At 54.0% G+C, this 69015-nt stretch overlaps 1 protein-coding gene across 1 annotated transcript; it reads left to right on the top strand.

Moving 5' to 3' along the window:
* Positions 1-15659: 15659 nt before the first annotated feature.
* LOC116646285 (guanylate cyclase 2D-like) lies at positions 15660-55215 on the top strand. The gene is made up of 19 exons (XM_032426871.1): positions 15660-15740; positions 17435-18194; positions 20715-21010; positions 23153-23507; positions 26946-27030; positions 27918-28014; positions 28098-28226; positions 29549-29623; positions 32171-32347; positions 32583-32739; positions 33017-33166; positions 36533-36681; positions 39791-39954; positions 40387-40579; positions 46912-47086; positions 48080-48178; positions 49020-49114; positions 50903-50988; positions 55107-55215. Exons 1-19 carry the CDS (start codon positions 15660-15662, stop codon positions 55213-55215), a joined length of 3432 nt encoding a protein of 1143 aa, XP_032282762.1.
* Positions 55216-69015: the final 13800 nt, after the last annotated feature.

Genomic DNA, 69015 nt, shown 5'->3' with positions numbered 1-69015 from the left:
GCACACACACACAGACACACAGAGACACACACACAGAGACACACACACACACATACACACACAGCCGGGGCAAGTGCACGGGCAGTCATTTCTCACCAGGAACCGCTGCTGGCACTCAAGTTCATAGAAACCTTGCTTCCTCCCTTTGAAGTCTATTCTGGCCTTAATTGCAAGTTTCCAGCCCTCGGAATGTTCTCCCTGCAGACACGGATCAGGACTCAGTTGAGAGAGAGAATTCAGACCCGTCCAAGGGTTAGGATCTGGCTTCATTCCCATTAAACCCACAGGTTTTGCACCCTGCAGTCTGGACCCAGGCTTTCCAGAATGCAGGCCTCATAGACATTTACGGGGCATCTCCCGGCCAGTGCCAGGCGCGCCTGTCCCCCACCCCCCACAAGCCTCGCAGCGGCCTCGGGAGGCCGGGGCAAATGTCCTCCATTTCACAGGTGAGGGGGCTCAGGCTCCCCAGGTCAAGGCCCATCGGGCAGAGTTTTCAGCCCCTTACGAGTCTGACCTGCCCCTGCGCTCTACCCGCCGAGACAACCCAAGGATGCGAGTGTGGCAGGGGGAGGAGGAGCCGGGAGATCCTGCGGAGCAGCTCTGGACGGCTGGCTGGAGTCCTGGGGAAGGCACAACGGAGAGAAGGTTAGTCAGGGCTTGTGTCCCAGCAGCTGCCCTGGTATCGCCAGAGTTCGGCCCAAAGGCTTGAGATCGACATTTTAGGGGCGAGGGAGTGTTTCAGTCAGGGTTGGGAGCAGGCCACGTCACACGTCCTGTGTCCTTAAGGGAAGCAAGAAGGGCCCACAGAGTGGGCTCAGATGTCGCAGCGGGAAGGGGCAGGCTGCCTGTTAGGGGGCACCTGGCTGGTGGGCGGCCGGCAGAGGGAGGAGCGGCCTCCTTCCCCCACTCACTGCCCAGGGCCCCTTGACGGGGAGTCGCAGTGGGCTCCTCAGGCCTCCATGGCCTAGTGTCGGCTCTGTGCCTTCAGTTCTGTTCCCAGCCCTGTTAGTTCTACAGACCCTGTGCCGGGCCTGCCCCTGGGTACTGCCGACTCTCGGCCCCACACGCTCCCAGGCCCTGGCAGGGGCCCACGGGACAAGGGGGGCTCGCTTCCCGTCACACTGTTGCTCTCGGTCTTCTCCGTTCTCCCATCTACTCCTCACCATTTGCTGCTGGATTTTTGTCAGTGGGCGGGGCTCCACCAACCTGCCCTCCGTCGCTTCTGCCCTGCTCAGTCAGTGTGCGGGAGATCGGGGTGAAGCAGCCCTGGGCAGGCTCCACAACCCGCGCACATGAGGCCGGCGGTGGGGGGGGGGGAGGTTCCCCAGACGGCAGGATTCCTTCCAAAGCATCGTTCCCACCTCCTTCTGGGCTTCTGCCCTCCACTAGGTGGCAACCCTCTGCATCCCTCCTGAGAGGAGATTTTCACAGGGGCCCGGCTTCGTCACCCTGTCTCCTGGTCCCAAAGACAGAGCTGGCCCAGAGTGGGACATCAGAAAACGTCGACGTCCCAGACGAATGAAGAGGTGAATCCCAACAAGCTGGATTCGTGAATGGGATGTGCCCGGAGGAACTTTATCAAGAATGAATGCAAATGGGCGCCTGGGTGGCTCAGTCGTTAAGCATCTGCCTTCGGCTCAGGTCATGATCCCAGGGTCCTGGATCGAGCCCCGCATCAGACTCCCTGCTCAGTGGGAAGCCTGCTTCTCCCTCTCCCACTCCCCCTGCTTGTGTTCCCTCTCTCACTGTGTCTCTCTCTGTCAAATAAATAATAAAATCTTAAAAAAAAAAAAAAAGAATCTTTAAAAAAAAAAAGAATGAATGCAAAGATCCTGCTTGAGCCGGGGACAGGGAGTCCTGGGGCCAGGGAAGAGATAGACCCTCCAGGTAGCGGAGACTGTGGGCTCACCCTGCCAAGCAGCAGTGGGGGCTGCTGAAGCCTGAGTCGGTCTCGGGGGCCCCAGCAGGAGCAGGTTTAGACCAGGCTGGCCGAGGTCCCACCCAACTCTACATTGCCAGCAGCGCCTTGGCAGGTTCTAGAAGAAAAAGGGCAAAACAAAGCATCACTGCTCCACTTTTGGTTCCTCTCCCCAAAAGGGATGCTGATCCTGTGCAAGCCACTTTCAGAAATAGGAGCATGGCAGTGTGGACAGTATCCTTGCTCAGGACCAGGGCCGCGGTGCAGGCCAAGGGACCAGCTTACCACTGGGAGCTCGCTTGCTGTTGTGTGCTGGCCCCGGACACTTCGTCAGCCTGGCAAGGCCGCTTGCTCCTCCAGGGAAACATGGCATCGGGTTTCTGTTTATGCTTTTGAAGCCATCTAGAACAGGGCTTGGCCTTCTGCAGGGGGTCGCCTGTCGTCAAGCTCATTCTGAGGCAGCTCAAGCCCGGCCTGGTCCCTGAGATAAATCCCTGGCAGGGCTCAGGAGTGACAGCAACACAGAAAAATACATGCCAATGGAAAAACCCTTGAAGTACCCGTTAAGGTGGCAAATTCACACCCCGTTGCCAGAGGACGTGTGAGTCAAGTTCCACGTTAAAATCTTAATTTTCCACGCTACTGAGATGCACCTGGAGCTTCTAGGCTGGCTGTCGGGTGGGTCTTTGGTATCCAGTCCGGGTGGCAGGATGGGGGTTCTCTTAACTCAGAGTCTCCAAGAAACTCCTCCAGCCTCTGAGCAGCTTCCCTCCCCCAAAACTGCCACACTCACCTAGAACTCACTCCATTCCACAGAATCACTTTTACCCTAATACAACTCTGGTCTCCTAGACATCTCCTTAGGATCCTCAGAGACCACCTTGTACTTGCTGGGTGGCCTCGGGTAGGTCAGACCAACCTCTCTGAGCCGACAATGCGCACTCCCTAGAGTATATCTCATCTAATTCTCATGACGAGCCTAAAAGGACACTAATTTTCCCATTTTACAAAAGGGAACAACGCTGGGTGTGAAGTACCCCCCAAGGTCCCCATTAGTGGAGATGGACTCCTGGGTCTGTCTCTAGCCTGTGCTCTTTACTCCTTGTTCTTCACCCCACGGACTCTGGTGTGGTTCCCTATGTCTCTGTTCCTTTTATCTGCCAGAGCTGCCAGCAAGCTACCGGCCAGGCTCCCTGCGGGCTGCAGGGCCCTCCTGCAGGGCCAAGCCGTGCTCCTCCAGGCCAATGATTGGAGCCTTGGTGCCCTCTGCTGGATAAAGGCTAAAATACTAGCCCGAGTCCACATTGCCGCATTAATGTCTTCTGCAAAAGAACACTTATTTCTTCATCCATCCATCTGTCCAGCCTTCCATTCACCCACCCAGGTGCTGACCCATCCATCCGTCCATCCCAGTTTTGCTGATGTCGTGTAGCATCACCCTCACTCTCTGGGGCCCCCCGAAGCCCCCCAGCTCCTGCTCTACACCTGGCCTTGCACGGGCCTCAGTGATGAAGAGCAGGAAACCGGGAAGCCCCATGCCGTGTGCAGAGCACCTGCACACCCATTGTACCCTTTGTCTCTGCAACAACCCTGAGGAGGTTTAGGATCCCACCCCATTTAACTGATGAGGAAACTGAGCCCCAGAGAGGCAGCATGGTGCAGGAGAAACAGTCTTTAGGGACAGAGACTGATTTCAAAGCAGGGCTCTGTCACTTACTAATTCTGCCACCTCAGGCAAGCTTCTTTTTTAAATATTTATTTACTTATGAGAGAGAGCAAGCGAGCAGGGGCTGACGGAGAGGGAGAGAGAGGATCTCAAGCAGACTCCCTGCTGAGCGTGGAGCCGGACGTGGGTCTCAGTCTCCCCACCCTGAGATCATGACCCGAGCTGAAACCAAGAGTCGGACGCTCAGCCGACTGAGCCACCCAGGCGCCCCAGCCACCTCAGGCAAGCTTCTTAAGCTCTACGAACCTCAGTCCCTCATCTGTAAAATTATCTCACACAACTTGTATTTATTATGCATATGCTATGTGCCAGCCCTGGCTCTGGGGAGACAGCACTGAGCAGGCCCGGGACGGCCCCTGCTCCTCCAAACCTCACACTATAGAGGCTACAACAAGGCTTCAAGGAGACGGGAGCATATCACATGCCACATAAGTGACGGTTCATGTCACGTCATCATCACTGCCTCTATGCGGAACAGGAAAGGATTTGGGGATGCTTTGCTGGGAAGAGAAAAGGTGAGGGAATGGTTGACATGATGTTAAAAAAACAGGCGGCACCCATGGGAGTTGAGGGCACCCACGGAGTCTGGAGCTAGAGCGATAAATTGAAATCCCAGCATTGCCCCTTAAGATTAAGCTGTGTGATCTGCAGCAAGTAATAACTTCGCTGTGCTTTGGTCTTCTCAGCACCGAATAGGGGCAATAATTCAACCTATGCTTATTATCTAGCTAGTAAGTGCTGGACAGGGTGTTGGGGACCCAGAAATGAACAAGACAGAGGAGGTCTATCCTAGGAGTGTCAAGATTAAACAAATTATTACATGCCAAGCACCTAGAACAGCCCTAAACATAATATGCACTGTGTGTTCACTATTGTGATTATCCTGACTTTTGAGTATTTATTGGTACTTTATGTTTGTGACGCTTCTTGACTATCTGGGGCTGACGAAGGTGACGAGGGGCAGGCTTGTTCTGTGGGCAGAGTGTAGGACAGGGACCCAGGTGTCGAGGCCAGAGGGAGGCAGGACAGAAGCCTTAACAGCAAGCAGCCCCCAGCAGGGCAGCTGGTCCAGGGGCAGTGAGTGTCTCCAGTGGAGGTGTGCAAGCATGGGTAGAGATACTGCCCGAGAGGTGGAACTGAGGCCACGTAAAGCTCCTTCCTCAGCTAAGGGCTGTCATTTTTCCGGAGGACAGATGGTGTGGACTCTAAGACCCCTGTAAAGAGCCCCCTAAGATGGAGAGGAAGAGCCACCTCCTGGTCTCAACCCTGATGCCAGGCAACTGCCCTCTGCTTGTGACTTCATCTCCGCCAGGACCTGGGAGACCAGCGGAGACCTGACCAACCCTCCCAGGAACAGCCTCCTGCTCCCAGACATGCCCCCACCCCTAGGACTTGCCTCCGGTAAGCGCCCAGCTCATGCTCCCTGGCACAGAGACAAACCTTCCCTGCCAGCCTCTGACCAAGTTGCAGATTCACGGGCAAAAGAAATGGCTGTTGTTGTGGTAGGGCCTCTAAGTTTGAGGATGTTTCCCAGCATTAGATAACTGGACCACACTCTGCTGGTCTCCCCAAGAATTCAGAGATAATATGCTCATAGAATGTATGGATGCGTCTTGCACAAGCCAGGTCACTTTGTGCAAGTTCCGTACCTTCCCTGAGTGTCAGTTTCCTCATCTGTAAAATGGGGACAATGATAGTAATGTCTTGAAAGTGCAAATGTACTTTCAATAGGAAGGTCTTGAAAATGCACCCTATGTGCCTCCCCCCACACCTGCCCTTGTCTTAGGGTAAAATCTAAACTGAACCTAGAACTTGAGGCCCTTTTTCATTTAGTCCCTCCAGCCTCGTCCCTTGCCGTGTCCCCAGCCGCAGGAAGCCCGGTGTTCTCCATGCTCCCTTACTTCCAGACACGTGTCTTTGCTGGTCCCACTGGCTCAGCTACCTTCCTCTCCTATCCACGTGGAAAACTGGTACGGACTCCTGAGAACTCGTCAGGTGACACCTCCTCCCAGAGCCTTCCTTGCCTCTGCCCAGGCAGTTGGTCCCCTCCGCTGGGCTCTGTGTGCATCTTGCACTCTCTTCTGTCAGGGCTTTTGCCCCAGGACTTTCTCTCGGGAGGCAGACACCAGACCATGGCTCCATTAGGCACGGAGGCCAGGTCTGATTGCAGGGCCGGGCACTCAGGACAAATTGATTAAAGACTTAGTTGGTCAGATGAACCCTGGTGAGAGCAGGGCCGGAAGGCTGTGGATCCTGGGTGGGCAGCAGGGTAGAATGTGTGGGGTCCTAGCTGGAGCCATCAGCCCTGGATAGACCACTGAGAGAAGAGTTTCCTGAGGTCTCTGGATGCCCAATGCAGGAAGATGGACTCCAGAAATAGGGAGTCTTCCAGATGGGTGGAGATTTGGGTCCAGGTTTGAGCCAGGCCTGCCCATGAGCTGTGTGTCTTGCCCCAGACCCTCTTTCTAGGCACACAGCCAACATCTGGATGTACCTGGCACTCTCTGGTCTCTGCACATTTGCCAGTGCTGCCCCTTTCTCCCTAGGTGCACTCCTGTGATCTGCTCCTGGGCAAACCTCCCCTTCTGCAAGACCTGGATGGACTAAAGCTATGGGTTCCTGACTCTCGGGGGTAAAGTGGCTGTACCAGCGTCTTCCATTTGCCCACCCAGACAGCACTTTACCTTTAACCACCGCTTTGAGCTCCAGGGGGCTGGCCTGTATGGACAACATCATGGGGGCCTCGCACTCCCTGGGTTCGTCCCTGCAGGGATGCTGCAGTCTGGGTGTGCATTTCCGCATTTCAAGGCAGCCTGCTGTCTTCTGGGCTCCGGAAAGCTCTCTCCTCCTGTTTCTTTGGGCCTGGGAAAGCAATAGTTCTGCTACCATTAGCCTCAAGTTTTTACAATATTCTTTACAGTACCCCCATCCCCACCTTGATAATAGGCCCTTGTGAAGGAGCCCTCCTAGAATTATCCTAATTTGAGTGTGCCTTCAGTTTCCTGTTGGGACCCTGACTGAGCACCAGGAGCTGCTTTAGGAAACAGACCCTTCAAACAGGATTCGGGAATTGAGTCGGTCTTGTATTTGAGCAATGCGGGGATAATCTCCTTGCTGAGGCAAACAGGAGGCAACTCACGGCATCTGGTAGTAGCGCCATGACTCAGATGATCATTAGTAGTCGCACGGGATGTCGTGCATTTGGAAGGCCAGTCGGTGTATCAGGTGCCTGTGGCACGTGGCCCTGTGGCAACAATACTCTTTATAAAGACGGTGGAGGCACCTGGCTTCTTCCTACAGCCCAAGAGAAAATATAGAGGAAATAAATGAAAAACTATGACCACAGAATTGAGAAGATGCGTACAGTAGAAGGCTCCCACGAGAGCTTGAAGGATTCCCTTATGCCCTGGGGTTGCGGGGGGGGTAGCAGGACCGAACCCAGGTTCCGGTGGTAAAGGCTGCAGAGTCACCGCATCCCCAGCGCAGGCGCCTCGCGTTAAGTGAGGGACTAACAAGGAAGGAGTGGGCATTGGGGAGACATGGCTGGGGTTGAGAATTTCCACCTGCAAATTCCCCTGAACCTCCTTTGCCAGCAGAGGCAGCCCCTCCATACCTGTCCGAATGTACCCCCTTCTCTGCATAAAAGACTTCCAGTGGTCCAACCAGGAGCAGTCCTTCCAGAAGCGGATCCTTACGCTCCTCAGAATATATGCTTATCATTCTTCATGGCCTCCAAGCCCATAACTGGAGTGTGGCATGGAGGAGAAATACAAAGCCTACAGCACAAGAAGATTGTCTATACAGTGAAATTCTTAGAAGACTTTGTCAATCTATATTGGCAGGAGCCTGTGGGAGTGGATTCCAAGGATGTTAGACCAAGGGGAAGAATTGTAAGACTTGACTGGGCCAAATTCACTGACAGATGCCCTAGCCTGGTATTTGGGGTTTAATTTTTTCATTTGATCACCTAGAAGGGTTTTATTTATTTATTTATTTATTTATTTATTTATTTATTTATCAGAGAGAGAAAGAGCACAAGCAGGGGGAGTGGCAGGCAGTGGGAGAGGGAAAAGCAGGCCTCCCGCTGAACAGGGAGCCCGATGCAGGACTCGATCCCAGGACCCGGGGATCATGACCTGAGCCAAAGGCAGACACTTAACGACTGAGCCACCCAGGCGCCCCAAGCCATATTCTTTCTTGTGGACAACTTCTATCCATTTAGGAAGAAATTTATGACTTGCTCCTGGCCCCGGTAGAGACTGAAACACACTGCAAACACCCAGTGACCGTGCCACCAGAGCTGACAAGTGAACTGGGTGTTATCTGATCCCCTGAACAATAATATTGATATGCACAGAAGCACTCCTTAATAAAACGGAGGTGGCAAATGGGAGACCAAGGAGATGGTTCAAACTCCCATGGTACCTACCCCTGTTTTTTGCCACTTCTCCTTCAACGCGTACCCATGACCTTATTAGGAATTCCTTATCATCAGTTGGTGGAGGAGAAAAAAGTGCACCTGGTTCATGGATAGATACTATGATATGCTGTGGATGGCAGCTGTATTAGACCCAAGTGATGAAGGGAAATCTTCCCAGTGGGCAGAAATTCAAGGGGTCCCTCTCATTGTCTGTTTTGTGCAGAAGGGGGCGCCTGGGTGGCTCAGTCGTTAAGCATCTGCCTTCAGCTCAGGTCATGATCCCAGGGTCCTGGAATCAAGCCCTGCATTGGGCTCCCTGCTCGGTGGGAAGCCTGCTTCTCCCTCTCCCACTCCCCCTGCTTGTGTTCCCTCTCTTGCTGTGTCTCTCTTTCTCTGTCAAATAAATAAATAAATAATCTTAAAAAAATTTTTTTGTGCAGAAGGAGAGATGGCCTGAGGACCTAATTCACTTTGACTCATGGGTATTTGATAATTGGTCATCTGGATGACCAAGGTCTTAGTATAAATGAAATTGGAAAATTGGTGTCAATGAGGTATGTGGATGGATCTCAGTATCATCACAGGGTGTGAAGATACACATCCCACGTGAATGCCCCACCAGAGGGCATCTATGACAGAGGAAGCCCTCAGTACTTCAGTGGACAAGATGAGCTGTGGCTATCAGTCAGCTTCTTCCCGGCTGCCCCAAGTGCTCGTTCAATGGCCATACAAAGTGGCCCCGGCAGCCAGAATGGAGGCTGTGTGTGGGTTCCATAACACGGACTTCCGTGCCTCATCTGACCACTGCCCCAGCTCAGTGCCTAACCTGCCAATAGCAGAGGCCATGCCAAACACATAAACTGGCACCATTTCCCTCGGAGGATCAGCCGGCTACCTGTTACATCAGATCTCTCCCTTCACAGAGGAGGCAACACTTTTTCCTACTCACAGAGATAGGGCTGTAACTGTGTATGGATTTGCTTTCCCTGCCCACTGTGCTTTTGCCAGAACCATTATTCCTGGATTTACCATGGTGTCTTCTACAACAGTGATCCGACTAGGGGAGCATCTGACTGCAAACAAGCTGCAGCAGTGGGCTCACTGGTTGAGCTTCATCTCCCATCATCCAGAAGCATCTGGCCTGATGGAACTGTGGAATGGTCTGCTGACGCTCAGTTATAGAATGAGCTGGAGACACTAGCTTGTACTTACAGGATGCAATATATGCTTTATACTAGTGACCAAGTGTGCTGTCTTCCGATGGACAGAATGCACGGGTTGGAAACCAAAAAATAAAGAGCAGTGGTATTTCTCACTCTTAACCCACAAACTCACTGGAAGAATGTTTGCTGCCACCTATGCCTGATCTTGGACTTGGCAGTTTGGAGCACCTAGTTCCTAGGAGAGGAACAGTTTCACCGGAGGACGCAGTAATTCATCTTAGGAATTGGAAGCTGAAACTGTCCCTTGACCATTTGGGGATCCTCATGACCCTGAATCAACAGGCAGAGAACGGAATTCACAACTATATGAGTCAAATGATGGGTCCCAACTGCTATGAGGAAGTGTCATTGTTGTCTTACAATGGGGCAGGGAGGACTGTGACCAGCACCCAGGACATTAACTGGGGAGCCTGTTAGTCCTCTCTTGCCACTGGGTTCTGGTCAATAGTAAATAGGGCAACCCAGTAAAGAGCAGGACACTGAGGACTCAGTTCATTCAGGAATGAGGGTTTGGATCACTACACCAGGTAGAGACTGTACCACATACTTTCCCTTTGCCTGCCAGGTGATCTCTCCCCCTCCCTTACTCTGACCTGGGAGGCTGGCTTGTGTGGGAAACACCATCAAACCTCCATGCCTGCTGGTTTCTGCTTGGGTTTGACCAAGGAGAGACCTGGGAGATCAAAAGGTGTGAGGTCAAGAGATTTGTTTCCATTGCTGCTTCCCTGCAGGGTTGTCTCGAGCTGGCTGTATCCCTCAACCAGAGGTCATTGCCTCCATCAAGGCAGCCTTCTCTCATGACTTTATCCTCCTAGGGTCTAGTAACGGTGCCCGACCCCCCTTTGGGGCCAGGAATGGTAGCAGCTCTGCTACTGCTAACCACAGGTGATAGCACTAGATTCTATATCCTTTTGCTAACAGTTCCTTGGTAAATAAATCCTCCTTGAATTATCCTACCTTGCATGTGCCTCTGCTTCTAGCTGGGATCCTGACTGGTATAAACTTTTCTTTCTTTAAACACCCCCCTTTCCTGTATGACTCAAGGGCACTGAGCACTTTCTTTTTAGAATCATGTGATCTGTATCTGCATCTAGTAAGTGTTTGGTAATGGTGATGATAGTGATTATTGTCATTATTAGTGTTCATAATTTACTGAATGCTTTAACACTCATTCACAGCTCCCCTGTGAGATAGATATTATAATAGTATCACTGTGTTTATAGGTAAGAAAACTGAAGCTCAGAGAGGCTAAGTGACTTGCCTAGGGTTACTCGGAGAGAGAATGATGGGTTGAGGATTTTAACCGAGGTCTGTAGACCTCAGAGTTCCCTCCTGGTTACTGTGCCAGGATGAGTTTACCCACTCTGAGATAATAACTGATTCTTCCTTCCATTCAAAAACTGTCCCCAGTGATTGTTCATGGCCCAAGTGTCTAAGAGTCAACCTTCATTATCTTGGAGCAAATCATCTTGTTGCCTTGTTGTCTTGTATCAATCCAGCAGATACCCTGGGCTGGAAATCCTAGTATGTTTATATCTACCATCGGTCCATTAGTGCAAGAATGATCTTTATGTGACCTTCCTAAGAGAAGATTTTAGACTAGAGAACAGGGTCCTGCCTGGGGTGTTGCAGAGAGTGAGAGAGAGATGATAGAAGTTAGGGGTGGAGTATGGGGGGAAGAAAAGAAGATGGCTCTCCTCTCCCTTTAGCAAAGTCATAAAGAAGGTAATGTTGATTTTCATAGGGAGGCTTGGATTCTGGTTCTAGCCTTGACCCAGCTTGCTGTGGAATGAACTCCTCCAGGCTGTCAGTTTCTTCCACTATAATATGCCTGTGGTGGATAGATTCTAAGGTGGCCTCCACAACTCCTGCCTCCTGGCATTTGTGCCCTTGTATAACCCCTCCCTCTGAGTGTGGGTGGAACCTGTGACTTGCTTCGATCCAATAGAATATGGTAAAGAATACGGTATGATGCTACTCTGATGATTATGTTGCATTAGACTACGTTATGTTTTCTAAGACTATCTTGCTAGAAGATTCTCTCTGTTGCTGGCTTTGAAGAAGCAAGTTCTCATGAATCCTATAGACAACAACCTGAGGGAGTTTGGAAGCAGATCCTTCCCTAGCTGAGCCTCCAGATGAGAACTCAGCCTTGACCAATGTCCTGATTGTGGCCTGTGAGACCCTAAGCTGAAGTCTCACTAAGCTGCACCCATACCTATGATCCACAGAAACTGAGATAATATACATGTGCTGTTTTAAGTCACTAAGATTGTGGTAATTTGTCATACAACATAAAAAACTAATACAATGCATGATTTTTTAAGATGCTGGTTAAATTTTAAAAATTGGGGATGCCTGGGTGGCTCAGTCGGTTAAGCATCTGACTCTTGATTCCAGCTCAGGTCATGATCTCAGGGTTGTGGGATCAAGCCCCGAGTTGGGCTCTGCACTCAGAGGGGAATCTGCTTGGGATTCTCTCTCCCTCTCTTTCTGCACCTCCCCCCACCCCACACTAGCCCTCGTGCATGCTCTCTCTCTCTAAAATAAATAAATAAATCTTAAAAAAATTATTATACTGAATGTTGAAGAAGATTTGGTGAAATTTGTATACCTACATTGTTAATTGGTATTAACACTACTTTCTCTTGTTATGCAAGTTCTCAAACACAAGCAAAAGTAGGAAGAATAGTTATAATTAACCCAAGTACAACCACAGCCTACATTCAAAAATTAAGATATTTTCATACTTCATTTATCTCTCTCCCTTTTGTATGATAATTTCAAAACCCCAGACATCATGTCATTTCCCTCTACATAATTCAAATATGCATAGTTGAAAACAAATGGCAAATTTCTTTACATAACCACCTTGCCATTAGTACACCTAAAAATCTTAAGAATAACCATGTATGAGCTACTGCTCAGTCCATATTCAAACGTCTCCAATTACCTAAAGAATATCTTGACATTAATACATTATAATATGAAGCAATATGTAACGAGTACCTTAAAAATGTTCCTATTCTTTGATCTAGTATGGCTATTCCTGAAGGTTTATCATAAAGAAAAAATTCAAAAGATGATAAAGGCATGATATCTATTAAAGAATTATTCATAATGGTGAGAAATTGCAAACAACTCAGATATATAGTATATGAGTCATGGTATATTCTGGAAAACACTGTCCTCATCAGTATATCAATAGTGGGAGAGTGATTACAAGGATGTTAGGATATGAAGCAGTTCAGACATTGGCAACAGTAGGAAATCTCTACCACCCCTACTGGGGAAGGGAAAAGGGGGGAAGGAGGTGGTAGTACCTGAGCCCAGAAATTGGAGCCACATCCAGAGGGTTGTTTGAAGAGGCCAGAACCAGAGAGACATAGCCGTCACTGGGATACTTTCCACATGCGGGGGTGGGAGTGGGGGATCTCTGGCTTCTCTCTTTCTCCTTGCCTCCAGTCTCCTGTGAGGGTCTCCTATTGGCTAGATCCAGCCAGAAACCAGGGGCAAGGGATGCTGGGAATAAAGTTTTCAAGGTCAGCTCTCTGTGGGACAGAGGGCCCTCTCTAACCTCCCTATTGGGAGCCCAGTCAGGTTTGGGGAGGTCAATGAATGGATCTGAGAGCAAACAGGCATAAGTCTGGCACATCAACAAGGACCCTAAAATCCTTCCAGAACAAGATTAGGGCTAAAAATATCCAACACAAAGATAATTACTAACTTATGACACATCCACCCAGTGTGTTCCTTGACAATTGAGATAAATATGAAGATTGTGTAGCAATATAGAAAATACTTATACTGAATTATAATACAACATTATTACCCTTCTTTACTTTTTCTTTTTTTATACCACCTATCATTTTGTAAAATAAAAAATAAATCTAACTATTTATCACGTGTATTGTGTGTTGATGCCCTACTCCTGTTAGAAAGTTAGTTCTGTTAGGGGAAAAAAAACTTTGGTTTTTTTGTTTGTTGGTGTATCTTAAGTGAACAGTTCCTGAAACATAGTAGGTGCTCAGTAAATATTGTTAGTATGAATTAAGTGATGTGAACAAAGCAAAATACAACACCCACTTTACAAGGTTGTTGTAAGAATTAAATGAGTTGGGATCACTAGCACATGGTAAATATTTTGTGTACTTAGTAAAGGTCAATTTTGCCTAAGTAGGAGAGAACAGGTGGAAAAGGAAAAGTTGAAAATCCACTGGACTGTGGTATCTATTTCCAGAGAAGGGTCCACCCCAAAAATGAAGATAGAAAAATCACCATTATAATCCCAAAGAATCAATGTGTTGTGATGAGCAGAAGCTTGGATGTGTAGTTGGCCCTGCCACTTACTAGCTCTGTGCCCTTGGTCAAATTACCTAACCTCTATGGGTAGTATTTTCCTTATCTATTAAATGGGAATAACAGTAATACCTGTCTCACTGGGTTGTATAAATACTGCCCAGCACAGGGCTTGGCACATACTGGATGCTCAGTAATGCTGGTTACTTTAGCATTAGCCTATCTTTCTTTCCTCCAGGGAGTACAAGCCAGGCCTGGAGCTGTCCGAAGTGCTGAACACAGCCTCCCTCCCTCCCTCAGTTCCTTTGTCCTTCATTCTCCCCTTCCTTTCTCTGCTTGGCTCCCCAGAGCCCTAGGGCTTGAATAGATCAAATTTTCCAAGTGGCTTCTTCATGCCCCTGAGGGGTACAGGGAGGAAATGAGCCATATATGAGGCACTCCTTGGGCAAGAGGGCTGGGAAGCTGACAGGCAGCTGGAGCTGGAGTGTTAGCCATGGGGGCTGTGGTGGGAATGGGGGCTCCGCAGGCCAGAACCTACTTAAAGAGCTTGACATCTGAGACCCTGGTGCAGCAACCTTAGGATCCTCAAAGAGACAGTGAGTCAGCCCCAATGGCACAGCATAGCACAGCATGGCAGGTGGGTCCTCGGGGAGCTGCCCTGAAGGAAGGCAAGAAGGGCCAGGTTGGGGGGGGTGTCAGCAGGGTGACCCTTGGCTACAGGAGCTGAAGGGGCCCTGGCTCTAACAGGAATCCTCCGTCCTCCTTCCTTGGGTTCCTACTACCTTTTTTATTTTGTTCATTTGTCTTTTAATGCAGCCAAAGGCATCTTTATCTTTTTGGGTTTGGATACTATGAGTTGATTAATTCCATGGGCTTGGCTCTATGAGCCAAGCAATATGTGCCTAATCATTGGCATCCATCTCCTAGAGTCTAAAAATACAAATGGTTTTTCCCAGAAGGGTGTTGAATTAACCCATTGTGCTGGAGGTGGGAGCACTGGCAGCTCACACACTCCTGGGGGAAGGGCTGACACATGGGACGTAGCCAGCTTCAGAGACAAAAACAAATCATTTCCTGATTTTACTGACAACTAGAGCACTAGAGCTGAAGGATCTTTGGGTACCTACATCTAAACTAAGCCCTCCCTGTACAGATGGGAAAACCAAGGCACAGAAAGGGGTGTGGGCTCTGTTCCACAAGTCGGGAGCAGAGCTGGAGCTAAAAGTAGCTCCACGCCTGAGTTCTCTGAGTCCCTGCATGCCATCAGCTGCAGGATTCCTGGGACGCTCAGTGTGGCCAGCGGGACCATGGGGCCAGGGCAGCTTGCTGCTGCTTTGTGAGACTGAAGGAAATCCATATGCCTTCTGTGCCTCAGTTTCTCCATCTTTACACAGAGGGGTTGGTTTAGATGTTTAGCTCTTCAAGGATCCTTCAGCTGTGATGTTCTAGGTGTTTGATAAAATGGGGATTATTGTCTTTGGTTGGGAAGTAGGAAGCCAAGCTCCAATTCCAACTCAGCTCTAACTTTTGGCAAGAGCTCGGACATCACATGGCTGTTCCGCCAGAGTCAGTTTCCTCCTCTGAAGAAGAGGGTAAAAGGTCTCTTCTTGGGGGCCTCGGAGAGGACAAGGCAAAGTCGTGGATCACAGGTGCTTTAGAGAGTACAAATTAGGGGGGAGGCGGTTGTCATTCGTATCAGGCAAGTAGGCTTACGTTTCCATCTGGAAACAATTAGCTGTCTGGGAGCCCAGAACAAGCTCCAGAGGGGATCATCCCGAGGGATGGGGATGCTAGGAGACCACTTGGCGCATCATGACAGAGGAGGAGGGAGGGCCCAGGGCGCTCCTCGGAGGCTGGCAGGAGAGCAGCCCTCCCCAAGTCCCTGAGCCCGGAGCGGGGAGAAGGGTGGCATTGCAGGGTTGGCCAGCACTGCCGACTGGCTACTCTCCCAGATAGGGCGGCTGAGCCCTCAAGGGGGGTGGGGGCAGGGCTGCGGCTGAAACTCAGGCCTCCGCCTCCCTGTCCAGCTCTTTCTACACCACAGTAGCCTGGCCGCTCCCCAAAGATCCCAAGATGGTGATGATTGTGGCGGTGACAGTGCTGGTGATGATGCTAACTCTTCCGAGTAAGTACCCTCTTACTCCCATTCGGCAAGTACTACTTACTACTTACTTACCTCCCTACCATAAAGATAGCCCCAGTGTAGATACTCTATGCATTTTAGTTTTTGCCACAATATCTGCCAGATAACTACTGTCATCTCCACTTTACAGGCGAGAAAATGGAGGCCAGAGACGTTAAGCATCTCATCCAGGGTTAGGGACAAGTGAGTGATAAAATCAGGATTTATTCCGCTCTGTGATTCCAAGGACCTTCTTACCCCTCTGCACTGAACATAATTTCTTTTTTTTTAAGATTTATTTATTTGAGAGAGAAAGAGAGAGAGAGTGCGAGTGGGAGGGGCAGAGGGAGAGGGAGAGAGACTCTCAAGCAGGCTCCGTGCTCACACGGGGCTCGATCTCACAACCCTGAGATCACGACCTGAGCCGAAACCCAGAGTCGGACGTTTAACCGACTGCACCACCCAGGCGCCCCTGAACATAATTTCTAAGGACTTCCTCTGCACAGACCATTGCTGTTGGCATTGAGAAGACATCCCTTTACTCTCCTGACCTACACTTCCAAGCGTAGGTTGCTTCCAGCTTGCCTCCCCTGGGAAGCCCTCCCTAAGCTCACAGCACCTCCTTACTGGTCCTGCTTACTGCCTGCACTTGTGGTCAGCTCTTCTCTTGGCTGGAACCTACCTCCCTACCGGCCTGGCAGTTTCTTAAGGGTGAGATTGGATTTTATCCATATGGGGCACCCAGAGTGGAAGGTGGCTCGCTGCACTAAGGGGGTGGGAGGACTTGGCCGAGGGCTGTGCCTGGGGAATGGGCCATGACCAGGCTGTAGGCAGAGGCCAAGCAGAAGTGGCAGGGTTGCAAGGTGGACATCAAAGTCCTGGGACAGTGGGATGGAGTGGGGGGTGCTCTAGTCCAAATGTCCTTGTCAAGGAGGTCCTGTGTGGGGTGGAGGATGAGTTAGAGAGACTTGTCCTCATCCTGGCTCTCTGCCAACTCCATTCAGTCTCCCTTAGTTTCCTCATCTGTACCGTGGAGATAGAATGACCTTTGTCTGAACAGGGCTGAGCAGATTAGAGAGAGGACTGTGCACGTGTATTGTAAACCCACTTGCTACAAACATGCTTGCGCTATGGGCCCTGGAGTCCAGCAGAATCAAGTGCTGGAGGATGGTGCTGGGCTTGAGGGGATGGGCAGAGGAGTCTCAGAGGGGCACCAGGAGAACTGGCCCAACTGGGATGAGTGCAGGAAACAAATAATAGGTTGAGAAAAGCAGGATTTATGGAACACCTAAGTACCAGGGACTGCGCTAAGTGCTTCATGTCATGCCCACCTAATGGTCACAGTCCCTGCATAAAGTAAGCTTTGTTTCCCACATTTCTGTAGAAGAGGGAAGTGAGGGTCAGAACCTCAGAGATGGGTCTAGGGCAACAAGGCGGGGAAGCAGTGAGACAGGGCTGGATAGCTCTGACTCTGGAGCCCACAATGAGTGACTGAGCTTCAGCCCAGGATCGTGCATGGGCATCACCAGGCTGTGCGTCGGCCTTGGGGAGGATGTTAGGACCCTAAAAGGGGGGGGAGTCTTCAGACATGATGGATCCAGATCCCTCATTTTATCCATGAGGAGGCTGAGGTTCAGGGGAGCGGTGCCCTCTGCTGCAAAATCACGCAGGGAGTAATGGCAGAAAGGGTTAGAGCGCAAATCTTATTCTTGTCTCCCTTTCCCAGGACTTACAGGGGGGCTTGTACCCTGAAGGTTGGTGCTGGGTGCTGCCACACGAGAAGATGTGCCTGCCCTCCCAGGGCCCATGGGGGGCCACTGTCAGTCATCCGAGGACAGCCTTTTTCCCTCCTCTTCTCTCTGTGGTGCTTTGGGGTGCCCTCCTGTGGGTTGGCTCCTTCCCTGATCTGGCCCTGGGGGCAGGGACCTTCACCTTAGGGGTGCTGGGTCCCTGGGACTGTGACCCCATCTTTGCCCAGGCCCTCCCCAGTGTGGCTGCCCAACTGGCTGTGGACCAAGCCAACCAGGACTCCTCACTGGTGCTGGGTTCAAGGCTGGTTTCCGTGGTCCTCTCCACAGGCTGTGACACCCCTCATGCCCTGGCCACGTTCCTGGCCCACAAGAATACCACAGCTGCTTTTGTAGGCCCTGTCAATCCCGGTTACTGCCAAGCAGCAGCGCTGCTGGCTCAAGGCTGGGGCAAGACCCTCTTCTCTTGGGCGTGTGGAGCTCCAGAAGGAGGAGGTGAGCTAGTGCCCACCTTGCCTTCGGCTGCCCACGTGCTGCTGTCTATCATGAGACACTTTGGCTGGGCACACGTGGCCATCGTGTCCTCCCACCAGGACATCTGGGTGGCCACAGCCCAGCAGGTGGCCATGACTCTCAGGACACATGGGCTGCCTGTGGGGCTGGTGACCTCTCTAGGACCCGGAGAGCAAGGGGCCACGGAGGTCCTGGAACAGCTCTGCAGCGTGGACGGCCTGAAAAGTAAGTGTACCTGGGTGCCTTCCTCCTGTGGGCACAAGACTTCATATGGCCGTGAAGACACTGGCCTGAGCCCTTGACCACAGCCTTGCAGTTAATCTCGCAGCAGCCTGTGAGCCAGTCCTGTTGAGCTCTGCACTTTGCAGCTCAGAGAAGGTACGTAACTGGCAAGCAGTGCAGTCGGATTTCGAGCTCTGATTCAAGCGTTGGTTGTGGAGTGGGAGCCAAAAGCTTCCTTGCTTCCCGCCTGGCACACTGAAGGAAATGAGAGCGAAGCAGTACTTGAGCCCAGGAAGGCAGCTAGAGTCAGAATCACTTTTTTTTTTTTTTAGGAGTTTATTTTTAAGTGATCTCTACACCCAACGTGGGGCTTGAACTTACAGCCCGGAGATCGAGGGGCATGCTCTCCGACTGAGCCAGCCACTTCTTGCCTTTATCAGGCCCCTGCTGTGCCGAGTGCTGGGTCACGTGGGGGAACAGGACCGACAAGGGGCGGGTCTCCGGGGGCAATGATGTGATGGAGAGACAGGAATATACGCAGGTGGTTATGACAGAGAGGTCAAGGCCATCCGAGGGAACAGAGGCTTGGAGAATCTGACGAGGTTTAGGGCTGGGCCCTGGGGGTGTGAGGCTTCTTGGAGGAGGTGGCAAGTGCCTGTCTTTCAGGAAGTAGTCAGCTAGGGAGAGGCACGGTGGGGAGCCTGTAGGGCAGGGGCGGCGCCTGGAGAACAGAAGGGACCTTAAAGTTAATCTAGCCTGGGGTTATTTCAAACTGTGGCTTGTGGCCCATCGGGGTCAAGAAACTAGCGAATTGAGACTAGCAGTACAAAAAAAGAAAGAATGGGCTAGAAAGAGAGAAGAGCAGAACTGAGTGGAAGAGAGAAAGTAGAATAGGACAAAGGTGGCAAGTATGAGAATGCGTGGCGGGCAGCAGGGGAAAGTGTGCTCGTCTGAGACTCCTGACGGCCGCCACCGCGCCCTCCACCTGAGGGAACTGCAGCCGGAGCCTGAGGAGGGCGGGTGGGCAGCCCCCGGGCTCGTGCGGCCGAGAGTTCGTGCCAGGTTGACAGCGAGACCTGGCCCAGGGGTGCCCGCTGCCCGTTAGGAACAGGACGTCCCTTCTCTGAGCCCCGGCTTTCCCGTGGGTGAAATGGGGATAATGACAGCCACCTCACAGGGTCATGAGCAGCAACTGCTTGTGGCTGAGCACTTTGTAAACACCTCATTCAGCCAAGAGCCACTGAGCCCTGCCCTGGGCCCGAGCCTGGCTGGGCTCTGGGGAGGAGGTGGGGAGAGGGTGCCCAGGCCCCAGCCGTGAGGAGCTCCGGTCTGGTGGGAGCTGCTTCGCTTGGGGGTGGGGAGGGCTTCCCAGAGGTGACACCAGGCAGGCCTGAGAAGGAGAAGCTGATTGCAGGCGGCAATGGGGAGGAAGGCGCTCCAGGCAGAGGGACGAGCTAGTGCAAGGGAATGGAGTAACATGTCCACGGGACTGGGACAATGGACAGCTCAGTTCTGTGTGGTCGGAGCTTGGCAGCAAGGGGTAGGGGACACCTCATCAGACTCCTTCTCCACCCCTGTTGCAGAGTATTGAGTTCCAACCAAATTGCTGGCTTTCAGGAGCCAGGAGGCTGAGTGGTTCAGGGCATATTCTTTGGGGTCAGATTGCCAGAGTCACACTCCTGGCCCCAACTCTTACCAGCAGTGTGACCTCAGGCAACTCACTAAACCTCTCTGGGCTCTAGTGTCCTCACTCGACATGGTGACATGAGGCTAATAACCCCCCCCCCCCCCGCCGCCCTGTCCCAGTCCACGCTTCCTCCCAGGTTGTGGTTATCAGCTTTCCCCGTGGCCAACTGCAGAACAGCGCCCCCAACTTATCAAACAAAGGGTTCTTTTGATTAGAAGCCAGAGCCAACAGTGCAGAAGAGATGGGGCAAAGGAAGCCCTGGTTCTCTTTCTTCCCAGTCCTGGTGAGTGAGTCTCTGAAGGTCGTCCCCTCTACGCCGGCACAGAGAGCAGGAGGCCTGTGGCCCATGGCCTACACAGCATGGCCACCCAGGGGCTCAGCAGAGCCCAGGGCTCCAGGCTCTGACTTCCACATGACCAGGGGGCCTCAGGCGCCAGCAAGGAGACCCCCCAGCCTTCCTGGGTGGCTCTGTTTTCCTGGATTTGCTAGAGAAAGGGATTGCAGCAGGAACCTGAGTGGAGACCCTTCGTTGGCTGAGGTTGTGGCCCTGGTCAGGGACCCAGGTGGAGAAGAGGAAAGATACAGGGGACCCCTACCTTGGATAGATGTGTGAGACCCTTGCCTTGGGCAGGGGCTCTCTTCTGTCCTGGGGGCCTGGGGATGAAATTGGCTGCCTTATCACCAAGGGCCTATCTCTCGCGAGAAGGCAGAGGAATGAGTTCATGGTAGGGGAGCTGACCTGAGAGTTAGGAGCAGCTCTCCCGGGCCACAGATCCTGGGCATCAGGGAAGGCCAGCAGAGGCAAGCCTGCCACTTCTCCCCCTCCCACCCCCCAGTTGTGGTGCTTTGCATGCACTCGGCGCTCCTGGGGGGCCCGGAGCAGACCGCCCTGCTGAGCCAAGCGTGGGCCCAGGGCCTGGCAGACGGGAGGCTGGTCTTCCTGCCCTATGATACCATGCTCTTCGCCTTGCCCTACCGCAACCACTCCTACCTGGCTCTCCGCGACAGTGGACCCCTGCAGGAGGTCTACGACGCCGTGCTCACCATCAGCCTGGAGTCCGGCCCTTTGGACAAGGCCTCTGAAGCCGCCAGGGCCAGTGGAGAGGTGGCCGCCCAGCTGGAGCCGGAGCAGGTGGGTCCGTCCGGGCCCTGTGAGGCAGGCAGGTTACGTGCGCCCCCCCACATACTCTAGGCCTTTCTGGCCTTGGCCAGCTACCCACCCGGCCGGCCAGCCCCAGCTCCACTGTGGGCACATGACCTGTCCCTTATTGGACAAAGTGTCCCTGCCTAGTCCCTAGGGATACTCTCTCCATCTCTAGTTCTCTCTCCCTCTCTCTCTCTCATGTGTGTGTGTGTGCACGTGCTTGCTTGTGTGTGGGTGCCTATTGATCGCTCTTGGCCCGCTTCGTCAATTCTCCCTCTCTTGTGACTTTTTGCTTCTATTTTTCTATCTCCAGCTCAGCGCTTGCAATTTTCATTTCTGGCCCAGCTGCTCTTTCTCTCACAAACATTCTCCCTCTGCATCTGCCTAGCAAATTGTGCAGAGCAGCAGGAGAGATGCTGGGGTGTGGGAGAATGGGAAGGTTTTCTGGAGTCACTGCTGTGAATCTGAGGGGGGCCAGCGGGGCGGGGGTGCGGCTGCAGGCTCAGCCGCTTGAGTCCCCCTTGGGAAGTATGTTTCTTGGTGACAAGAAGGCGACCGTGTCTGGAGGTGATGACAGGGATGCAGATGCTGATGGAAGGTTTTATAACGAGGCATTCATCTGGCAAATGTGCATTGGGTCTCTCTGCTGTGCCATTGGGCCAGGCCTCAGGGACACAGCAATGGATGAGACAGACCTGGCCTTCAGGGAGCTTCCATTAGGGTGAGACAGATAATATCCAAGCAACCATATAACCAAATTCAAATCATGATAATGTCGCCGAGAAAATGAAATAAGATAAAGTGACAAAGAGTGGCCGGGATGGAGAAATGGGCAACAAGAGTTAGGACAGGCAGGGGGGCCCACTGCGAAGAGGTGGCTCTTGAGCTGAGTCCTGAATGGGAAGGAGGCAGCCAGGGTGCAGATCTGGGTGAGGAGCGACCAGGCCGGGGCAGCGTTAGGTGTAAGGCCTGGAGGCAGAGTGAGCTTTGGAGGCTAGAGGAACAGGCAGAGGGCGTAGAGAGGCTGGACTGTCATGAAACGTGGCAACAGGGGTCTGAGATGAGCTTTGGGCCAGGCCATGTGAGGCATTTTATGCCAGGGTAAGGAGTTTCAACTTATACGTGAAATGGGAAATGATCAGCAGGTTTTAAGTAAGGAATAATTTGAGTCATTTTTTTTAAAGATTTATTTTAGAGACACAGAGAGAGAGAGAATGAGTGGAAGGGCAGAGGGAGAGGGAGAGAGAATCTGAAGCAGACTCCGTGCTGAGCGCACAGCCCAACCCTGGGCTCGATCCCATGACCCTGAGATCATGACCGGAGCTGAAACCAAGAGTTGGCCACCTAACGCCTGCACTACTCAGGCACCCCTTGATTTGTTTTTTTAAAAAATCGCTTTGGGGCACCTGGGTGGCTCAGTCATTAAGCGTCTGCCTTTGGCTCAGGTCATGATCTCAGGGTCCTGGGATCGAGCCCCACGTCGGGCTCCCTGCTCCGCGGGAGGCCTGCTTCTCCCTCTCCCACTCCCCCTGCTTGTGTTCCCTCTCTCGCTGTGTCTCTCTCTGCCAAATAAATAAAATCGCTTTGGTTGCCTGAGTGGCCTAAAGAGACCCGATGAAGCAAGGAGGCTTTAGGAGGCTCCTGTGTGGGCCGGGTAAGCAGTGAGGGGGCCTGGACCCAGGTGGCAGGAGCAGAAGGGGTGAGGAGTCAATTGGGTTGTGAATAAGTTCTGAAATAAAACCAAAAAGATTCAATGACGAATGGGAAGAGAGAAAGAGAGGAGTCGGGAATCAAACCTGGACTTGAGACACCAGGTGGTAGTTCCATTTCCCAAAGTGCGGGAGGAGTGGGGTTTGGGCAACAGAACTAGACAGAAACCTTGAAGAACAGGAGTTCCGTTTCAGACATATCAGGCAGGTTTGAGGTGCCTGTGAAGCATCGGAGTTGAGGGTGGCCACGGAGACTGTGACACCACTGAGTGGGGACTGAGGTCACGGTGGGACCACAGAGAGAGCTGCATTGAGGGCAGGGTGGGGGTGATAATCCACATGATTGTGGCTGGCAGGGCTCAGAGATGTCTGGGAGTCAGTGCCTTGGGGTTAAGGGGTTGAGGGACCTTCTCTTTCACAGGTGTCCCCGCTCTTTGGGACCATCTATGATGCTGTTGTCCTGCTGGCCCATGCCCTGAACCGCTCTCAAAGCCATGGTGCTGGGCTCTCAGGGGCCCACTTGGGGGACCATACAGGGGCTCTGAACGTGGCTGGCTTTAGCCAGAGGATCCGGACGGATGAGAAGGGCAGGAGGCTGGCTCAGTATGTGATTTTGGACACAGATGGTCGGGGAAGCCAGCTGGTCCCCACCCACATTCTGGACACAGGCACGTGGCGAGTGCAGCCCCTGGACAGGGCCATACACTTTCCAGGAGGGGCCCCTCCGGCACGTGACTCCAGCTGCTGGTTTGACCCCAATATGCTGTGCATAAGAGGTAATTCATCATCCATCCATCCATCCATCCATCCATCCATCCATCCATCTAGTTGTCCATCCATCTAATGCATTTTCCTCTTCCTGGAGTGCTCCCCACCTTGCCTGTCAGGCCTGGGACCCCTCTTCCGTGCTCCCCACAGCACCTGGGTGAATTACTTTATGTTCATAGGGTGTGTGTCCCATGCTGGGGAGGACCAGTGTCACCTGTTCCCTAGACTAGCAGGTAGCTCAGGAAGCTACCTTCCCCCAATTGTTTCTTTGCCCCTCGTCTTCCACAAATGCTGCTGGAGGACCTCCCACATGTCAGGCACTGTGCACGGCCCCAGGGATATAGGAGTGAATGAAATGATGTCCCTGCCCTCATAGAGCTGATGTACTTGAAGACCAGCCCCAGGGTCTGCTTTCCAGGGGCCTCTGTCTGGTGGCAGAGACAGGGACAGCTGAAAACAACACAACACAGTGCGATCAGAGTGATGAATGGGGAAGCCAGGGGCTGACGGAGCCCACAGGAGATCCTCCTCCACCAGCCCTGGCTCACAGACTTCACTGTCTAGCAGGTTTCAATTCATTCACTCAACACATCAGTCAGCAAACATTTATTGAGCATTCGCTGTGTCCTAAGCTCGAGCTGAGAATTGAGGATGCAATGGCAGATAAGACTCCTGCTCACAGCCAGCGCCCATGATGAAGCTCACCAGCTAACGGGGGACAGGGTAGGGCAGGTGCTCTGGGACAGGGCTCTGAGATGGGACACCAAGAGGTGGTGGGAGCTTGAGTAGCAGTCCCGGCCACAAGATGTGTCTTCTCTCAGGGATCCGAAAATGGCAACTCACACTCTAGCCCAGGATTGTCATGATTATCTCCAGTACAACTGATCAGACATTATGGATTGAGAGACCAGACAGCAGGGGCTTTGGGGCAAATGTGCCCAATGCTGCTGCTGACTAGCTGTGTGACCTTGGGCAAGTTGCATACCCTCTCTGGGTCTCCATCTCTCATGTATAAATAGGAACAAAGACCTAGAACCCTCAACGGCTTGTCCTTGTACGAGGGGCAAGGCAGAGCCCAGGAGCAGGGCTTGTACTTTGAGGAGATGGGAAGGGGCTGTGTGGTCACAGGTTCTCAGTGAAAACCACTCCCCCAGGGGGCACTTAGGAACCCCAGGACTGGCTGGACTTGTCCTGTCCACGCCTGGCTTCCCTGCCGCCTGAGTCTCAGGGGTCTTGCTGGCAAGAGGATGTGCCACGTTCTTTTTTTTCTCTGATTATCTCTGTCTTGAAATGTTAACCTTAGAGATTCATTCATTCACCTCTCCTTTCAGCCTCCGCCGTATTCCTTGACTCCCTTTGGGAGCAAGATTCCTTGAAATGGTGTCCATGCTAAGGGGATTAAATGTCACTTCCCCTCTTCTCTTGCACCCTCTCCACGGACCCACCACTCTCGTAACAGGAGCAGCCATATCGAGGCCCCTGTGGCCTCCATGGGGCTGAGGCCCAGCGCTAGCAGTCAGTCTGTGCCTTGCTCGGCCAGGGAGCGGTCAGCTCCACTCCCTCCTCCCTGCCGCCCCGTCGCTCTCCAGCCTCCCCTCTCCTTCTCCAGCACCTTTCTGTTCTCCTGCAGTGCTGACCTGTTACCACCAACTCCTGTGGCCTCGGGGCTTTGAGCCTTTCTGTGTTCTCTCTGCACTCACTCCCTTGGCGTCTCATCCATTCTTGTGGCCCCCAGATTGACGTCTCCAGCCTGTTGGCTCCCACACTCTGCATCTGCCCCTGAACTCCTGGTCTGCCCCCCAGCCTGCTTCCCATCATTCCCCATTGCAGGTAATGGCCCCCCAACCTCCCAGAGGCGCAGGAACCCTCTGTCTCCTCACACCCCACATCTGGTCGGTCAGCACGCCCTGAGGGCTCCATTTTTAGAATTTGCGCAGAAGCAGAGCTGTTCCTATTACTCACTGCACCCTCCCCGAGCCAGGCCCTCATCATCTCTCGCTGGATTGCTACCCTGCTTCCCCCTTGTCCTTGCACAACCTGGCAGGTTGGAGGATCCTTTGGAACCGTGATCAGATCGGGCACGCCCCCAGCAGACCCGGCAGAGCCGTGGCCTCACCCAGAGTCACGCCAGAGTCCTGGCCTCAGACTTCACAGCACCCTGGCCCCTCAGCTCCCTGGCCCGTCTTCCTCCCGCTCTGCCCTGCCCTCCCTCGATCACACCTGGCCGATCCTGCTTCAGAACCTTGACACTCGCTGCCCTCTAGGCCCAGAATGCTTTTCTGCGCGGGCCGTATGCTTGCTCCCTCGTCGCCTCCAGATTAAGCCTCAGAGCTTAGCCCCCCGGAGCCTGGGAGAGTGTTAGGATGGTGCGGTGGTGAGGAGCCCAGAGGCCAGAGCAAAACTGCTTGGGTTTGAACCCAGTCTCTGGCACTCAGACCGTTACTTCTCTCTTTCCTCTTCTGCCAAATTGTGATCATGACCATACCTACTTCCAGAGATCATTGTGCAGAATAACCGAATTGAAATACATAATAGCCTCAGAATAGGTGCTTCATGCAGTACGATAGTATAAGAGGATTGCAAGGTATTTGCTGCTATTATTATGATGGACTTAACTCAGATTGGGGGCCTCAGCAGGGGGCAGACAGCAGTGCTGGTCCTCCAACAAGAGGACAGGAGGAGGCAAGGAAGGAGGAAGGGATGGGCCCCTCCCTGTGGCAGCAGAGGTCAGTGTCCCTTCTCCAGAACAGGGCTGGGCATTTAGCCTCCTTGCCCGCCTAAAGCGGATGCTGGTGTTGCCCAAACCAAGTAGCCCTCCCAACCTTGCCCAGTGATCCTTAGTTGCCTCTTCATAGCCAACTTCTGACGTGAGGGCTGGAGATTTGGAATCAGTGTAAGGAGGGCTCTCCTAACAGAGTGAAGGACAATGAGACTGGCTGCCAAAACAGTAAGTGGCCCATCCTAAGGAGGTTGTAAAAAGTAGGACAGCAATTGAGAGGGATACAAAATTTTTATTCAGCACCTGCCCCATCCAGGCCCTGTGTTGGGTGCCAGGCACAGTGAGATGAATAAGACACAGGCCCTGCTATCAAGCTACTCTGTCTAGTGGGAAGGGACCTGCTATGCCAGGAGACAGAAGACCATAGTATGATCAGGACTATAATGGGACCTGAGTAGGGTCCATGGGGACCTGGGGACAGGGAGCCCAAGAACCCAGACAGAAACGCTAGGAATCAGTATCTGTGTGTGATGACCAGTCCACAGATAGGACTTTCCCACTTGGAGGCCGTTCTGAGCCGCATCCCTGGGGAGGGTCTGGGTAGGGGCTTCTGTTCCCATTTCCCAGAGGAAGGCCAAGGCCGAGGTGCAGGAGCTGGGGGAAGGGGGCTGCCCGCCTTGTGCTGTTGCTACTGTTAGGACTCACATCCGCCCTACTCCGCCCACAGATGCACAGCCCCCGGGCAGCCTCCTCGCTTTTGCCCTGGCCTGTCTCCTGGTGCTGGCCGGCGGGGCCCTCACTTGCCTCATCAGGTGAGACTCTGTCTGCACTGGAGCTTAATTCTGCCCCTCGGTGCCCCCCACCCTGCAGGGCCTCTCTTCTGTAGGCACACCTGGCCACCTGCAGGAGATTTTCCTATTCTCCATCCCAGCACCTCAGGACTGCCCAGCACTCCTGTCCGTCCTAGAGCCTCGGTCAGGGCCCTGTCGAGGCTGGGGTGCCTCCCGAAAAGGTCCATTTAAAAGTTGGGGAAGAGGGGCGCCTGGGTGGCTCAGTCGTTAAGCGTCTGCTTTCGGCTCAGGTCATGATCCCAGGGTCCTGAGATCGAGTCCCACATCGGGCTCCCTGCTCGGCGGGAAGCCTGCTTCTCCCTCTCCCACTCCGTCTGCTTGTGTTCCTGCTCTCGCTATCTCTCTCTCTGTCAAATAAATAAATAAAATCTTAAAAAAAAAAAAAAAAAAAAAGTTGGGGAAGAAGCCTGGGACCTTACACAGGTCTGTCCCTCGCTGAGCTTCAGGTTATGAACATGGACCAGGATGACTCCCTGGGCCCTTCAGCTTTGAAAACAATTCTTCCTGGGTCTGAAGTCCTCTGTGTTCCCTGAGCCTCAGCCATACCTGGCAGGGGTAGCCCTCCACGCCCAGCCCTCACCCCAGGCTCTGATCACCTCAGAAAGCCTCCAGGTAATTTGGGACTCGCAAGCTAGGGACCAGCAGGCATATCAGGCCAGATGGCAAGCCCTAAGCTGGGGCCAAGGGTCTCTGTAGGAGGAAGTGCTCAGCGGTGCCCTCCCAGCCCAGCTGGTACTGCTGGGGAGACAGGAAGAGGGCTCCGGGGTCAGCGCAGGTCCAAGGGACCAGATCAAGGTGGGAGTGACATGTGTGCCATCCCTCTGCCCTGCACTTTCTCTTGCCTCCAGATTGGGCATCCAACAGCTGCGGCTGGTGCGGGGACCCCACCGGATCCTGCTGACAGCCCAGGAGCTCACCTTCATCCATCGGCCCCCAAGCAGACGAGTAGGTGGGGCAGGCACCGGGTTGGCTGGGCAAGCCACTGACTGAAGCCTGGCCAGGCTCTTGACCACGACTGCTCCCTCCAGAGGCTGCACATGGACAGCGTGAGCGAATCAAGGAGTCCGGTGGACAGTGGGAGCCTGAGGTCGGTGGCCCAGGGGTCAGCCAGGAGCCTGCCGGCCCCCCAGGAGCCCACCAATGTGGCCCTGTACCAGGTGAGGGCCTCTGCCACCCCATGTCCAGGCCTGAGGAGCTGCAGTCAGTTTGGGAGAAGCCGAGGGAGCCCATGGCCTCTTGGTCGTCGGTATGCCCTACTCCTGTTACGGGAGGGGAAACTGAGGCTTGAAGAGGACCGGTGACCTTCCTGGGTCCCACAGCAAATCAGTGGCATGGTAAGAGTGGGAAGCAGGACTCCCAGCTCCCAGTTCAGCATGGTTCGTGATCGGACCTTGAGAAACAACCGGTTCCTGGCCACTTGGGCCTGAGCACTCCCGGCATGGGTCCACCCCAGGGCTTCTAGCCTAGGTCACCGTCCCACCTGTTTCAGCAAGGGACAGTGAGATCCCAGGTCCCTGAGGCTCAGAGGTGTGGGCCGGCACCCAGCCCCAGACAGCCTCTGGGCAGAGCCTCGCCACCAGCTGATAGGGAGGCTGCAAAGTCAGAGATTAGACCAGCAGGATTCTAAAGTTGCTGTGGTTTCTCAGGTGCTGTGTTCGCAAATTCGACAACTCACTGAGTCTCCCATTCTCATACTCGGTGACTCACGGCTGACGAGCCGGGCTAACTGTACAGGAAGCGACATGAGGCTCATGCTCCTTCTTTTCCACCTTCTCTCCAGGAGAATCCCATCTTTTTTCCTTTATGCTGAAAGGAGGCCTTAATGATGTACATAGCGTGTTTTGTCTGCTCCTCTGAGTTAGCTGACGGGCCGTGGGTGCGGCTGAGGAGCCAGAAACCCATCAGTGACAGGGGACAAAGGGCTGAGGCTGCAGCTAGCTCTGGGCCAGGCCAGGGCGAGGACAGAGCCGCATCCTGAAGCTTCCTTCTCACCCACCCTCCCCTCTCCTACAGGCCCTGGGTCACAGACCGCCCTCCCCAACCCCAGTCACTTCCCAGGCTTTGGGGTGTCGTGGGTGCCTGAGGCCCGCAGAGTAAAGCTGACCTTGGCACTGGGAGCTCACATGCTTTATAGGCACCAGTTGTTAGCTTTGCGTTGTGGGCGGGGGTCTCATCTTCACTTTCTGGAGCTGGAACACGAGGCTCAGAGAACCAAAGTCACTTATGCAAGGTCACAGAGCTAGACAGTGGCGGAGTTAGGACTGAACGCAGGTCTGTCAGTCAAAGCCGGGCCCCTGGCTTGGCCCCACCAAAGGGAAAGTCTAACTTTGGTTTCCGCTGGCTAGGCTCTGCCTGGCTCGGAGCGCACAGAAAGGATACATTTATGGGGAAGAAGCTGAGGCCAAGAAACACCGAGGGATTTACCCAAGGCCACACAGCTGGGGACCAGTGGCGGTAAACTCTTGTTCTTCCTTAACAGGGAGAGTGGGTGTGGCTGAAGAGGTTAGAAGCTGCCCCTGAGCTGCGGCCCAGCTGTCTCAGCCTCCTGAGAAAGGTAGGGCTGCAGAGGGGGTGGGGGGTGGGCTGTGGAGCGGGTGCTGCCTCGAGACCCCTAGTGGTATGGAGTGGGCCCCACTCAACATAGAAGCTTCTAGCCTCCAGAAGGAGTCCTTCCTATAGTCACAGTCTCTGCCCCATGGCCGACCCCCCAACCACTATTATACACCATCACTGCCATCTTCACACGCCAGCGTCCCTGAAGTCACGTCACCACCCCAACATGGCCAACACCACGACCACCAGGGGCACAGTCCCTTCCATCAGTATCATCAACACCCTCGAAGGACCCCATCCCGTGCCCTCCAACCCTCCACCCATCCACCCATTTATTCACTGTGTACTGAGCACCACCTACGTGCCAGGCCATGTTCTGGGTTTGGGGCTACAGCTGTGGAGAAGAGGGACAGGGCTCCTTCCTTCAGGGAGCTTCCAGTCACTTGTTCATCACTAACCACATGAGCCCCTTCACTCCTGAGGTTGCCACCATCCTGAGAGGCCCTGTGGGCTGGAGGACAGAGCACAGGATTTAGTCAGGAGGGTCCTAAGGAGAGTTCTGCCTCCGTGAAATGCTTAGCTTTCCTGTAAAATGGAACTAATGAAGTCCACTCCTGGGGAAGGATGAGGATTGGAGAGGACATATGAAATAACCTAGAACTGTCCCTGCTCAGCAGTGTGCCTTTGATAAACGGTGAATTTTATTATAATTATTTCCCACATGACCACCACCTGAAATCAAGTTTGGAAAGATTAAGTGACTGGAGGCGAGGGTAGGCATGTCCTGGTGGGCATCCTGCAACCAGAGTGAATAGATGTTTCTTAAAAGAAAGAGTCCTAGATGTGGTCAAATAAGTTTGGAAATTGCTTGAGTTAGCCATCGGGCTTTTCAGAACCTTCACTATGTTCTGGTTATCTGTGACCGTGTAACGAAATGTGGTGGTTTCAAACAACAATCATTTTTATGATATACTTGTATGGGTAGGAAATTTGGGCAGGGCTCAGCTGAGCAAGTCCTTGGTTCTATTTGGCATTGGTTGGGGGTCACTCAATGGTATTAGGCTTTAAATGGGCTGTCAGAGGTTGGCAAACTACGGCCCACAGGCCTGTTTTTATAGAAAAAGCTTTACTGGAACTCATGCGCATTCCTTTACATATTGTCTATGTCAGCTTTTGCCCTCACATGGCCGAGGTATTTGTGACAGAGACTGTATGGCTTGCAAAGCATAAAATATTTACGAACTGGACTTTTGCAGAGAGTTTGCTGACCTCAGGTCTAGAGGGCCTACAATGGCTTTACTTACATGCTTGGTCACTTACATGCGTGGCAGGGCATTTGGAAGAGTGGGCTCAGCCAGACCTGACTTTCCACTCTGTGTAGTCTAAGGGCCTCTCCACGTGGTCTCTCCAGCGTGATGACTCTGGGTAGAGGGACTTCTTATAGCCATTCAAGGCCCCAACAGAGAGGGCTCCAAGAGACAGAAAATAGAAGCTGCCAGTGTCCTAAGAACCAGACCCAAAATGCACAAGACCACTTCTACCATGTTCTGTTGGTCACAGCCATCACAGAACTCGCTCAAAGGGAAAGGACAGATGTCCCACCTCTTAATATCAGGAGGGTCAAAGGATTGAGGCCATTCTCAACTCACCAGATATATTAATATGATTGTGACTTATATTCAGGTCTCCCCCACTTAGTTGACCCTTGAACTGTTTTTGTGAGGAGGTCCACACCAAACAAGGCTTCCGTCTCTCTTGCTTGGACAAATGTTAGCATTGCTGGTTGGGTTGGAGCTCTCTGACCTGCTGGGCAGCCATCAGGGAGGCTGTTTTCTTCTTGAGGCTGATCCCTTCTGGTCTTCTGCCTCTCCTCATCAGTCCTTGAGTCTTGGGGGGAGAGAATGTACTGTTTTCAGGTACATGGTGCCACTTAGGTTGGGGAAACAGGTTAGATGCCTGTACCATGGAGTTGGCTACAACTTACTTATTTACCCAAGACATTTCCACTCAGTTTTTCACTTACTTATTCATCCATCCATCATCTGTCCATCTATCCATCCATCCATCCTCCATCCATCCATCCATCATCTCATCTATCCTCCATCCATCCATCATCCATCCATCTATCCATCCATCCAACCATCCAACCATCCATTTATCTATCCATCCATCCATGTATCCATGCATCCATCCATCCATTCATCCATCATCCATCTATCCATCCATCTAACCATGCATTTATTCTCCCATCCATCCATACATGCATCCATCCATCCATCCATCATCCATCATCTATCCATCCATCATCCATCCATCCATCTATCCATCATCCATCCATCCATCCATTTATCTATCCACCCATCCATGCATGCATCCATCCATCCATCCACATATCCATCTTATCTATCCATCCATCCAATATTTCTGGTGTCTCTCTGTGCTCTGCCCTGTGCTGGGTGCTAAGCACTGGAGGCCCAGATGTGGGTTGTACCTGCTCCAGCCTTCGACAAGCCCCTGGGGGCTGCTACTGTGCCCATTGCCCCAACAGATGCGGGAGCTGAGGCATGAGAATGTTGCTGCCTGCCTGGGCATCTTTGTAGCCCCTGGGGTCAGTGCTTTGGTGCTGGAGCACTGTACCCGGGGCAGCCTGGAGGACCTGCTGCGTAATGAGGCTCTGCGGCTGGACTGGACCTTCAAGGCCTCTCTGCTGCTGGATTTGATCCGTGTGAGAACCCTCCCCGGGTCTGGAACTACGGGGGCCATGGGGAGGGCAGGGAGACAAGAGATGCTCAGATTTCCAAGACCTGGTCTCTTTCCACTTTGTCTAAGAAAAACTTGAACAGTGTGGGAAAAGGTGAGAGGAGGCAGGAAGGGTTTTTAGGGTCTGTGGGATTCTGAGAGGACCAGGGGCCCCTTTCATTCATCACAGGCCTTATGGACCACCATTATGTCCACTCCAGGGCATGCGGTATCTGCACCATCAGCATTTCCCTCATGGCCGCCTCAAGTCCCGAAACTGTGTGGTGGATGGACGCTTTGTTCTCAAGGTCACTGACCACGGTTATGCGGAGCTCCTGAATGTTCAGCGGGCTCCCCGCCCCCGGCCAGCTCCAGAAGGTCAGCTCAGGGGTAGGCAGGGGCCACCAGTAGGTTCTGAGGCCTCTGTTTCAATCGGATGCTTATGAGGCAGGGGGAGGGGGGAGATGTCCAATCCTTCAGCACCTCCCGTGGTGTGACCTTGAGCTGCCTCCAGCCCCTTGCCTGTGAATGGGGGAGAACAGAAGCACCTACATCCTCCTGGGCAAGGACACCACATGTGTGAAGTGCCCGCCCATCTCGGCCCAGCTCGGGGGTCAGTGGGTGAGGACGGTGTGGCCCTGCCCTGTGACCGCAGAGCTGCTATGGACGGCTCCGGAGCTGCTGCGGACGCCGGGGGCGCCTGGGCGGGGGACCCTCAAAGCAGACGTCTTCAGCATCGGCATCATCCTGCAGGAGGTGCTGACGCGAGGCCCACCCTACAGCTCCTCGGGGCTCTCCGCAGAAGGTACAGCACCCCTGTCCTCCTTCCTCGGCCTTCCCCTGGCTGGAGTCCCCATGTAGTTGGGGAGCCCTGTGGCCATCAGGAAATCCAGGCCTGGGAATAACCACACAGACACACTTGGCCTGGTTTGACCATGAGAATTGAGTTTCTTTGGCTTAAGCCAGGCAGCCTTCAGCAGCTCTGCCAAAATGGCAGCTGACCAGCTCTGGGGCTGAAGACATTGGTTTCTGGGAGAAAACCTCCACCCCCTTCTGCCTCTTCCAGGGTCATTGCGGTGTCTGTGGGTGCTCATGCCCTAACCACCCCCCTTGCTTAGTGTTGACTCTGTGCTCATGCAGACCTCAGTTTTCCCCAGCTGTGTCACTAACTTACTACACGACTTTACACAAATCACTTCCCCCTCTCCGAGCCTCAGTTTTCTCATCTTTCAAATGGGGATGAAATAAAAAATGGGCCAGACATCTGGCCCATGTCGGATGTGGCTAGGCCACTCAGTATTTGGGGGCTTGCTTCTCTGTCCAGGTGGGGCTCCTTCAAAAGCATCTCATCTCCTTCAAGGTGTGCAGGATCCTCACTCATACCTTCCTCATTATCATCTGGTCTTAGACATTTTCTTCTCTGACCCCAGTGCCAGGGCCCAACTTCAGAAACATTTCCTCCCCCTCTGTGTTGTTCTTCTAGCTGTCCCCCTGCTGCCTGTGTCCAGTCCCAGGGACCTGTCCCCACAGACAGCCTGGCATCTCAGCCACAGTGCAGGGCAGCGACGAAGCTGAGCCCTCCATCCCCTCCCACCTCCAGTGGATAATCTCATTCAAGGGAGGCCTGGCTCACTTCCTTTCTCCACCAAAGCACTGCTCAGTGAGTAATGAGCATTCCAGGCCCCAGATTTATGAGGTGGAGGAGTGGGAAGGAGAGGGGCCCTTGTCAGGCCATTTGTTTAACACTCCTCAGCGGCCTGGCCCCCCACATTTGCCTGCCAGGAGAGGGGAGACCAGCCAGATGGAGTGTGCAAGCCAGGCTGTCAGGGCACGGCCCCTTGGGCCTGGACTCCATGAGGTTTTAGGGGAAGGGACCAGGCCTGGAATCCTTGGATGGTCACCATTGGATTGGGCTGTCAGTCCAGGGCCTGCTCCTTCTTGGGCGGGGGGTGCCCTCCCTGATCTCAGGGAGGAAACGCAAAGAGCACAGGTACTGGGGGACACTGACCTAAGTCTGAAATCCCTTTCAGGGTCCGAGCCTCAGTTTCCTGATCTGTAAAATGGGGACCAAACATGGTCTGGACTGGACACAGGCAGCAGGGGGACAGCTAGAAGAACATACCTGGCTCCCAGAGTGGTTGTGAGGATTCAGTGAAATTCTTTACACAAAGTGCCTGGCCCCTGGTGGGCACTCTATAAATATTTGCCTGAGTGGTTTTAGGGATGTGCTGATGGGGGACCCCACATTCTCTCCTGACTTCCCAACTTGGAAGCAGACCCTCCTCACTCTCAGAAATAACATCTTTTCAAGATCTTGTGTGTGTGTGTGTGTGTGTGTGTGTGTGTGTGTGTGTGTATGGTGGGGGGTACCTGCAGCTTCCAGAATAATAACTGCATTATTCCACTGGACAACCAGTGGGGGTTGGGGGTAAGGGCATTCTTTTGGGATAATTGAGTGAGGCTCAGAGAAGGGAAGGGACTTCTCAGCGGGAAGCAGTGGGTCCGTGCTCTTGCTCTCAAATCTCCTGGAGCCATCCATCCGTGGAGCACATTCCCACAGAGCTGGATGGGCAGCCCCCTCCCGCAGCCACTGACGTGGCCCCTCAGTCACGGTGATGCGGTGCAGACTGGGCGTGGGCAGCGCGCCTGGTGTGGTGAGGGAACGCGAGACCCAGCCTGGCCTGGGCTGGTGGCTTTCAGCATGTTCATGTACGAGGACTCCACTTGAATGTCACATGCTACTATTTGATTTTTAATATCCGCTCACCGAGACAATACCCAAAGACAGAATCTGCTCTGAAATCAGCAACACTTTGAAATGGATTTGTATTTTATTCATCCCAACACCATCTGAATACTTTTTGAAAAAGAGTTGTACGTGCGTGTGTGATGTATTATTGATTCCATCTGCATGCAGCTTTCCAGACCCTTTACCCAGAGGCCCTCAGGGTCTGATGCCTGCAGGCTGGAGGCCTCTGGGCGAAGAAAATCATGCAGGAAGAGATCAGGCTCAGATCTAGAGTTTTCTTCTTACCAGCCCTGTAGCTGTGCGTGAGCTACTTCACTTCCAGGAGCCTCAGTTTCCCTATCTGTAAAATGAGACAGGGACTCATGCCCTGTCCCCAACCAGGCGGCCAACAAGGAGCAGGGAGGGGATTGAAATCCAGAAAGAAGTTCTTCTCAGTGCCATTAAGGGCTCCCACCTCCTCGGCCAAGAGAGGAGGATCCTAGTCCTCCTCAGGGAGTAACCAGCTGTACCCCTCAGCCCTAGGAAGTCTGTACTATTTTATGCCCTTTTTATACATGAGTAAACTGAGGCTCAGAGAAGTGACATAACTTAGAACGTCAGTGGGGGATCTAGAAGTCCCCTCCTGATCTCAGCCCCACTTCTTCCCAGTGCCCTTGTGAATCTCTCAGCTCCCCCAGTGTCCCCAATAGCTTCCCGAGGCGGAGCTTTTTTGAGCAGTTGTTAGATGGGGAAACTGAGGCACAGAGTGATGGCAATTGGCAGAGCCAGAGCTAGAACACTGATCTGTTGGACCTCGACTTAGTCTGGTGGTCTTTATTACAGGGAGTGGGGATGGGAAGATCATGGCGGGGGCTGTCTTGGGAAAATAATAATGATGATGATAATGAAAGCAGACAGTCTTGTTTCTTACCCGGGAACTGGCACCAGAAAGTCTCCAGGTGACAGGGCTGGTGGAAAGAGCCACAGCGTCAAGGTCTCAAGCACATCGGTGGGCATTGCTGGCTGGCAGCAGCAGCTGGGCTTGGGGGTGGGGGAGAGCCTGCTAGGTTCCCTCTTTCCTCTTCACCCCTCTTAAGAAGGCAGTTTATTAAGCTCATTTCACAGATGGGAAGACTGAGGCTTAGCGAGATCTCTGTCTTGTCCACCATCTCCTGGCGACGTCGTAGCAGATCCAGAATTCAAAACCTGCTCTTCCAGCTCCTAGCGTGAGACCCTTTCTCTGGTCACATCCTGGGCAATCCTGGGTCTGCTGGCCAGCATGCCTTGGGGTACAGAGCAGGGGAGCCAAGGAATACCCTCAGGGCCTGATCCCTGCACCCCCAAAGGCCTCCCCTGCCTTCTCTCTCAGGACCCCAGGCCAACCCCTTCCCACGAGCCTTGCTTGGGACCACGAGCCCATCATGCACATGGTGTTTATTGCAGAAATCATCAGGAAGGTGGTATCACCCCCTCCCTTGTGCCGGCCCCTGGTGTCTGCTGACCATGGGCCACCAGAGTGTATCCAGCTGATGGAGCAGTGCTGGGAGGAGGCTCCGGAGGACAGACCCAGCCTAGACCAGATCTACACCCAGGTCAGTGCTCCCCAGGCCAGTGCTCACACGAAATGGCTCATCAGTTCACCTCACTTTGCCCAGTGGGAGCCAGACATTACCGCTGGAGCCAAGAAATCCTATGTAGTAAGGGTGCACAGGCCAGCACCGCCATTCTTTTTTTTTTTTTTTTTTAAGATTTTATTTATCCATTTGACAGAGAGAGACAGAGAGAGAGGGAACACAAGCAGGGGGAGTGGGAGAGGGAGAAGCAGGCTTCCCGCCAAGCAGGGAGCCCGATGCGGGGCTCGATCCCAGGACCCCGGGACCATGACCTGAGCTGAAGGCAGACGCTTAACAGACTGAGCCACCCAGGCACCCCCAGCACCACCATTCTGGAGGGCTGGGCCTGAGGTCCAGCCTCTGAGGAAAACTTTCTCAGAACCCTGTGTTCCAGGGATGTTTGTTGAGTGCCTTCCTAAGTGCCACGCCCCATGCTAAGTGTTATGCTCACTTCATTTAATCCTTATAATAGCCCTCCAAAGAAGTACCCGTATTATCTTGGCTTCCTAGGGGAGAAACTGAGGCACAGAGAGGTGAGGGGCTCCCCCAAGGTAACTCAGGGAGTGAAAAGTGGGGCTGGAATCCAAACTCGGGTTTGTCTGTCTGCAGAGCTGGTGCTGGAAACCGCGACCCTCCCTGGGGCCCCCGGCACCACAGCAGAGGCCCTTTGTGGCCGTGGAGGCAGCCCTGGTGCCCCTTGTCCGTGAGTGGAATTTGTGAGGGGCACGGGTGCATCCCCGCCCCCGGCCTGCCTTGGGAACTGCAGCTGGAGGGGTGAGGCAAGCCCGTACGAGTTTGCAGGGTGGAGGTGGAGTGTGTGGGCCTGACTGAGCTGGCTAATGGCTCCCACGGGACCAACCCATCAAGCCTGAGATGACAGCTTCGTGCCTCCCCTCCTCCCCTCCACTCCCCAGCCACGGTGGCACGTTGCCAAGGAGAGGCTCAGCGAGCGAGAGGGGCGTCCAGACAGGTGACGAGGGAGCGAGATCCAGGAAGACAGACAGGAGAAATGCACAGGTGTCCTCCGAGAACCCACCCCACATCCCTTGACTTCCCACACCCTCTCCCCACCTCAGCTCTGGCCTCAGGGGCGGTGTCCCCATCCCACAGAAATCTGGGTCTCAGAGGAAATGAGCTCTCAGTGGCCACGGTGAGGGCGGGTTGCAGAGCTAGGACCAGCAGCCAATTCTTCAAACACGAGCCTGGGATCTATCCAGGGATCAGAGACTGCGGTGGCCAGTGTCGGGTGACTGTGAGGAAAGATCCTGCCCAAGGCTCTGGGGCAGAGAAGGCAGGACGGGCACGTGAGAGACAGCATGAGGGTGGGAACTGCATCACACTGTGGGGGCCAAGGGCCAGAATGCCTGCCTTCACATCTATGCTTCAGTTCACCTCCTTGACCTTGGGCAAGTTGATTGCTCTGTTGAGCTTCAACCTCCCTAAAAGTTGCCCAGAAAGACGAACTTTGGCCCCACTTGCCATACTGGAGTGACCATCAAGTGAGAGAACGAAGTTAAAATCATGATGGTTCTCTGAGAGAGTGAGCGAGGCATTAGAGAAAGAACGCTGACCTCGAAGCCCAAGGGCTTGGGTTCATGTTCACTTGACATTGTTCTGGGAGTACCAGCTGATGCAATTAAACAAGAAGATGAATATTAGAAAGGAAGAAGAAAATGATTGCTATTTGCAAATCCTATGATTGTGTTCCTGGGCAACCCGAGGGAAACAATGGAAAACACATCCCAAATTTTAAAATAATTCAGTGGGGTGGCTGCTGATAAAATTAACAGAGGAAAGATCTCAGTTTGAAAGTCAGTTCCACCCTTATGAGGTCCTTGGCAAGTATTTTACCTCTCAGATCCTTTGTTTTTTCATTTGTATAATGGGGGCCTTCCTTGCGGAGGTGAGCTGCCCGTCAGCATTGTGTCCTTGGTGTCTCAAGGTCAGCAGCTGCCGTGCCCACCCCGACTGACCTTTAAAGCTTGCGCCTCTGCTTTTAACGGGCAATACAAAGTAGGTGGGCATTAGGGGCTGCTGCCGCTCCCCACCTTACAGATGTTTGGTATTGATGGAGGCTGGATATGCACACCTACACACACACACGCGCACGCACGCACACGCACACACGCACACACACGCATACAAATACTAAGCTGCTGGATTTAGACAGGAGTGGACTCCTTCACTTTGACCATCATTAATTTGCGTCTCCCACTGACTGCACTTTGGAAAGCTGCGAACCAGATTGGGGAAGGTTCTAGTAAACCTCCTTAGGGAACACACTGCCATATTTCCTGCAAGTTTTTCATGGAACGTATGATTTATGACCACACATGAATGTCCTCTTATGAAGACCTATGTGAGTTATTTCTCTCTGTGCAGCAAAGAGCAGTAATTGTGTTTCTTTTGAGCAACCATCTTAAGGCTCCACTGTCTCATGGACTCTCTGGGTTGTGTAATCTCTATTTCCTTCTTTGCTTTGTTGCTAGGAAGCTCATATTCAAAATTGTGACCAACTTCTAGCATGCATTTTGCTGGACCAAAATAACATGCATTTATTCTTCTTTGGTCCCAGTATCCTTACCTATGTATTATTTTCTTTTGTAAAAAAGTTTTTTTGAACAAGGAGAGAAATGGAGAGGTAGAAATGATTAAATACATAAATAATCTACATACATCCTTTCTATCTACCCATCTGTTCATCCACCCATCCATCCTTCCATCCATCATATCTACCCATCTACCCATCCATCCATCCATCCATCTTTAAGAAGAACAAAGAATGTCTCTTCTACAGTGTTGTTGTGAGAACCAGAGCAGTAGTAATGCTATGCTGGGCATAGGCTCCTTTGTAAAGTCATCTCCCTGACTACCTGCCTCATAGAGAACTAACTCACTTTTCCTCCCAGCTGTCTGTGCTTTCTCTTGTTGGAGCCGCCATCCCTTGTCTGTTCCATATCTGCTCCCCACCAGTGGAGCTCCTCCGGGCAGGGACTATGTCTGCTTCATTCCTGTGGCTGAGATTTCCAACCTGAGAGTGAGTGTGCTGACCTTCATGGATGAATTGCGATTTTTGTTCCATTTTCAGTTCAAAAGCATCAATCAAGGCAAGAAGACCAGTGTTGCTGACTCTATGCTGTGGATGCTGGAAAAGTATTCCCAGAACCTGGAGGACCTGATCCAGGAGCGGACTGAGGAACTGGAGCTGGAGAGGCAGAAGACAGAGAGGCTGCTCTCTCAGATGCTCCCTCTGTGAGTGGCCCCTTAGGACTTCATTGTGCCTCTAGCCTCAGTGGCTCTGAGCCTGGGACCTGGGACAGAGTAAGTGCTCAGTAAATCTGGGCTCCATGAATTCATTCAATTTATTCATTGTTTATTTATCTAACATATTTTCACAGAGCCCTTATATGTACCAGGCACTATGCTGGGCTTTTAAGTATTAATTCTGCTACTTCGCTCCCTTGAGAGCAAGGAGAGGGCGCAGTGTCCCCCATCTGACTTCAGAGGAAGTAAAGTCCAGAGAGGGACAGGTATTTGCTGGAGGGCAGCCAGCACACAAGCAGACCTGACCCAGATCCTCTGATGCTCAACCCAGGCATTTCCTCCCGAGATCCCTCCCTCAGCTCCAAACTGTGGGAAGGGGGTCCTCCCACTTTGGGACTCTGGTCCTTCCCATTCCTTCAGGTCTGTGGCTGAAGCTCTGAAAATGGGGACAGCTGTGGAGCCAGAGTACTTTGACCAGGTCACCATATACTTCAGTGACATTGTGGGCTTCACCATCATCTCAGCCCTGAGTGAGCCCATTGAGGTGGTAGGCTTGCTCAACGACCTCTACACACTGTTCGATGCTGTTCTGGGAAGCCACGATGTGTACAAGGTGAGGAGACCAGGAGGCCGGTATCGCATCCCTCCTTCCTTTACTGCTCTATCTGTGTCGTACATTCACTTCTGGTCATTTATCTGTGTGTTTTTATCAGTTAGCTATTGCCGTGTAACAAATAATACCGAAACCCAGTAGTGTAAAATTATAAGCATTTGTTATTGCTCACAAACCTATAGGTCAGCTAGAAAGTTCTCTGGACTCAGCTGAACCACTCATATATCTGTGGGCAGTTGTGGGTGAGATAGAAAGTTCTGCTGATCTTGGCTGGGCTCTCTCACATCTCTGGAACCTTGAATGGGACAGCTCTAGCCCACATGGTCTGTCAACCTCAAGCAGGCTGGTTGGTATCATTCCCATGGTGTGGCAGGGTTCTGAGACAGAAGGCAGAAACACAGAATCCTCTGGAGGTCTGAGCTGGGATTGGGCATGTGGCCATGTCTGACATATTCTACTGGTCGAGTAAGTCAAAAAGCCAACCCAGGGGCACCTGGCTGGCTCAGTCAGTAGAGCATATAATTCTTGATCTCAGGGTCATGAGTTCGAGCCCCACATTGGGCATAGAGTTTACTTGACAAAAAAGGCCAACCCAGATTCGAAGGGGAGAAAATAAACTCCACCTGTGCTGGGCAAGGGCCAACAGACGAGTCATCTCCTGTGCCTCCCCTCCGGGAGCTCTCAGTGCTGTAGATGAAAGAGTCAAAGTGATGATCAGGGCAGGCAGAGGAGGCTGAGCGGGCCCCCAATCCAGCTAGGGATAGATGTGTCGAGTAAAAAGCAAGAAAGTCTTCCCGGAGGAGGTGCTGTCTTCCTAGTGCTGTCCAGTCTGGGTGTGGTTGCTCCAGGCAAGCCATGGGGGAATAATGTGCCAAAGCTCGAGCCCTAAGAGGAGGGGCCTAGTGAGATGAGGAGTACTGAATGGGTTGAAATGGCTGGACATGAAGTGGGCCAGTGGTGGAGGGGGTGGTGGCTGGGGGACACTGGAGAGAGGACCAGGGGCAGAGCTGTCAAGACCTTCCCCGATCTAGTCCCTGTGCATCTCTCCATCCTGGGTTTGAGTCCCAGCTTGGCCACCAGCATCCATGTACCTTCGGGCAAATGGCTTCCTCTCTCCGGACTTCTGTTTCCTAACCTATAAAACAGGAATGATGACCCCAGCCCTGGGGGGTTCACAGATGATGGGCGGATCCTAACCCTCTTGAAGGAGTGCTGTGTAAACTGAGATTGTAAAAGTGACAAGCGTCCTATCCCTCCCTGCCTGCTGTGGGGACCCCACCCCAATCCTGTCCCTTATTCTCATCCAGTTGCTGGAGGTCTTGGGTTGCTTCAGACACAGTGGGGGTGGGATAGGGAGGGAGCTCCCCAGAAACCGCCATACTCAGACTCCACTGGCCTTAGCCTTCTTTTGTGACCCACAGTCCCCTTCCAGCCACAGCCCTCCAGGGAGGCAGGGATAGGGGAGGGCCAGGCCCTGGGGTGGAAGCCAGGATGGACAGGAGGCCTGGGCGGGAAGTTTCAGAGACAGTCTGCTGATAGCGCTCTGTACAGTATCCCAACAACAATAATTGCCAGTACTTATTGAGTGCTTACTGTATACTGGACACTAGTCTAAGTGCTTTATAGGTACTAATCCATTTAACCATCCTAACAATCTGTGAGGTAGGTAGTGGTGCCCCTAATGTATAGAAGAGGAAATGGGTGATTAGGGGCTTATCTAATTACGTATTTCCAATGGGATGGGATGTGGAGCTGAGATTTGAAATGGGGCATTCTGATCCCAAGACCCCCCCCCCTTCGGGGGGCTCACCATCCTCATGACATGGACATCCTCAGGAGAAAGCCACAGGTTCATAGTGGCCTACAAGACCCTCCAGGAACTGGCCCCACCTACCTCCCCAGTGGTATCACTGGCCACTCCACGCAGACCTCTGCACCCCTCACACGTGCTTTGCTCTCGGAGCCACTAGGCCTCTGTACATGTGATTGCCTCCTCCTGGGACACTGCTCTCCCTCCTCCTCACCTGGCTCCCTCCTACTCATCCTCTGGTCTCAGGTTAGCATCCTTCCCCTCCCAGACATGGTCAGGAGCTCCTGTGTGGTGCTGTCATAACTACCCCCGGATAGCACAGCCACACTTTATGGTTCGAACCCAAATCACTCTGTCCCCAGTGCTTGGCAATGTCCAGCGCATCGTAGGTCCTCTGGAAATAGATACTGACTGAGGAGCTCGCTGAAGCCCAGAGAGAGGAAAGTGACTTGCCCAAGGTCACACAGCTGGTAGGTGGTAGAGCCAGGAATCTGCAATGCCTACCACCACTGCCCGGCTCTGTCCACTACACCACACTGCCCCACACGGAGCCTCAGAGACCCGAGCCACCAACATCCCAAGAACGCAGCTTCCCTCCCGCTCCCTGCTCAAGAACCCACACTCCTGCCCCGGCCCCTGGTTCGGAGTGTTGTCTCTCATGCTGGCTGAGTTTCCCTCTTGCTTCCAGAGCCGCCCTAGCCCCGTGGGCCCCAGGAAAAGATGCCTCATCTCTCATCTCGTCTTGCTGAGCCCCGTGGCTTTGATGTGCCCTGAGTCACCCCTGGCCTTGTCTTTTCCTCTCCTGCTAATCTTTTCTCACACATGTGTCCCTCCCAGCTCTGAATCATGCTTTCTGATCTGCTCTGAACCCTGGCCAAGAGGTCTGCATCTTTCTGGCAGAACGAAATGAAATAAAACAAGGCCCGCACACCCCTCCAGATGTGGGGAAACAGGCAGCCTGTTGCTGACGATGTGCAAGTGTGTCTCTCATCACTCACGCCATCCGCCTCGGTTTCCCCTCCAACCCCAGCAGGATCTGGTTACTGCTCTTTAATCCCGTCTGGGTTGGGAGGCAGCCAGGCGATCATTTCCTGGTTCCGCTGGGGTTTGTGATCCCCTGCCAGCGCACACTGAATGAGCACTTTATGGACGCAGCTCCAGCGCCGAGCCCATGTGGGCTACAGGGGCGGAGAGGACTTACCCCAGCCACTCAGCCCCTGCGGGTGAGACCGGCCTTGGCCATGCTGCCAAGCGGACCCTGAGCAAATCACTTGACCTCTCTGAGTCTCACGCTCCCATCTGTAAAACAGAGGGGAAAGTGCCTATGGCTTAGCATGGTTTCGCCAATCAAGCAATGTGAGAGGAAATGCTATGGCCCCTTCATTCACCAGCGTGATGCCGATGCTGCCGAGCACCACCATGTGCAGGTGCTGAGGCCTCCCGCTGAAAGCACAGAACGGGGCAGGGGTCGGGGGTGGGGCCAGCGCTAGGTAAGCCTCTACAGAGGACTGGCCCAACCTAGGGACTATCACGGGATTTCGTGAACCCTTGCAATGGCCGGCAGAGGCCGTTATCCCTTCAGACGCAACACAGGTTCAGAGAGGTGAGTAACTAGCCCAGGGTCACACAGCAAGTCAGTGGTGGAGCTGGAATGCACATCTGTGTTTGCTAGTGTGGAAGCCTTTGCCCTCCCTTCTCCTCTGGCTGTGTTCTCCCATCTGCAAAAGGACCACACCTGTGTATACCTGTGTATACCCTTGCTTGCGGCTGAGTGCCCACGATCATAGGAGCCTTTGAGTGATCATGATTATGGATCCAAGCTCCTAGAGAGTGGGGCCTGTGCCTGGTCACCTTTCTGTCACTGGAGTTGTAGGGGTGATTACTAAATGACACCAAACTCTCCCAGCTCAGGTGGCAGGCAGATGGAGGGCTACAGGTCAGGGTAACAGCTTAGAGAAACCACCATGCTCCTCCTCCCCAGTCTGGACCTTGGGTCACCCAACTGAGGCAGCGCTGGGTCCCCAGAGCAGACGTACTGTCCCCGAACTGCAGCCATACGCTTGGCGGCTAGAAGCGGGGCCAGCGCACTGTAGGTCTCCGGGGCTGCCTCCGGGAGGCGGGGCTGACCGACACGCACGTGCTGACCACGTGCAGGGCAGTAGCAGAGGGAAACCCCACACAGCAGGCACGCTCCCCAAAACAGAGAGGGAACGGACCCAAGCCCTGTGTATCAAGAGGCAGCACAGCATACGGGCTCTGGCGCTGGACTGACCAAGTTCAGATCTGCACTGTGTGATGTTGGCAAGTGACTTAATTCTCTGGCCCGCTGTCCCCCTGTGAGTTGGTAGGATTCTTGCGAAGGTCTAATGCATTGATATTTGTGAAGGGTTTGGAACAGCGTCTGGCATGTAATAGCTGCTATCCAAGTTCTTAAGCATTTAGTCCTTCCAACCTTGCCAGGCAGATCACGGGTTCTTCCTCCTGTGGGGAAGAAGTGGGTGGGCAGAGGGAAAGCTGGGCCTCACTCCTATTTTTCCCTCCCGGGGCACAGGGGTGGGAGGTCTTTCTCCTCCGTGGAAAATGTACACAGAGGGGACTAGCCATGTCCCTGACCCCTGCCACATTCACCGCCAGCCCACCAGCGCTGGGTGGACAAGAGCAGGTGATGGAGAAGGAGGGGGAGCTCACAGCCCCGAGGAGGGAAGCATCTGGTGACCTGGAAGATTTTACGGACTCGATGAAGTGGGAGCTGGGCTGATGGAGGGCTTGGATCTCAGCAGACAGGAGAGAGAGCATTTGAGGCAGAGGGGCCAGGCCATCAAGCAAGCACGGAGTGTCTCTGCGGACGGCAGAAAGGTTCCCGTTGGTGGAAGCATGGGGCACCAGGAGCAACAGCTAGGAATTAGTCAGGAAATTCTGTAAGTCATGGGAGTTCCTGACTGCCAGCCCACTGGGAGCAAATTATCTAAACAGAATGTGGCATGATTAGGGCAGATCACTGCCTGGTGGTGGGGTAGAGATAGATAGCCTGGGTAGGGGAGAGGTTTGGGGGGCATAGGGAGTAGGGCACAGTCCACAGCAAATGTGGGAGAGATTTATTGAATTACAATGCCCCCTTTGGGCAGGGGATGTATTATTATTATAGTTATTATTGCCCACCGGGTGCTGAGGGAGAGCAGATGTGCGGCGCCAGAAGGACAGCTCTGCTCCCCAGGTCCAGGAGGTATTTGCTGACTGCCAGAGATGCAGCGCAGGAACTGGACTCTTGAGCCTGGAGAGGGAAAGACTTGGGGGGTGGGATGAGGTAGCGTCACTTTCTTCACCTTGGCTGGCCTGGCCGGTGGCAGAGAAAGCCACAGTACACATCTGGGTCCAAACCAGAGTTACCTAGAGGAAGAAGCAGCCACCTCTAGAAGGGGGAACTTTCCTATTAACAGATGCAAGCAGGCCAGGCCAACCACTGAGGAGGCAGATGGGAGGCCTTTAAAGTCCCTCTGAGTTCTGGGATTCTGGGATTCTTTCATCTCCGACACCATCAGCCAAGGAAATGATGATGATGATGATGGTGGTGGTGACAGAAGTCTCCATCCATTGAGCGACTATAATGAGCCTAGTTCCTTTAAAAAAAATTTTGGTGGGTGCCTGGGTAGCTCAGTCATTAAGCGTCTGCCTTTGGCTCAGGTCATGATCCCGGGGTCCTGGGATCGAGCCCCGCATCGGGCTCCCTGCTCAGCGGGAAGCCTGCTTCTCCCTCTGCCCCACCCCTGCTCGTGCTCTCTCTCAGATAAGTAAATAAAGTCTTTTAAAAAACTTTTTTTTAGGTAACATACAGTGTAATATTAGCTTCAGGTGTAGAATTTAGTAAGTCAACACTTCCGTACAACACCCGGTGCTCATCACAAGTGCCCTCCTTAACCCCCATCACCTGTTTCACCCACCCCCCCCCGCCCCCCCCCCTCTGATAACCAAAGCCCAGTTCTTTCAATACTTTATCTTTAATGTGCAGTCCACCTAAGAGGAAACTGAGGCTCGCACAAGTGAAGTGGTCTGCCCAAGGTAAACGGCAGAGCCAGGGATTGAACCCACGTCTATATGATTCCCAAACCTACATTTTGTCTAGTACACCTTGGAAGGCATACTAGGTGTACTTACTTAAAAACGACCCCCCTCCCCGGGGGGTATATATGCGTATCCAATACGCACGTGCTCCTCTCCAGATGAAGGCCTGATCTGTCGCTGTGGCGTTGTGCAGACAGGGTGCCCAGGTCTTGCCGCCAGGTCACAGCCTGGGGCGGGAGGAGACCAGACGGGCACGGTCCGCTCCACTTCAGAACAAGGCGATTTGAAGTGTGCAGATCTAACTGTCGCTAGCACACCTGGGGCGGGAGGCCCGATAGGGACAGCACTGTGGGCCAGAGACTTGAGGGGCGGTTCAGGGCTCCCCAGAAGGGCCTTGTGCGGGCGCTGGGGCGGTCCAGCGAGGGTGTGCTCTTGCACGGAGTGTGAAGGCTGTGGCTTCTAGGTGGAGACCATCGGGGATGCCTACATGGTGGCCTCGGGGCTGCCCCGGCGCAACGGGAGCCGGCACGCGGCTGAGATGGCCAACGTGGCCCTGGACATCCTCAGCTCTCTGAGGGGCTTCCGGATGAAGCATGCGCCCGACGTGCCCATTTACATCCGCGCTGGCCTGCACTCAGGTACAAACTGGGGGCCGTGGGGGCGACGGGCCAGACCGACTTGGGCTGGGGCAACCCCAATGGTGTGCTTCTGGCATTCTGAGATTCTAAAGCTCTACGATAGAAAATTTGACATTCCTCTTTTTCTTCTATTATTTGAAGGTTCTGAGGTATTATAAGTCAAAGAATCTGTGATGCTCAGTTTCATTCATATATATACATACACGCACATGTTTTGTCTCAGCCTCTGTCAGAATCATCTGAGGCCATGCCGAGGAGCTGATAGTCTGATGGAAGAGGCAGGACAGAGACCTTCTGTGGTTATGCCAACAATGAAATGTTGCTGGGATGGGTCTAGGAGAGACCGAGGGGTCTCTAATACATGCTCCTCAGGGCCCCACCCCTTCCTCCCTCCATGGTTTCCCCTGCAGGATAAAATCCAAATTCCTGGCCCCTCCACAGCCTCCCAGGCCCTTGCTATTCCGTCCAACCTCATCTCCCATCACGTCCCCCCTTGCCACTCCAACCACGCTCAGCTGCTTGCCGCTTCCCACAGACAGGTGGGCTCTCTGCCTCTGGGCTCCTGCCATTCCCTGCCCACTCATTCTCTCATCCTCCAAGACACAGCTCATGTAGCACCTCCTCCAGAAAGTCCTCTGGGCTGGGTCAGACCCCCATCTCTGGGCTGGCACAGCTCTGATGCTTCCATCTGACAACACTGATCACAGCTTACATGCCCCCCCCACCACGAGGCTGGGAGCTCCCCAAGAGCAAAAACTGGCTCTGATTTATCTGTGCCCCCCCACCCCCAGCCCAGAGCCTGGCACAGGTATCATCTCTTCTCTGGGCACTGTTGGAGACTCCATATAGTTTCATCTTCACCCCCAGCTGGAGCCCAGGAGGTGGGGTAGAGACAGCAGGGGTGCGGGCGGCATGGGGAAGGGCAAGACTGCCATGGGAACCTCTCTTGGGTCCAGGACCCCCTGGAACTCACTGGGCACATCTGAGTTTCAGGGCCCTGCGTGGCGGGGGTCGTCGGTCTCACCATGCCCAGGTACTGCCTCTTCGGCGATACTGTTAACACTGCATCCCGGATGGAGTCCACAGGGCTGCGTGAGTGTCTTATATTTCTATCTTGCCTGGGTGAGGACTCTCAATGACCCCGGCAAGCTGGCTATTTGAAACAGTGCTTAGTAACCAAACCACCACCTGGTGGCAGTGTACCTTAGTTGTCAGTAAAACAACTACATGGAGATGATGTATGTCACTGGTTCTTCTAACTTTCCATGGGGCTTTTGTGATGATCTCATGGGAGAAGACAATGACTTGAGAGGCAGGAGGCCTGGGTCCTAGCCCTGTCTGCCACTGGCTTGCTTGGTGTCCTCGAGCAAAATACTCTTCCTCTAGTCCTTGGTTTCCACATCTTTATGACGAGGAGACCCCTCTCAATTTTTTAATGCCATTTTAGGCCCTTGCTGGCAGCAGAGGCCACTCTGATGGCTTGGTTAGAGCAGGTGTAAAAGTTGGAGTCCTAGGACCTCTGCTTCTGGCTACGGAAGTCGTGTGTTCCCTAATGTTGCTTGGTACGTATCCTGCATGACTAGATGTACTGGCCCTAGTGGGGAGTCTTGCTCTTAAAAGAAAAATAACAGCTTATCTGCTCTGACTCAGCCTTCATAGACTTCCCTATAAATGAAAATTATGTTCCTACGTGTTCTGACTTCATCTTGAGTTCCTCTGAACACTCAATCTATGGAATCTGCTTTTCCTTGAGGCCTCTATTTTAGTGACCAAGTCTACCAGAGGGACAGGAAGGTCAGGTGAAGGGTGTTGTAGGAATCAGAATTGTGTGCATTACTGGCTGGCACTGGGGCTGTTACAGGTCTTAATGATATTACTAAACACCAGGTATGCTGCCCCCAGGTGGTGACTTGATTGCTACATTTCTTGTCAGCATACAGAATTCACGTCAGCAGAAGCACAGTCCAGACACTGCTCAGCCTGGACGAAGGCTACAGAATTGACATCAGAGGCCAGACAGAGCTAAAGGTAGGGGAAGTTTCTTTCCTGGAATTGATGGAAAAATCCCCCCCCCCCAAATCCAGTTTCTGTGGGCAGCTGGAGAGATTCTTACTCATTTGACTGATAGAGAAGGAAATACTCTGTCTGTAGTCGAGGATGGACCTGATCACCTGTCCTCATCATTCCCCAAATTCTAAAAATAACACTTCTTCCTGGGAACCACTCCCTCATTGACTCCTCATAGGAAGAAGGGCCAGAGTCGAGAAGTTACTTCTACTGATGACATACCTGGGCAGTAGGCTGGTGCCCAACATTAACATATTTATTGCCACAGCAATCATGAAAGAAGGCTCAATGTCCCCATTTTATAGTTGAGGAAATGAAATTAGGCAAAGTGATTCATTCAAAGTCACATTAGCTTGTATCCCAGATCTGATGTCTCCAAAGCCTGTGCTTTCTCCATAACATTGTTGGGTTCCTACTCATCCCTCAGAACCCTAGAGCAGATCTCACCTCTCACGGAAGCCTGCCCTGACCCAGGAACACCCATCTTTTTTTTTTTTTAAGATTTTATTTATTTATTTGACAGAGACACAGCGAGAGAGGGAACACAAGCAGGGGGAGTGGGAGAGGGAGAAGCAGGCTTCCTGCTGAGCAGGGAGCCCGATGCAGGGCTCGATCCCAGGACCCCGGGAGCATGACCCGAGCCGAAGGCAGACGCTTAACGACTGAGCCCCCCAGGCGCCCCTGGGAACACCCATCTTCCCTTTCCCCAGTGGTAGCTACCATACCTTCTCTGTGCACCCACCCCTCCCACGACCTCCTTCTGCTGCTGCAGGGGTGACACTGGGTGATACCTGCCCATGAGCACCTCTGCATTCTTTTTTGAAATGTTAACATTCAATAAAGGTAATGGTTCAGTGTTCCCGTGAGTGAGGGACTTTTCTTCCTACCGCACTTCCTCTCATTCCCCCCATTCCTCAGGTACAGACAGGCCTGGTGGTAAGACCGGAGCAGCCCAGACATTTAAAGGCCCAGAACTATGACCAGGCCCTAGAAATTGTGTGCTCGGTGGAACTCACCTCATTACACTGTGAAATGCCAGAGCAGGAGGGTACAGCTCAGAGAGGAGCAGCACCTTGTCCAGTCACACAGCCTGTGAGCACTGGCATATGTGGAAACCTTTACTATGGAGGTTACGGGAGAGTGAGCCGGAATAAGTCTTGTTTGGGGGAGTAGGCACGAGATGTCCTGAGGAACAGAGGATTCTGATGCCAGAGGGGAATGCAGAGAGGGGGTGGGGAGGACAGCACACCAACCACAGTTCTTCAGGATGGCCTGGGGGCTTCACGGGGCAATACCCATCCGTGGCCGAATCCATAGGCCAGCCAGCCCTGGCCCCAGTGACCCTAATGCCCCCTCTACTCCTAAGTTCCAGGCAGCCGTACCCCCATCCCAGGCAATGGGGTCCTTCGACAGTTTGGGAAAATCACAGATCATAGCATCTTGGGATCTTAGCATTCCAGATCTGCTGGTCATAGAATTCACGATTTATTATTCAGTTACTTCTCTAAGAGATAAATATTAATGCATGTAATCCTCACAGCAACTCATGAGGTACTGAGGAACAGAGAGGTGAAGTAAGCTGGCCAAAGTCACACAGCTAGCCAGTGATGGAGCCAGGATTTGGACCCAAACAGTCTGGCTCCCGGCTCCAGGCTGCTCTGCACGGAGCTGTTCGGAACTGTGCCCTTTCCTCCCGCCTTGCTCTCTGCCTGAGAAGCTGTGCTCAATCCCCTTTCCTCTCTCCTCCAGGGGAAGGGCATAGAGGAGACCTACTGGCTGGTGGGGAAGGCAGGCTTCCCTGGGTCCCTCCCCACACCTCTGGACATCAAACCTGGGTGAGTAAGAGGAATTTCCCCCAAAGCTCAGCCTTTTTTGTTTGGAGTTTGGTTTGTTCTTTTTCTGATTATAAGATTATCACCTGCCCAATGTGGAAAACTTGGAAAAGACACAATTCTTTAGCGATTAAATAGTCACCTCTTCCCACTGTTGAGAGACAGCCTTTGCTGACGCGTTGGTTGTGGATGCGGTCACGCTGCCTGGCTGGTCTCTCATTCTGATCTGTGCTCTCCATTCGGATCAGAGCACTTCGGAAACACACATCCCTCGCGACAGCATCCGGATCGCAACACGGGGCTGCGCCGCGGGGAGCGCCACCTGGCTCCTGGTGCTGCGCACGCGCAGTCTGCCCACTCTGAGCCGGGTCCCGGTGATGCGCTGGTAAAAAGTGACTGGGCGTTTGTCCCCGTTCAGACTCTTTCTGCAAATGAGGAATTTATAGATTAAAGGACACGCACATGTCAGGGGCCAAATGAGGCAGATCCTCAGAGAGCTTGTGCCTGCCTGGCACTTAGGCTCTTCCCTTTGTCCTCCGTCCTGTGTGACCCTGTGTCCTTCCCTGAGGGCAATAAGGGAGGGGTGGCGGGGGAGCTGTTTTACTGCGACGTGTTCTTCTCGGGCAGGAGCCAGTCCACAGAGGGCCCAGGGCAGGGCGGCCGGGTGCTGCCAATGGCTGAAAATGACAGTTTCCTAGAAATGAGAAGGTCCTGGGGCCCACGGGCCCACTGCAGGTGTGGGGGCTGAGCCCCACTAGGGTTTTCTGTCATCAGAACTTCCGACTGGCTCCCCTCAACTCTTCCAGGACGGCCCCGCACCCAAGACTGCCCCCACCTCTCAAAGACAAGAAGTGTGTGGGACGCCCAGCACTGAAGCAGCCCAAGGGGCCCGGCTAGCGGGGCCGGGGCTACGGGCGGGGAGCTGCTCACGGAGGCCGTTTCCTCTGCACCTGCTGTCAGGGTGCCCCAAGGCCATCTCGAGTGTCCTCCCCTTGACACAGAGCAGGGTCCAGCACAGCAGGGCAGGGGTGGGGCGGGTGGGCCCACACTGGTGTGCCCACCAGGGTGCAGGACACACAGGGGCACCCTTTTTATAAGGCCACCCCAGCCTCGTGGGTGCAGAAGCAGCTTCTGCTCACAGAAAGGCCTCCATGCAGCCCAGGGTCCTTCCACTTCGCAGACAGTGTCTGTGTGGACAGTTTGCTGGGCAGCAGCGTGGGGTGAGGAACGCCGTGTGCCACAGCACCCTGGCTCACCCATCCGCAGGAGAACAGCTGTGGCCCTTCGTGTCCTTTCCTTGTCCATCAAGGTGCTCTGCTCCAGCCCGCCTCTCTTGGGTATTACAGAGCAGGCCTCCTCCGCCCTACAGCCTTCCAGGTCCCGCCCCCGCCGGGAGCCGCACTTCTCAGAAGGCCTGTCTGCTGATGGTGACCTCACTTCCTCACCCACCACTCCCTGCCCAGCCCCCGCAGTCTGACTTTCACCCCCACGCGCCCAGAAGACTCTGTGAAGGTCACCGGTGACCTCCATCCGTGTCACTAGATCTGCGGGCCAGTTTTACGTTTTCAACCTGACCCACAGCTCGGCAGCATTTCCCCTTTGCCCTCCCTCTTCCCAGAAATATGCCCCAGGCCTCCCAGCTGGGCTCCTTCCTCTCCAACTCACCCTCCTCAGGCTCCCCGCCAGCCAGCCCCGTGCCTCTCCCAGACCCTGAAATGCAGGGGTTCCCTTCCCACCCAGACGCTGCTGACATCTATCAAGGGCCTCAGCCTGACCCCTCCTCCGGACCTCTGGGCTGTGGAGCGCTCGCTGTCCCTCAACAGATCCTTTTGGGAGCCCCACCTGGCAGCCTGGCCCGCCTCCAGAGCTCTCGCCTCGTGGGTGGCCTCGCAATCCTCCGTCTGAAAGGTGGAGGATGCTGTCCTGGAGTCCCCGGGGCTCTGCCTCCACCACACCCCCACCTGAGGGCTCCACCTGAGCACCTGTCTCCTGCCCGGGGCAGGGGCGGCTCACCACTCCCCCATCCACTGTGCCTCTCCACCCACCACCTGGCAGCCTGAGCGATGTCTTTTTTTTTTTCTTTAAAGATTTTATGTATTTATTTGACAGAGAGAGACAGAGAGAGAGGGAACACAAGCAGGGGGAGTGGGAGAGGGAGAAGCAGGCCGCCACGGAGCAGGGAGCCCAATGTGGGGCTCGATCCCAGGACCCTGGGAGCATGACGTGAGCCGAAGGCAGACGGTTAACGACTGAGCCACCCAGGCGCCCCTCGAGCAAGGTCTTAAGTACAACACGAACAGGATCCAAAGGAAAGTCCCCCGGTCTTTATATACCGTATATATATATAATACCCTCTGGGTCTCCCTACTGCTCTGAGGCTCAAGACCAACCTCTTTCCTGCTACCCTGGAGGCCCGCTCTTCTGGGCCTGGGCCTGCCCCTGGCCTGGGCTCTCTGGCCACCTTCCACTGCACACCACCTGCTCGGGACCTCCTTGCTGTTACCTTAATACACCCTGAACGTCTTTCTAACTCAGGGCCTTTGCACCTCTATCCCAGTGCCTTGGCCCGTTCCCTTGCTATCCTGCAGGCCTCAGCTCTGACGCCGCTCATTCAGCAGGCAGGCGGTTCAGATGTCACGCGCTAAAGGAAACCCTGCTGTCACCTCCTTCCCATCTCCCAGTATTGCACCCCCATAGCACTTGCCGCTTCCTGACACTTCTTTTTGATTCCTTTATGGAACTTTCCCCTGCTTACATAAGCTCCAGGAGATCTGGCCTGCGGCGGATGCACCGCAGGGCTTTCAGTGCCAGGAGCCCAGGGAAGGGGAGCTCTGAAGCTCCTGCTGGCTCCCATCAGGCCCTGGCCCACCCCAACCTAGGAGCGGGAATAGCAGGTCTGGCAACCATTTGTCATCCTGAGCTCGTCAGCTGATGACTTTTCCACTCCCCAATGGAAACTTCAGAAAGTGCTAGAAACGTTTTCATCTTCTTGGCTCAGGGAGGGAAGGGAGCTGAGATGAGTCCCAGGGAGTTCCACCTGACTTGGGAGCGTCCCAGGCCTTCGGGCAGGCGGGGGAGAATCGGCTCAGACCTAGCACGGAGACACACGGGACCCACAAACATAAGTGTGCCTACACGTGTGCACACCCACATTACATCCGTCGTAGGCATCAGATACACGCACACATGGAAATGCCACCACATGCCCTCTTCGTGCTTGGAGATGAGATCACAGACAGACCAACAGACACACACACACACACACACACACGCACACACGGAATCTCTGCAGGAAGGGCTTAGGGGGACTTGGCTTGGAGTTGTCTGTAAGGCAGTTACCAAATTTTTACTTGAACTATATGCTCTAACATGAATTTTTTTTTAAAGTCAAGTTTTCTAAAGATGCTTTTATCCTCACTTGCTGTATTTGCCATACCTGCAGAAGTTATTTATCTTTATCTATTTGGGGGTGTTTGGGGAAGCTGGTGAAGATCAGGGGAAGGGGACACAAGGCCCCCTCCCATGTCTTGGTGTAGCCACAACAGAAGGGCCCGCAGAAGTGCCTTCCTTCTCATGTCACAGAAACACTGCAGAATGGTCCCTTGTCTTCCCTCTATCCCTGCCAACCAGGCTCAAAAGTGTCCCCTGCCAGGTTGATGTGAGGCCCTGGCTGTCACCCAGAGCCTTGTTCTCTTCTCCACGCAAAGGTCATAACCCTAACCTACCCTCCTCCAGGCACATAAGGGAAGCAAGTAAGAAAATGAAAGTGTGTGCAGGGTGGGGGTCCAAGGTCCCTATCCCAGATATGCCTGGTACCCCAAGAGTCACAGAGCCCCTCAACCCATGACATTCTGGCTTCCTAGCAACCATCTGGAGCAGGGGATGGGGCCAGCTCCCCACCTCCTGGGAGGCTGCTGGACACGAAGCTCCACATGCACACGAGTCTACAACACTTCCCCTCTCTGAGCCTGGTCTGAGGATGCCCATGGCAGGTTTGCTGCAGGGAGCAGGAGAAGCCCAAGAAGCAGAGGGGCTCTTTGCAAGCATTTGGGGGCTCAAAATGCCCACCCCTGTTCTTCTGGGTGGTGGTCTTATTATTCTTGTTTCTCCTTTTCCCCTAGGGATCCCTGGCAGGACCTCATCAACCAAGAAATCAGGGTGGCATTTGCCAAAGCGCGCCAGAGCATGGCCAGGCCCGGGAACTCGGGGAAGGCCTTCACTGGGCCCTGAGAAGGGGGACAGAGTGGAGCAGGGGCCTGTGCCAGCCCCGAAAGTCTCGTGCCTAGATATTCCCAAACCCTCTCCTTGCTCCAGTCCCCACAAAGAATTCCCTTGCTGAGCAACCTGGCAGCCAACAGGGTACTCATTATTAAGTGCCCTAGAGCGATATTAATTGATGCATTCCAGTATGAATCCTGTGGGTAAACTTGCCGCTTGACACAAAAACAATAAAAATAGAAATATTCCCTCCCTTTCACGCGGTGCTTTGTTCCTGACAAATGGTTTGGACTCTGAGAGCTTGTTATCATAGAGCTTATTATTCCTCACATCCAGAACACTCTTCCCACTGTATAGCTCAAGCGCCTGGCCCAGAGGCAGGTGGCACAGCTGTCACAGGGAAAAGCACGACGGGGACCAGGAGCTAGAGCCAGGCAGACGAGGGCCCCCGACTTAGAGGGACTACCTCCTGACGTCACCTCACGTCTCCGAGACTGTTTGTCATTTCTAAAATGGGTGTTGACGAGGCCCATGTAAGCCCTGTTCCTGAAACACTGTAAGTATCCGGCCTCCTTCCCTAACCAGCCTCACCGTCTGGGTATCTGTGAGCACTGTGCGGGGAGTCCAGGTCGCGGGCTCCCAGAATCTCAGGGGAAGGAAGGGTAGTGGAGTGATAATTCCTTAGTTCTTAGGAAAATGAGACTTCTGTCTTACCGAAAAAAAAAAAAAAGCAAACAAATCCACAACCCACTCATTAAATTGGCTTCTGACATCAAAGAGTGCTCACCAAAGCCCCCGGGCTGATTTCAGAGCAGGCAGACAGAAGCAGGTGGAATTCATTTCCCTGACTAAGGGCAGAGGGCCAGGGGCCAGGGGGCAGGTTCAGCCCTAAACAAACTTGTCCTTCTTCAAAAGACCCCTTGGGAAACAGAGCTGGCACTACATGGAACTGGGGGTCGTTAGAAAAATGTTCCACTGGGGGGTGCGCTCGCAGAAGCTAGGCTGCGTGTGTGTGTATGCGTGCGTGCGTGTGCGTGCGTGCGCGTGTGTATGCGTGTGCGTGTGTATGCGTGCGTGCATATGCGTGTGTGTGCATGTATGCGTGCGTGTGTGCGCGTGCATGTGTGTATGCGTGCGCGCGCGCGTATTCATGTGTGTATGCGTGCGTGTGTACGTGTGTGCGCGCGTGTGTGCATGCGTGTGTGCGTGCGTGTGTGTGCGCGTGCGTGCGTGCGTGTGCGTGCGTGTGTGTGTGTACGCGCGCCTGCACTGGGGCATGAGAGAGGAAATGTGAGAGGCTCACGGATGATGTGTGTACGGAGCCACGAACAGCTGTGTGGTGGAAAGTGCTAGACTCAGCTTTGGGGGACGCCACTGCCGTTCCTGACCTTGCATGACTTTGGGCCTAACCTTTTTACTCCCGAGTTTCTGGAAATGCAGAACGGGGCCGGTCGCCCTCAGCTCCCTTGTGAGAGAGCTCTGCGGACACAGCACACGCGGCTGAGCGGGGGACCCTACCTGCAGAGGTGTTGAGGAGCGAGGAGCCGCACGCGCCCAGGAGTGGGACACGCCACGGCTTTGCGTGTGCCCACATCTGTGACTGTGGTGTAGCCAAGGGGGTGGCGGGGACAGCAGCGTGGCCCTGGTTCCTCCACTGAACTCTGTTCTGCTTGTGGATTTTCTCTCCTCATCTGTAGAAGGGATGTGGGTGACTTCGAGGTCCCTCTGGGCATGAGGCTTTGTGCACAGTGAGTCTCGGTGAGCACCCATGGAGGAAATGGAGACCAGGGTGGTGGGCAGACCCAGGAGACCAGAAGTCCAAGCAAGAGCCAGCTTTCCAGTGGCATCCCAGGCCCCAGGCTCTCGGTGCTCTGGGCTCCTCACCGTACAGCAGGGACCAGGCCCCTGCCCTGCCTGCCTTACGGGGCTGCCGTTGGGTCAAAGGTGGCAATAGCTGTGAACACACGCCGTCACCTGGGGCGCACCCGTGTGTGAACAGCCCTGCGTGGCTCTGTGTACGTTATGTGGATGTCGGGGGTGAAAGGGTGCCGAGTAGGCGAGTGATGCGTCTACACGCGTGTGCTTGTCTGTGAACGTGTGCGTGTTGTCAGGGCGCGCAGATGTGCATTTATGCAGACACACGTGTGCATTTGTACATCTGTGGGCCTCGGGGTCTGCACACGTACTGCTTTAGCTGTGTATGTCATGCGTCCACGTGCGTGTGCGTCTGGGAGCAACGCCAGATCTCCATATATTCGTGCATTGAGGGCGTGTGTCCAAGTGCACGCCGTGTCCGTGTGCGGGTTGGTGACAGACTGTGCCTGGATCCAGCCATGGGTCTCCTTGCTCTCGGGCCCTCCGGAATGGTGGTGTGGGGAGAGCAGGCCTCGTCCTTCCGGCCACCCTCTGAGCTGCGCATGTTGAGAAGGGCTGAGGCAGCTCTATTCTCAGAGGTCCGACTCAGACCCTCCAGGGCAGAACCTGGGGACTCCAGGAGGCAACTCGGTCTCCAAGGCTGACACACTGCATATGAATAGATGCCCCCCCCCCGGGGTTACTCGCCTTTCCCCAACCTTCCCTCATCAGCTGGGGACGCCATTGCTGAGGACGAAGGCCAGCGCCCGCCTTACTCCTGGATTGTGCCTCCGCCCCGGGGCTGGGCTCGTTTCCTCCATGCTGGGAGACATTAAGGCTTACCTGTTGCACACGTACCACTACCAGCCCTGTGCCTGGAGCTTCCATGTGCATTGTCTCAACCACAACACTCACCAAGACAGAAGTTAATTGCCCATTTTCTGGATGAGGAGACAGAGGCTCAGAGGGGTGAAGTGATTGTCCATGCCTCTGTCTTCTGATAGGAGGTGGTTACACAGGGTGACAAAGGCCCAGAGAAATAGCAGTGGTCCCTGGAAAGCTCGAGAGGGGGCAGCCACAGGGGGCACCCAGCTTTTCTGTGAATGGCGGGTGAGGACAGAACCTTCCTGCTGAGGCTGAGGAGGCTTTGAGGAGCTCACACTCCTCTCATGAGGAGCCAGCTTGGCATTTGCATGGGGCTTCCTTGCATCTGCCCTGGTAGAACCCCAGAGATGGGGCCCCAAGTCATGATTTTCATGGTGAGTCAGTGCTAGCTGGTCCCTGTGAAGTCCTCCACCTTTGCCATTAGCCTGGTGCCATCCTCCTGTCCCTTGGTTGGTTTCCAGCAACAGAACATTCTTGGCATCTCTAAGGAGTGGAGTACTCACGATGGCAGACAGAACCACAGGGCTCCAGAAGGTCATTGCTGGGCCTGGTGATCTGGAAGCATTTGGTGTATGGTTCTTCAGGCAGGCACAGTTTAGGACGGACTCCCTGGGAAAGCCAAATGCCCTAGGCTGGCCTTCTTCTACTCACGCTGGCTTCACACCACCTGCCCCCTTCCACTCAACGTTCTGGTCATGACAGACTGCTCTTCCCCAAGCCCCGAATGATGCCACATCTTAGTCTTGCTGTTTTCTCTACCTACACGTCTTTATCCTTTTTTCCAGATTTGGCAGACTCCCAAACATCATTCAAAGCCCACCTAGAAACTATCTCTTCCTGAAACCCTTTCTCAAACCGCCCCCTATATGGAATCAGTAATTGCATGCCTGACCCTCACTGGATGGCAGGAGCTGTATCCAGGTCATTCCTTTAGCCCAATGCCCAGGAGGAGGTGTGCAGTGGGAAACTGAATGGATGAACTAACTAAAGAACTAGCTAGCCCAGAGTCTTCCAGCGAACAGTCTCCCCTCTGCAATGCCAGTTCCTGAGCTCTCCTGCCTAGTTTCTCCTCTGCTCTTCTCTGTGTTGGGCTTGCTTAGTCAAATGCTTAGCTGGGACCCTGCACGCCAGGTATGGGCAGTGTGTCAGCCCATGGCTTCCCTTGGCTGCCCTGTCTCTCCTCACCACCACCCCTCCTGCGGCTATGGATGCTCTCACCTCCACCCCTGCACTAGCGTGGGTAGTCTTCCCTAGCCCCTTGCTTCCCACCCCTTCTGGGCAACTCCTCCTCACCTTCCACACCTCTGTTCCCCTGCTGCCTCCTCCAGGAAGCCTTCCCTGAAATCCTTACTTCACCCCTGCATACTGCAGGAGGGGCACCTCCTCTGGCCCCCAGTCCCCCAGTCCCCCTGTCCCGCCCTGTCCCTGCAGACTGGGGGCTTCCTAATGGCAGGGCTGGGTCTAAGCCCTCTTTCTGTGACCCCAGTAGGAGAAGAACTATAATAGGGCAGGGGAGGTAGAGGAGGCCACCATGGTGGCAGGTGAACCTCACTTTAAGGAAATCCACCTGCACGAAGATCCAGGTTTGCTCAAAGACTGTTTGAACTGAGTCTACGCTCTTCTAGGGGGGTGAAGTGACGTAGAGCAGGACGAAAGGGCCACACGTTATTGAACATGTGGTGTGTGTGTTGTGTCAGAGAGCTGGTCTTGTAGCCCTAGGCAGGGGGTGTCATCATCCCCACTGCCACTGTGTTCACCTGGGGCTGCGGGACGTCAAAGCCTGGGCTCTTTCCAGAGGGTCAGCCATGCCCCTCTCGTCCCAGCTCCAGCCCTGCACTCGCATAAGCCATTCCTGCTGGGAGCTTCAGTCTCCCTACTGGGATGTGGACAGGGTGGACTGAATCTTCAAGGTCCCTTTCCAGTTTCAGGGTGTCCTTGAGACTCTTCAGAAGTCCACTAGGGGGCAGGCAAGCTGTTCCAGAGAGAAGCAGGAGCCCCTCGGGCCACCCCAGGATTCCCTGCCCCTCCCCAGCCCCAGGCTCCAGGGGCTGACTGTCCAGCCAGAAAAGGAGGTGGGGCCCCACCTCACAGAGGAGTCCTGCTGGGGGCTCTCTCTGATGAGTGAGGAACAGTGAGAGGACAGCAGGTCTCAGTGTCCTTTCCCCATCTAAAAAGCCTGGTCCAAGTTGGCTTAGTCAGAGTTTTGTCCAGTCTCCAGACATTTGCACTCCTATTGAATAACACCTAGGTGACATTCACATGGCCCCCCATACCTTCCCCTGGGAGGCAGGTGTAGTGGTGCCCATGCATGGGCAGGAGAATGAAGCTCTTGTTGGCAGTTCTCTTCCATTGCTGACTTAGATCTCCTTCTGGGCTCCAGGCCCAACATCTGGCTGCCTGCTGGGCATCACCCCAGTAAGGCACAGATCACCTGACTGTGCTCTGCCTGGTCACCTGGTCAGAAGCAGGAGTGATCACCCTCCCTCCCCTGTCGTTCCCATGACTCTCTCCCCAACCCCCATCCCCACCATCAATCCCCAAGTCTGTCCCACCCACTACACCGGCCTCTGCCTTTGTCCAGACTCCACTATTGAGGTACTCGGTGATGGCATCGACCTCCGGGCCACTCTCCTGCCTCCATTCCCTATTGGCCCACGCCATTCCCAGTCTACCTGCAACATGGACCTTGCCATGTCACCTTCCCACATAGCATGTTCCCACTGCTGATGGCCAGAGCTCTTCACCAGGGAGCTCCTGCCAATGGATCCTTCCCACTCACTCCTCTGGCGCCCAGCCCTTTCCTTGCCTAGCCCCACCTTGTCCTCTCAAATTGCTCAGACCCTCAGTTTCAACCTAGAGGATTGCTATTATGAGGCATTCTTATTAGTAGTTTTAATAACCTCCTAATATCTGGACTCAGTGGCCTGGAGGCTAGGTGACCGTGGTGTCCAAATCCCAAATCCTAGCTTGAGGAACATCACAATATCCACTTGGCCCATCTCCCAATTGTCATCAGGTGCATGGCCCTGATGGGGAAAGATAGGCTGTGGGGGCAGTCTGTGTTTTCCCTCTGTGTCCACCTGGAGCCCACAAGCAGCACTTTGACTTAGCCCTAAAACCAGACCCAACTTCCCAGTGCATCGTGAGAAGTGGAGAGTTTGCTGGAGATCTCCCGGGAGCCAGAGAAGAGATCACATCACTGCGTCATACAGCTGGGCTTCGTGGACCCCTCCCAGCCCCTCAGGTCTCCCTCCAGCCCCCTCCCTCTCAGAGCCACCGCCCCTCCTTTCCCCCATGCCCCCCTTGCCTCCCAAGCACCTTATGGTCCCAAAGCAACCAGCACCCAGCCTCCGCATCCTGCTTCATTGGTAGCTACCCGAAGAGCAATTATAAAATTGATCAAAGGCCTAGGAGCCTTTTAAAGGGCCGAATCAGGCTCACCTGCCTGTGGGGAGCCCACAGGAGGGTCTTCATTCCACTGAAAAGAAGGAACCGATATGGACGGAATACCTGGGCTTTAAGCCTCACCATGATCATGCCAGGTAGACATTATTCTCCCCTTATTTTCGATGAAGCTCTTGAGACTCAGTCCCAGGTTACCCAGGAAGCCAACGGCAGAGCCAGACCTCGACTCCAAAGCCCCCACTGCGTGCGCCATCCTACCTGCCTTGTTGGCCACGGCTACAGACTACATGGAAAAAGCTGACGCGGCCACAGTGACGGCCTCAACCGCCAGTGACAGGGTGGGACCAGCCAAAGGAAATGGGGTGAGCTCTGGGGTGAGGTCCAGAGGAGCAGGAAGGTGAGGCTGGGCCCCGGGTGAAGCCAAGACCAGCAGCCAGGTGTCCGGATGGCGGATGGAGATGCTGAGTGGGCAGACATCGGAGTGTGTTGCGGACAGAGGTCAAAGTCTGTGTCTGCAGTGTAGTGGGGCGGCGGGAGAACGAAATAGCGAGGGCGCCAATGGACTCTGGCCATCCAGAAGCCTTTGCGGGGCCTTCCAGGCACTGGGCAAGATGTCTTCAAGGCAGGCAACCCTAGGGAGGATGGTTCTCTGGCGACTCTAAACATAGAGTGGGACAGAGACAGAGGGGGGAGGTGGCGGTGGGAAGATCAGGAGAGAGTGGGGGGCAGGGAGAGCGGGAGTGTGGCAGAGATCACTGAGCACAGTTGGGCGACAGCAGGAAAGGAGCCTCTGGAGGATGTATGTGGGTGCGTGATACGGAATCTGGTCCCTGTGAGTAGTGAAAGAGACAGGAAAATGGGAAATGTGACATGGGCTTGGACCCCCAGGGCCATCAAAGTGTTTTAAGCTGGGAGTGACCTGGTCAAATCTGTGTTTTGGAGAGACTCCATCTGGCCGCCACGTGGAGGATGAATGGCTGGATGGATGAACAGGAAAGGGAGACCCCGGGGCAGGAAGGTCTCCTGGAGGGAGGGCGAGGAGAGAAACAAGCCAGGCCGAAGGCAGAGGGAGACCCAGGAGCTTCCACATTTAAAGAGCAGATGGAGGAGGAGGAGGAGGAAGAAGAGGAGGGGCCAGAGAAGGGTCCGGGAGGAGGTACTAGAGAGGTGACATTGGAGCCAGGACAGGGCGTCACAGGGTGGCTGCCAAGGGGAGAGGGCGATTCGGGAAGGAGGGAGTGGGCAGCTCTGAAGCAGCCAAGTGACCAAGGGACCGAGGGAGCTGGCGATGAGCTGGTTGGACTGAGGAGGCTGGAGACAAGTGGAGGAAGAAGGGAGACATGTGGGGGGGGGGCAAGGGGGGGATGGATACAGCAAGGGCAGGTCTCGCCTGGAGACAAAAGGACGGGGCAGTAGCTGGAGGGGACGTGGGTCAGCCTGGGAGGGGTTTGGGAAATAGGGGAGTGTCCACACTGAGGGGAGAGGCTGCAGGGAGAGGGGCTGCCCAGGTCTCCTGAGAGATGGCCTCTGCCAGCGGGAAGCAGAGCCCGGCCCCCAGGACGCCAGGTGGGCCCTGATGCAAGCAGCGGGGAGGGCGGTTTCAGGGGTCTGGATCAGGCCTCAAACCCAGGTCTCCTGCCGCCAGCATACAGAGGAGAGGGAGAGCAAGCAGGCAGAAGTCACACAGCCCAGAAGAGGCCAGAGAACAGCAGTCTGTAAGGCTGAATACCCATTCCCAAGCTTCCAGACCTAGTGAGAGGGGCTGGCTTTTTGGGGACAGGGCAAGGCAGCCAGTGCTTAGGAGACAGGATCCAGCCCTCTGCCTCCTGCAGCCCCAGCCCGGCTTCTAAGCTCCCAGCCTCCTGAGCTCCCAGCACCCCACTGGGATGAAGCACAGGCTCCCTGGGAGGCCACAGCCGTCTGTCAAGCTGTGTCCTTTCCCTTCTTCCCTTTCACACCCCAGGAAATCGGCCACTCGACTCGCATATGACCCACTTTGGAGAAAATCGGAGTCACAAGCAATGTGAGCTCACAGCCTAGTTCCCATATGCATGTGCACGTGTGCGCTGGGTCTGGGAGCCTGGGGATTTTAAGTCTTTGCCGCGTATATGGGATAGGAGTGTGTTTGTGGGCTATGTATGTGGTGCGTTTGTGACTGGTGTTTGCAGAGGAGATATATATATACTGTGTGCTCATCATGTATGCTCAAGGCAGATGTTTGGGCTGCGTGCTCCCTGCGTAGAGTTAACGCAAGAGCTGAATTGTGAGGGGGTGTGTATCTGTGTGTTGTGACCATGTGACTTTCGAGGCTGTCTCTCTGGAATGTTCCCAACGTCTGTGGGCAGTGTGTACCTGTGGGTAATGTTTGTGTAAGGGTGACGCGTGTTGTTTTCATGAGTCGGGGCCCTGTGTGTCCTGTATGGTCTGTGAGGGGATATACGAAGGCCGTGGGGGGGCGGGGCGTATGCTTTTGCAGGTGCGCTGTGTCTATGGGGGGAGCCTGTGGGTGTGAGGGGATGTCACAGGGGAAGGCGGGACAGCCCAACACTGCAGAGGGCCAGAGTTCTGGCTTCCTCGCTGCCATCTCTGGGCTGTGTGACATGAGCTAGTACTGCCCCCCTCCAGCCTCAGATTTCCCTCAAAGTCCAGTACTTGAGGTATTCTAGAAAGGCCTTCTGGTCATGAGGAAGGCAGTGTGAGTAGGACAGGAAGGGGTCACAGTGGCCTGTGCCAAAGAAGATGGTCCCAGTAAGAGCTGGCTGTGCCCAGCCCTCCGCCCCCTGGCCCATGCTCCAGAGGCCCCACCTGTCCCCCTGCAGAGTGGGAACGCTGCCCACTCTCATTGCCCCTGGGGGCAGCCACAGATACACGTTAGACAGGCCCCCTCCCCACACCTTCCAAGCACAGCCAGGGCAAACTTCACAAATCACTTCACTCCTTCCCTGAACGAAACCAGCATGAAGAAGATAGAACTGCTGCCAAAGGAAAAAAAAAAAAGCAAACAATAACCAGCCAGAAATCACAAGCAGTGCCATCGACTGGATGAATGCCACGGGCAGGCAGGCACCGACACAAAGGAGCTCACTCTTCAAACAGCCCTAGTTGTCCATCACTGCTCCACTTCACAGAGACGGAATGTGTTCAGAGAGGTGAGGCCACTGGCCCAAAGTCACACAGCAGCGGGCAGCACACCGGGTGTGGGCGCCCTCTGCTATCTGGGCTGCTTCTCTCCCTCGGCTTTGCCCTCCTCAGGACACTCCTCCTCCCACCCAAGAGGGCAGAAAATACAACGTTACACACAAGTGGCACTGTGGTAAATTTAAAGAGGTTTAGAACAAGTGCTCTTTCGGCTAAATAATGTTCCAACCAGTGACAACACGTTAGAGTGTTAAATGGGTCGGGGATGGAGCCCTGCCGCCTGGACTCATCCGTACTGGCTGTGCAAGCTTGAGTTAATCACTTAACCTCTCTGGGTTTCCTCGTATATCATCTATATAAAATGGAGGAAATGACAGTAATAATAACAACAATAATAATAATAATACAATAATATTTACCTCACTGGGTGTTGTAGGATTAAACGGGTTACAACACGAAAGCTGCCTGGGCCAGCCCATCCCCTTCCCAGCTCGAAAGTATACAGACACCTCACGCTGGTCTCAGAATTTCACTCATGGTGAGAAAGACTCATAATCCTGGTAGCCATAGCTTCCCATTCCCTGCCTTCATCTGGGCAGCTCCGTGAGGAGGGGCTGTGGTCACCTCCGTCTCACAGAGGATGAAGGCCGCCCCTCACCCTCACAGGTGCGGCGCTTCTCCACGGGCGGCCTGCCGACGGGCAGCACCAGCGCCACCGGGGGTTTGCACGAGCTGAAGCTTCTGGGCCCCACCTGGGACCTACTGAACCAGAGCCTCAAGGGTACCCGGCAGTCTGTTTTATCAAGCCCTCCGGGATTCTGATCATCTGCACAATTTGAGAGGAGCTAGGCGAGGCCTCTGAAGAGCCTGTGCCGTGAGCCCCGGAGTACCTCATGTGGGGCAAGTCAAAGAAAGTAGGGTGGGGGAGGGGAATCACCGCCTCAGCACCCTCTTGGGGCCTTGAGTCTGCTCTTTTTCTTGGAGTGGAAGTAGAAGAGGCGAGCAGGATTCTCTGAAACTTCAGGAGGTGATCTTTATCTGTGGGGGTCACCTGAGTACGTGCGAGCCAGTTTCTGGAAGCTTGGGGCTTTGACCCCCTTCCCAGGGGAAGACAGGAGCCCAGAGCCTGCTGGGAGCTCAGCACAGCGGGGAACCTGACTTTCGGAAGGGACCTCCAGGGAAACCCTGGATGCAGGGTACGCCCACCATGGGATGCCTTCCCTGGGCCACAGCCCTTCCCCTCACGGGAGCCGGGCCTTGTCTGAGGAGCCCAGGGCCCACTTCAGCCCTGGGCCCACTGCACCTATAGCACTTGGGTCCCTCTACCTCAGCCGCTCCCAGTCATTGTCTCCTATCACTGGGTGCTTTATCTGCCAACAACAGGTCCCTTCAGTCAACCGGAGAGTCACAGCCTCTCAGGTGAGGAAGACGACATCAGTAATCATATTGACCCAACAACCCCTACTCCACTCGGCTTTCCACAGTATCATCTCAACACCTCAACGGTGAGGTGGCAGAATGAGAAACTGAGACTACCAGGAGAGAATGACTTGCCCGAGGTGGGCCAGCTCGGCCGCCCGGCCTCTACCTAACGCTGTCCTCAGGGGTACTCATGTGCCTGCTGTCTCCCCCTGGGCTTCACTCTTGGACATGACTCCTTACGACATCGTGGACTATAACCCAAGCCCATACCAATAACTCTGGATCAGCAAAGATTACATGGGGTTCAACCTTCAAATGGTTAAAATGGAAGAGAAAGTTATGTGGCTCAAAGGGACAAACCTTCAAGTTCCCAGCAGCCTGGGTGCTGCAGAGACCTGTGGTTTCATGGTCCACGGCGCAGCCCAGTCAAGCTCTGGAGACGCTTCTGATCCTGCCTGCGTGCTTCGCCCAGTCTCGACTTTTCTCATCTACCATCCCCCCTCTCCCCTGGGGCCTCCCGGAGCCTGCAGACTCCTCAGAACCAGTTCTCGATGACCAGGCTCAGAGCCCGGAGCCTCCCGTGTGGCTGAGGAGGGGTACACAGGGCCTCGCCTTCCCCTGCATTGGTCTCTCGTAGTGCTCGGGCCCCCACTGAGAACAGAAAACTTACCAAGCTAGTCCCTGGCCATGCGTGAGGGCCTTGGAGTCTGAGGACTGAGATGGAAATGGTTGCTGTGCCCTTTTCTGTCGTGTGACTATGGGCAAGTCACTCCATCCCTCTGAGTCTCGATCTTTCTTTTGTGAGAGGAGGGCAAAAACAGTCCCCACCTCATCGGATGGCCGTGAGGAGGAGAGAGTTCCAGTGTAGTACCTAGCACCGGGCCTGGTCTTGCAAGCCCTCATTACTCCCATTTAACACATCAGCTATTTCTCAGAGCAAGGGACACACCTCTTGCCCCTTTATAAGTGCTTATTTCCCAAGCACCCAACCTGGGCTTTTGGCTCACAAACTCCCTACAGCTGACGTCCGGCAACATTTGCTTTCCTCTCCTAACGTGACTCCAGGACTTGGCCCACAGCTGGCACGGTCTGAACCCAGTTGCCCTAGGAAGCAAAGGGGGGGTTGGCGGTAAAAGAACTGGGGAACCCAGGGTTCTGCCCCAGAAGGCAGGGCCCCAGGAGGGGCTGATAAGGGACTTCCTGACTCCCAGGGGCCCACAGAGGCGCTAGGCAGGGGCAGGGAGTGAGGACGGCCATGTCCTTGCACTGAGATCTGGCCTGGGAGTACAGAGACCGGGGTTCAATTCCTGACTCCAAAGCTGTGTGACTCAGGCCAGTTACTTAACCTCGCTGAACCTGTTGCCTAGTCAGTAATTGATAATAAAGACACCTAACTGAAAGGCTCTTTGTGGTTGTTTTTATCCTGATTTGCCACATGAGATGAAAGACTGGCCCACAGTGGGGGTTCAGCAAAGAGCAGTGGAAACCAAATTGAGGGCCCAAGGTGCCATGGTCCTTTCCACTTTAGTTTTACAGTTACATGGGGACAGCAAGGCTCAGGGGTTTAGAGACTTGCCCAAGGTCACACAGGATGTGCACATCACTGCCTTCCTGGGCCATCCTGTGTGGTCTCAGGGGCCACTCACTCTTACTTGAGACTTTTGGGTTTCATCTTGGCCTGAGGTAAAGCCCTCCCAGGGAGCCTTGAGCCCAACTTGGTGCCTGAGAGGGTCTTCTCAGTTAAAGGTGGTAGTCCTAAGGACACAGGAAAAGACGCATCTACTGTCTTCACTGACAGAGGGATGAGGGAATGGAAGCATTTTCACAAAAATACCAACACAGTCCAGACGGAGCCGCCCACTGATGGAACTCCCTATTCCTGGAGGTGCGTGAGCTGGGACTAATCAACACTGGATGGCAAGCTGGACTTGGTGGCCTTTTAAAGAAAGCCACCGCCCCCCCCTCCACATGGCTGCCAGGCAACCCTGACCCTGCTCAGTTCCAACCTCTCCCCCTCCTTCAGATCAAGCTCAGACTCCCGGACTCGGCCTTCGAGGCCTCTGGACTCAATCATCCTATGTTCTCATCTGCCTCCCATCTGGTCTGGGAGCTCCACAAGGGTAGGTCCCAGATGCTTTTATTCCTCAGCTTTCTGGGGCCCATCAGGGAAGGGAGGTCATGTTTACTGAGCAAGGACCACGGGCCAGGCCTCTGCCCAGGTACTTTATACACATGGTTGCATTTGATTCTTTACAGCAAGCCACGACGTCAGATGCTATTATTAGCCTCACTTTGCAGATCCTCAAACTGAGGTCAGAAAGATTAAGCAACTTGCCAAAAGTCACACAGCAACATGAGTGCTGAAGAAGTGAAAGGACAAAGGAAGGGGTGCTGAGCACGTGGTGTTCTTGGCTTTTAGTCCCCCGTCCCCAGGGGCACCCACAGCAGGTAGGCACACTTGGTTGCCCATCTATCTCCAAATCTTGGGGAGCCCCATCCGGACACCGAGTGAGGTGGAACTCCATGAACTAACTAACCACAACCACAGCCTTTGGGGGTATGTGGGAGGCAGACCACTGTCCCCCAGCTCGTCACAGCTCCAGCCCTGCCCTACCCCCAGACCAGCCAAAGCTCTGTGCCAGCCCAGTGATTCTGCTTGGCAGCAGCTCAGGGAAAGATGAGCTGGCACTCAGCCGGCCTGGGCCTGGATGTGGCGGGAGCAGGTCGCATGGGAGACCCCGGGAGATGCCTGCCTCTGGCTCAGCCGTGCTCTGCCCATGCTGCAGAGACGCTGCGCAGCACTTTCTGGACATCTGGCCCCTTGCACAAGGATCTGGACAAGGAAGCCAGCAGGCTACAGCAGAGGTATCACCAATAAAAACAGCAACAAGTTACCTAACATCCGCTGGGTCCAGGCCCCAGGCTGGCTTCCCTGTACTCTGCTGGCTTCCACCAACCTCAAGAAGTAGCTGCTATCTTCTTCACTTTAGAGGCAGGGAAACAGAGGTTCCATTCGACCAGAAGAGCTCTAGGGTCCAGAGAGAGGGGTGACCAGCTGGGACCTCCATGAGCATAAATCTGAGGCCTCCAGTGGCTGAGAGGGACGAG

Source organism: Phoca vitulina, unplaced genomic scaffold (genome assembly GCF_004348235.1).
Source record: "Phoca vitulina isolate PV1807 unplaced genomic scaffold, GSC_HSeal_1.0 scaffold36, whole genome shotgun sequence".
NCBI classification, from domain to species: domain Eukaryota; kingdom Metazoa; phylum Chordata; class Mammalia; order Carnivora; family Phocidae; genus Phoca; species Phoca vitulina.
This window is presented reverse-complemented; position numbering and strand designations above follow the sequence as displayed.

Excerpts from the sequence above, each read along its gene's own strand:
- LOC116646285 (XM_032426871.1), top strand. The coding sequence starts at position 15,660 with ATGGTGATGATTGTGGCGGTGACAGTGCTGGTGATGATGCTAACTCTT. Across the intron at positions 49,115-50,902 it reads GAGGCCAGACAGAGCTAAAG|GGGAAGGGCATAGAGGAGAC; the intron begins GTAGGGGAAGTT and ends TCTCTCCTCCAG. Across the intron at positions 50,989-55,106 it reads CCTCTGGACATCAAACCTGG|GGATCCCTGGCAGGACCTCA; the intron begins GTGAGTAAGAGG and ends CTTTTCCCCTAG.